The sequence below is a fragment of the Ictalurus punctatus genome, chromosome 10 (genome assembly GCF_001660625.3).
Source record: "Ictalurus punctatus breed USDA103 chromosome 10, Coco_2.0, whole genome shotgun sequence".
NCBI classification, from domain to species: Eukaryota; Metazoa; Chordata; class Actinopteri; order Siluriformes; family Ictaluridae; genus Ictalurus; species Ictalurus punctatus.
In genome coordinates, this window is record NC_030425.2 from 12785494 (window position 1) to 12857582 (window position 72089).

At 38.7% G+C, this 72089-nt stretch overlaps 5 protein-coding genes across 5 annotated transcripts; 1 reads left to right on the forward strand and 4 right to left on the reverse strand.

Moving 5' to 3' along the window:
- Positions 1-17123: 17123 nt before the first annotated feature.
- On the reverse strand, positions 17124-23395 carry hsd11b1la (hydroxysteroid (11-beta) dehydrogenase 1-like a). The gene is made up of 6 exons (XM_017478724.2): positions 22976-23395; positions 22187-22317; positions 20998-21201; positions 20241-20334; positions 19996-20161; positions 17124-18116 (listed from the first exon to the last, which is right to left on the reverse strand). The coding sequence occupies exons 1-6, from the start codon at positions 23061-23063 to the stop codon at positions 17933-17935; spliced, it is 867 nt and encodes a 288-aa protein (XP_017334213.2). The 5' UTR covers positions 23064-23395; the 3' UTR covers positions 17124-17932.
- A 4078-nt stretch (positions 23396-27473) lies between these two features.
- On the forward strand, positions 27474-32328 carry micos13 (mitochondrial contact site and cristae organizing system subunit 13). The gene is made up of 4 exons (XM_017478723.2): positions 27474-27662; positions 30356-30512; positions 30729-30780; positions 31871-32328. The coding sequence occupies exons 1-4, from the start codon at positions 27634-27636 to the stop codon at positions 31966-31968; spliced, it is 336 nt and encodes a 111-aa protein (XP_017334212.1). The 5' UTR covers positions 27474-27633; the 3' UTR covers positions 31969-32328.
- A 3608-nt stretch (positions 32329-35936) lies between these two features.
- Positions 35937-37591, reverse strand: LOC100304650 (granzyme-like I). Its single transcript, NM_001200209.1, is given in 5 exon segments — positions 35937-36417; positions 36510-36773; positions 36928-37066; positions 37164-37314; positions 37529-37591. Coding segments are annotated over 5 exon segments (771 nt in total). The 5' UTR covers positions 37587-37591; the 3' UTR covers positions 35937-36258.
- Positions 37592-40819: 3228 nt separating this feature from the next.
- LOC108271410 (granzyme B) lies at positions 40820-43750 on the reverse strand. The gene is made up of 5 exons (XM_017478998.3): positions 43499-43750; positions 43168-43318; positions 42931-43069; positions 41691-41948; positions 40820-41581 (listed from the first exon to the last, which is right to left on the reverse strand). The coding sequence occupies exons 1-5, from the start codon at positions 43554-43556 to the stop codon at positions 41423-41425; spliced, it is 765 nt and encodes a 254-aa protein (XP_017334487.1). The 5' UTR covers positions 43557-43750; the 3' UTR covers positions 40820-41422.
- Positions 43751-55151: 11401 nt separating this feature from the next.
- On the reverse strand, positions 55152-58605 carry LOC100304649 (granzyme B). The gene is made up of 5 exons (XM_017478999.2): positions 58522-58605; positions 58041-58191; positions 56678-56819; positions 55738-55992; positions 55152-55649 (listed from the first exon to the last, which is right to left on the reverse strand). Exons 1-5 carry the CDS (start codon positions 58577-58579, stop codon positions 55494-55496), a joined length of 762 nt encoding a protein of 253 aa, XP_017334488.1. The 5' UTR covers positions 58580-58605; the 3' UTR covers positions 55152-55493.
- Positions 58606-72089: the final 13484 nt, after the last annotated feature.

The following is a 72089-nucleotide window of genomic DNA, read 5'->3' on the forward strand; positions in this document are numbered from 1 at the left end:
GTTTTATCTGTTTGAGTGGAGCATTCACCATCCAGTGAGTGCATTAATGAATGCATTAATATAAGCCTTGCAGTTGGAACTAATGTCAGAGCTGCTCTTACAATGAATTAATCACCTTTAAATGAATTAAACACCTTTTGACCAATTAGAATCAAGCATTCAACAGCACAGTGGTATAAGTATGTTTAAAAAACAAAAACTGGAGTATCCAAAATTAACTAATGTGGTGCATATAACATACTTACATGAATGTATCTAGAGCTACTTATTAGCAGTTACAGGAGTTTATTACAGGTTTATGATAGGCATTATAATGCATTATGTATAACAGCACATTAATGCATTCATGAACATGATTCATATGAAATTTTACCAAAATCAAGGTGCTAATATAAATCAAGGTGCTAGTTTTTTAGTAGATAGATGTAATAACCATAGTGTATTCTCAGTTTGAACTTGGATTGATTTGAACCGTTCCCAAATGACCCATGAACTCTTTTCAGGAAGGCCATTCATCCACCAAAATATAATCAAGCCAACGTGACCCTTGTCAGTAAGAACCATCTATCCAAAAGTAAGTCCTCCAACAGGTGCACTTCTCTGAGTGACCCAGGACCTCTAATTGATGAGTTTGCTAATATCAAAGGCTGTACTAATAACGGCCCAGGGCAGTCTAGTGCGACCAAGGGATCCTAGCATTGGTAGAGGAAAGGTCTGAGGGTCAGGTCCAGGGGTGGGAAAGCACCCACAGCTTCTGCTGAACAACTGAATCAGGCTGTGTGTGTGTGTGTGTGCACTGCTGTGGGCTCATGAATGGGACAGCTGCATGAGGCTGAATAGGAGATCTCTTTGTGTCCTGAAAGACAGAAAAATCTGTGACCAATTATCTTTGCCTGTCTCCCAAGAGAAATTCTTAAACATGTTTTATAAAGTGCTGGGAAATGGGTTTGGAGGGTGCAAAATAGGGGTGTAATGCAATGACATTATCTGTATTTATATTTGTGTACCGCTGTGAATACCTGTATCTGTATCTGTATTCTAAATTAAGCCCAAAGTGGGTGTTACCTAATCCTTTCTTTCTTTCTTTCTTTCTTTCTTTCTTTCTTTCAGTATGGTATGTGAAGTCTGAATCTGACAGTTCCTCAACCTCAGCTACATCACTCCAGTTCATAATTTGTCTCAACCAATCCCAATTAGCATGGTTATTATATTTGTTTGTACTTGCAGATATTTTCTAAGAAATTTAGTTGATTACATTTCTGAAAATATCATTTCAACTAAGGATTAATGAAGGAAATGAATGAATGCATCATTAATTAATGAAATGCATCACACAGATAACACGCATTCATGTTAATGAACATGGTCTTTGCATTCCACAAGCTTCATATCTGACTGCTTGCTCACACCTTCCTCTCACACAACTTTTTTTATTGTGTCTCATGGGATTCCCATTCCCAGGCACACCACTAGCCTCAAACAGGTTTCCTCTTAACCCTTGTGCCAAGAGAAAAACAAAAAAACAAAACAAACAGTATAGTGCCTATTCACATCTTTTTATTTGTATCTGTTTAGAACTCACTATCTGTTCACATTATATTTCATATATAATACATATTATACACATATAATATATACATTTTTGGTTATATTCTTGATGCAGAAGAAAGGATTTGCTTCTGCATTCCTAAGGAATAATTGTTTTAACACACATTGAACATATTTAGCCCAAAAGCTTAATCAGTGAACTGACTGCTACAGCCTTTCAGGATCATGTTTGAAGTGATACCAGGCATGAAATAATTATATACTACATAGATGTTTTGACAGAAAAAAATCAAAACCTTGGTCACCAGTCTTATTCTGAGCCTACAATAATTTCTGATCAGTGAGAAGATCCTGAGATGTAGCCACTAAAGAAAACAATGTTTTCTCTCATATGCTTAGCATTAAGTGTTAATTGCAGTTGAAAGCATTTCACACATCCTCGTTAAGTCTATTTTACTGTCTCCACAGAAATGTTTCAGCAGTGACAGGTACAATTGGCATTATTATCACTGCTAATGAACGTGTCTGAGTGCTCACCTTATTACATCCTTTTAAAAGTCACTTGAATTCATTTGGCTCCATTATTCAGAAATAACATTCTAACATGGAGAGTCAAAAATCAAGCTGAGGAAGAGAATTGTGGCATGTTATGTTTCCTTTGCAGTGATTTTAAGCCATTGTTTTCATTCAACTTTTTGTGAATGTGACTCAATTTGGGGATCCTTAGCTACTGTTTGGAGAACTTTCCGGAGGGGAAGGTATGTTGTGCATGACCTCTGACCTTGTGGGGGCTGGGCCATATTATTGAATAGGTATAGAATGACAGAGCTGCTGGTGACCCCATTCCAACCTCCTCCTTTCAGTCCTACATGGTGGTCAATAGTGATGGCCCCAGTTGATCTCCACCTGTCAAAGCAAAAACTCTGACCAAAGACCTGCAGGTTTGTTGAAGGAAACCAAAACAACAAAAAAAAGAGGGAAAGAAAAACAAAGAGCATACACAGGCCTCTCAATGGCATGCAGATGCTTCTATGAATTACAATCCAGGACTAGTGAACAGAGATACAAAACAACTTCCAAAAACATTCACTGAAAACTAATTTTGTGCTGTTTATATTTGTTTTTATCATGTTTTCATGACCTAGAACACACACACACACTCACTCACACACACACACACACACACACACACACACACACACACACACACACACACACACACACACACACACACACACATACAGTGCATACATATGTTTTTTAAGTCATGTAAACAAGAGGCATGCAATTAGATTTGACTTTTTTTTGGGAAATAGAGCCAAATAAATTTGTCATGGACAGGTACAACAACTGCACAGACAGGATTAAATCAAATACAGATGCAGATATGACAATTTAGAACAATAAACAGATACAGATAGTGCCATTACACCCCCGTATTCTGAAACCTGAAACTCTATGGTGCTAAATCTGAGAACTGTGTCATAATGCAGTGGTGTTGCACATCTTTCAGTGAGTTCTAACTTGCCTTTGAAAAGGTTTTGGTGCACACACATGGACAGTTGAAAGATGACTCAGAGCCTGTCAGCATGGCTCAAGCTTCCTCTCACCTCTTTTGTTCCTGTTTCTCTGTTTGTCTTGGGGCTTCTCCTGGTCTGGGCGACCCATTTAAAAAAAATGAATAATTCACCTTAGGTAATGGCCTGAAAGCGTTAACGTGCAAAGACCACATGGGGAAGAACTAAACAAGGCAGGCAGTCTTGAAAGCAACAAAGGCTTTCCCACAACATAAAGGTTTAGCAGACAGATTTATCATAATTTCTATCAGAAATTTCAACACTAGTCATTGTTCTGTTGTATATGTTTCCAATCACTTCAACTATGGCTAAGTTGAAATTTTGCTGTGTTTTGTCCCTGTTGGCCTTCCCGGGCAAACAATTTATCTCTTTGAAATGTTAATGGTAATTTTTCCATGAAGGCTAATCCGTTCAGAGCCTTTAACAATACATTTTGGTAAAAGGTAGACATGGGAAGTGACCACAGCCTTTTGGATAGCATGAGAGGACTCCTTGTAAAAATCCAATAATCCTTACAGTTCTGCTTGACTAGCTTAAAATCTCCTCTTGATCAAAGAGAGGATGGTATTCCTCAATTCCAATCCCTGTAATCCCAGCTGGCTGAATTATAAGAAAAATGTAACCCAGATCGTTTTCCTTTGGAATTCTGTTTGTCTGTCTGTATTTTGAAGGGATAATTAAAAAAAAACGACTTTACCTTGGCCAGAAAGTGAACATAGAAGGGTTGTAAGGGTTGTAACACAATGGCACTATGTTTTTTGGCATCTGTATCTGTTTAGTGCTCCAAATATCTGTATCCATATCTGTATATAAAAACACAAAGTGGGTGACCAACCTTACCATTGTGCTATATACACTATACATGAATTCTGGCTCAATCTCAGCTACATTACTGGAATTAAAATCCCGCTTGTGCAATTATAACAAATTTAGAATTGTATTTCCCAAAATATAAACAAAGCAGTAGTCTAATTAAACCGCCATGTCCCTGACCAGGCAGTTACTGAGGGTGAATGAATGAACATGGTCTTTTTTTTTTCCTGCAAGCTTGGAAGTAGGTGGAAATAAAAACCTCCCACCTTTGGGACTTGTGTGTGTGTGTGTGTGTGTGTGTGTGTGTGTGTGTGTGGGTGTGTGTGTCCTGCAGGATCCCAGTCCCAATGTACACTAGTCTCAACCAATGAACGAATTGTGCATCATTTTTGTACCTGTATTTCTATCTGTTTAGAACACACGATCTGTTCATTTTGAATAATGTATTCAGTTACATCCCTATTCCATAGCATGACTTGAATTCAAATTTACAGTGAGTAGTGCAGAGCAGTGCTTTCTTTACCTAAAATCTAATGATTTTCTTTTTGCTGCCTTTGATTCTGCTTTGTTTGAGCTTGAGGGCCTTCCAGCTTCCCATGAGCACTGTACTTGGAAGTGTGTGGGGGTTACCTGTTGCCTGAAACAGTTCTGCTATTATATGCTTCTCCCCTGGGGAGGCAGCAGTCTTGTTCCGCCACTGCTAAAAGACTTGGCCACAGAACCAAAGGCACATCTGGTCCATTGGAAGAGCGCAGATGCTGCTTCAAGGCTTCTCCTTCAAACGTTCTATCTGAATGACACTGCTGTAATGGGAACTGCCATATATTGAGCATGCATAAAGAATCTCTAAACATTTCTTTCTGTTTGTTTAAGCAGTTTTCTATCATTAAAATACTGTTTGCAAAGTGCAAACATGTTTGTTATCATCAGATCAGATTAGAAATATTGGAATACATGTACAGTCATTTGGGAAATATATGGAATGTAATAATAAAGTAAAACCAAACAGCCAACACTGCATATTTAACAATGAAGATGCATTTATTTTTAATTTATTTCCAGACCATTTTTCTACTTTGCATTTTGATTATTTGCTTGCAGAATGGTTGGAAAAATACTTTCTACACATATTTTTTTTCTACCATCACCCATCTTTGAAAATCTGCTTATGGTGGATAGCTAATGTTACTTGGCTACAGGCATGCAGGAAGTGATGAATTGTTTACAGGAATTTATGCTTACTGGGAAAATGTTTAGGTTTAGGATATTCTTTCTCGAAATCACACTGAAATGGAAAAATCTCATTTTTAACCAGATAAGCATTTTTAAAAAATAACCTTTTCATTCCCCATTTGTAAGTCGCTTTGGATAAAAGTGTCTGCTAAACGAATTAATGTAAATGTAATTCTGGAACAATTTAGAGTGATTTTCTTCACATTTTTGATGACTAAAAATGAAAAATATTGTATGTTTTCAGTTATTTGTTTTTAATTCCTGAACAAATATTCTATTTAGGCCTAATGCAACATTACATTTTTTCTATACTTTACTACTCAAATATTGGTTTCATCCAAATTTATGGCTTACAATAATGTCAGTCAGTGTTTTCACTCAAAGATAAACTAACTGGCCAAAACATGAGCTGACATTCCCGGAAGCCACCCATAACATCCTGTTACTGTGCTGTACTTATTTCACTGAGCTTATAAACCAGGGCAAGCCAGAAAGCACAACTCTGTGGCTAGCGTGAGTTTTAATGACACTATGCTTTATTGCTGTGCTTATGTTCATATGACAAAATTTTCATCAGTCTTCAAACTTAAATAATCAGACCATAAACAGCAGGTTTCCAGGCGACGGAGCATTGCCTCACAGCCACACAAATACAAACGTACTTTGGAAAACAGAGCTGAAGGTACATTCCGATGGCCAGTGACCTGTTCCACAGTCCGGTGAACACACAGGCACACTTTGTGTGGAGCAGTCGAAGGAGTGAGTGGGGAAGACAGACTGAGTTCCACTTGACTCTGGAAAGCTATTGCATTGGGACTTTGGCCTTCTCCCTACTGTTTGAACTCAGTTGGAAGACGTGGTGAGGAATGCAGTCTGCTGACCATCTGCAGAAATCTGCCTCAGCCAGACAGACATCCACAATTCAGTGTCTGATGATGGCAATGGGACAGTTCTGAGCACCATCCATCCATCCATCCATCCATCAATCTGTCCATCTGTCCATGAGTCTATCCATCTGTTCAAAATAAATAGAGGCTAAGGAAATGCTAACATGTATGAATAATGAGATATAACGCAGTGACAAGCATGCAAGCAGATGAAAGCCATTCTTTCTCTGCCTATCGCTGATCTTTTCATCCACTCTCATTGTCTCCTCCACCTTTCCTTTGTGCTCTCCTGAGATGAAGAACGTGGACTACAGAGGGCCTCAGGTTGGCTGCTCTCCAGTTTTCACATCTGCTCCACTGCTGGGCTTTCTCACTCTCATGTTTTCATAATTGCTGAGCTGTTAGCCCTGGATTTTGCAGCACACACATATACACACACTTTCAGCAAGTTCTATTCATATCCTCAGAACTGTTATGGTATGTATTTAATACGTGGCACTTTTGGTTACGTTTGAGACAGTGAAACACAAAGACACACATTGCAAGAGTTGCGCTCTGTTGAAAGTCTATAGAAGTCAAATCACTGCAATGTACTAAAGCCTTTGGAATTGACTGAGGCCTCTTTCTGGGAGGTGGGGTGTTGGGTTATCATATGGCAGCAATTATACACCAAGTAACATATGAAAAATCACACAGAACTGCCATATTTCACACAAAAGCAGACCAAAAGGCAATTGGTTTGCAGACTTATTCATACCACAGGACAGGCAAAAGAGGCTGCAAATGAGAGAAGAAGAGGCACCAGGAAAGAAAAACAAACAAGGCCCTAGCCATTAACTGTGCCTAATCAGCAAATGTTTAACCAAGCACATCTCTATCATTCTCTCTTCCTCTCTCATTCCGTCTCTCTGTGTGTCTCACTGCTCCCTCCTCCTAGGGTCGATGCCAGCTATGCACTATATTTGAACCTGCTCTGAATGGCAACAGTAGATCAGGCCGAACGCTCCTCACTGTGCCGAGAGAGAGGGAGAGAGCTGCAGCCTGAACTGTTGACCTTCTTCACACACTTGGTGTCTGTTGTGGGCTCCAGGAGGTGCAGGATGGGTCACGGCAAGCTGTGATGGGGACAGAGAGGAGCAGGACAGGGCTGGGGTTATGGGGTGGGGGAATTGGTGGGGGCAGCTTGGTTTGGTCCAATTGGGCCAGAAAGGGGTGCAAGGCACTTCCAGTTACAATAAACTAGCAACGACATGCCAGGTCATTGCTGTCTGAAATATGAATGCCTCAGTATGACACACGTGGATTATAACACAATAGGGCATGCTGCTGTATGGAAAAAATAAAATGGCATGATGCAGACTTACTGTTATCACCTCAGTAACAGCATGTCCTGAAGTGTTTTATTCCTCTTACACCAATCAACCAACAAGTTAAATGCATTTAAATGAAAGTTATTTACTGAAGAACAACACATCATAATTTAACCATTTATAGTATGTTTAATGTTATGGAAGCTCCGTCACATAACTTAGTTCCTATTTTTGTGTGTTACAAGAGCTATAAACAGTCAATCCCTCACCAGTCTCTCTCTTTTTTTCTCTATTTTGAGGTTGATAATTCTAAAAAAAAAAAAAAAAAAGAACACCTACAACTAAAAGTCCTCTGTCCTAAGACTTTCCCTTGGCAGAAAACTTACTGATTATTACAAAGAAATTTCTACACAATTCATTATTTTCATCATTTTTTTCCACACAGGTATTTTGTTCTCTAGATTTTTCACTTGTAGGGCATGTGGTTTCATTTCTCATATTTGACTTTCTCACAAGAATAATTATTTTTCACAAGTTTTCACATGTTGTCACATGTGTTTATTTGAGTTCAGGGTGTAATATATTGAAATGCACTGGTGATCATTTACATCATCACATGTGAATTGTATGTGATTTAGGGGTTACTGCAGTGCTTATCATTAAATAGCTCCAGCAATAACACATTACTAATACTCTTACTGAGTAAAACATGCCATATATTTTTTTTCTTTTATGAAAGATGGTGAGATGGAATATGGAAAACAGCACTGTGTGTGAGTTTGGGAAGATGCATGCATAAATGCATGAACACAGTAGGTCAAGGGCTACAAAAACATGATGTGAATAAAGATAGCGGATTGGCAAATTCCGTGCAATTGCTTCGCACTCTGTCATCGTCATCTGCTTTGCAACTCGTCTTTCAAAGCAATCACTCCCAGATGGAGAATCTGAGATGCAATCACTTCCACTGAGACTGTGTGAGGTGACATTCAAACTCAGTCTTTGCTCCACCCAAACAATTTTACCAACGTCAGATAGACAGGAATACAAAAACTGCTGGGTTTAAGACAAATGCTGACTGATAAATATACTGGAAGTGTTGAATCATACTATATAGCAGTTGTTATTGATGCTCAGTGTTCAGGTGTTTGGGTTGGTTGGATAGATGTAGTGATTGTTGAATGGTTGTAGCTTCACAGGAGGGGAATTAGACAGCATAATAATGCACTTATTTTAAATAATATTGAGATATTGACTGATGAAGACACTTAGAACGTACATTGAAGTTACCCAAATAATAGTTTTAAAGTAAAATTTAAAATATTAATTGTTAGCATGTCCTTATGCCATTGGCATGGGTGCTATATTTTGTGCTAAATAAATAAATAAATAAATAAATAATAACAATAAATAGACAGATAGATAGATAAATAAATAATACCCTAAATGATGTTACTTTTAAACCCGTTTCTCATTAAGAGTAAAATGCCAAAAAATAAAAAAAATTAATAAAAGAGAGAGAGAGAGAGAGAGAGAGAGTTTTCTTGTTTGAAATGACTTGATTGATAAAATGTACATTTTCTTAGATTCAGTGCTGAAAAATTTATTTTTAAATAATGTTTAATTTTTAAGAGACACAGACAAAATGTCACGACAATCACAGAATCAGACATATACAGTATACATTGTGGTGTGTTTTAATTTTTTTTGTAAGTATTTTAAAATGAAGAGATAAAGTGAAGATTTAAAGTGAATGGTGAAGTATTACAAGGATGAAGAAGTAAGCTGACCCACTCCACCATGAGCTGTCCTCCAGCTGACTCATGGTTCACCCCTGAACTTCTATGCTATACAAACTTTATGAATTACAGGCAGTATGACTCTAATCAGCCTCGCTCACTCTCTCTCACAGGGCTAAAACTACCAAAGACACATCAGACTCCAGACAGAAAAGCATTTCTCATCTGGCTTTGCTGCTTCATCCTCAAAAACAAAGGGAGGAAGTTCCAGTCTACAGAAGCAAACCACAACGTCTGGCATTTAATAAACTGCTATGCATCTCTTTTTTTTTGATCTTCTGAAAACTCATCTCAGATCCAGATGTGCAACTTAAGTCAGTGTAAATTGAATGGAATGCCTTGGAATTTTTCCAGAACCATCTTTAGACATAATCAGGTTGTTGTCTCTGTAGCCTTACCAACAAGGGAGTGTTAATGTTGCACCACTGGATGTTGGTTTGGGATTTTTATGGTTGTGAGTGATCCTGGAGCAGCTCTTGGCTTGTGGAGATCCTTCAGAGTGAAGCTAGTGTGTGGAATGAGGAGGTGTGTGTCTCTTCGAGCGGTAACCCTTTTCACTGTCTGTCGCCTTCTTTCTTTTATTCAGCAGACTGATTTATAGGTGCTCACTGGGGAGCAAAAACATGCGTGTCACTGCCGGCCCTTTGATGAATGACTCAAACCAGAGTCTCACACTCAGCAGAGCCTCTTCAGGGGACAACACACTTTAGGGTTTGGGTTCATGGGTTTCAAGGTTTGTATGTTTGTACTGGAGGAAAAGATAGATCAAGGAAAGGGGTAGGACGGTTGAATCATCAGCATTTGTAGAACAGGTACAATTAGGACCTATAGAACATTTAAGGCTTGCTACAGGTGAATAGGGTCATTTTTAAACAGTACTGTAGATATCAAAATGAATCTTTGCAAGTTGATTGCTGCTATTCCTACAAGTATTTTATATTAATTAACACTTATTAGAGCAAAGAAGGTTTGGTCTAATTAAATATGCATACGCTTGCAAAAATATATATTTTTTCTATTTAAAAAAACAAAGCTTTTATTTCATACTGAAAACAATCTCATGAGGAAGACTCTTGCAGAAAATAATATTGGAAAAATCATTTCATTGTTGTTTTAAATACAATATTTAAAATTTTAGAGTTAAAGAAAATTAAATCCAAAAATTATCAACGTTTTAAGAAATTAGGGCTAGGACAGTATGTGGAACATTTCATGAATGCAGGTCAACTCAAAGCTGGTGTTTTATTTTGTTATGAATATAGATTTATTTATTTTTAAAAATGAAATTAAGTCTTTATAATAATTATACAGCTATATAGATATACAGCTTTTTGTGGCATATATGACATGAGGTGATAGTGTCCAGTGGGTGGAGCTTAAAGCTTTCATTATAATGGCTAGATTTAAGATAATGTCTTGGTCACGACTTGACAAAAACAGTGAAATAAACATTTTTCTGTATTACTTACTGTTATAGAAAGACTACATGTTATAGATGGAATTTATAAAAAAGAAATCTGTAAAATGACTGATGTGAGTGTCTGTAGTGTCTTGCCTTAATCTGGAAAATGGGATGCTGTTTCATTAGAGGGGTTGTAAAGATGTACAAACAAACACAGGGGTTGTAAAGATGTACAAACAAACACATATAGAAAAGCAAAGACAAAAAAAAAAACAACAACACGTAAAAGAGGTGGTGTTTAACTAAGAGATGCATCACTTTTCCATCTGCACCAAGCTTTATCTCTCTTCCTTCATGCCATTGCCCCACCTTACCCGGTGCAAGCCTCTGCTTCTCTCCAAATGAAAATTCTTTGTAAAGTCATTTTATATCACTCTTTGAACGTGCACTGAACTGTAAAACCACCCCATTGGAAACAAAATAAAGGGATTGTGGAGGAGAGGGAATGAATGAGGAAGGGAGGGAGGTAGAGATGGGGCTGAAGGAGGAGATTTATAATTCTTTGCGGGCTTTTGGTATTAACCCAAACACTATTGCTGTCAGTGGCTCCAGGAGGGAGGTGCGAGGGGCAAACTTTCAGTGTTAATTGGCACTTTGTAAGCTCAGAGCCTTCTCTTTGTACAAGGTGGAGAGAGAGCTCTTGTTCTTGTTGGGCCTTGTTGAGGCTATTTACGGTTCACTTCTTATCCTTTGTTAATTGGTCTTTCACTGTTCTATGGAGAGCGAGGAGGAAAAAAGAGAGAGAACGAAGAATTTATCCATCCCCCACCCAGCAACCCGTGCATTCGGATCCTGCTTAGAACAGCGAGAGGCAAAGAGAAGGGATGAATCTCTCTTTATAAAGTGCACTCTATGTTGTTGTAGGAGACATAAAAAACCCTCAAATAGCAAAATAATATTCTTAGGCATGTATGATATGTTGCTATTCAGTCAATACAGTCAGCCTTATAATTAATGTTTTTTCCCCCACTTAAAATCGTAAAATAAGAGAACTGTCAGATAAAACTAATTATTCCATGATCTCAATGTATCAAACCATTAAAAAAAAAAATTTTTTTTGTTCATATGCTTTATAGCCACATTTTCATGGCAATTAAGAACCATTTATTCATAATGTGTATTTGTTTAATTTTATGAGTTTTGCACATAAAATTAAGCACTTTGAGATGCCACAAATAAAGATTAATTTCCATCATTACAATACACAAAATTAGGCTGTATTCTGCGACAGCACACCATCCTTCATTCCAACAACATTATTTGTGGCCTCCACAGGCCTGGACTGCTTTGGTGTTTAAAAAAATTTGTTCAAACTGATGAGATGACAGAAAAGCAGAAGGATGGCTTCATACAAGCTTCACCCTTGGCTTGAATTCGGACACAGGCGATGAAACGTAAATAGAAAGTGGGAGGTAGGGGGAGAGAAAGAGGAAAATAGAAAAAAGAAAGCGAGAGGGAGTGGGGGAGCATGGCTTTGGCCTGCTTCACAGCACCTCTGGCCCTCTTCCTCCCCTCCAGTGAGCACATAAACAATAACAGTGTTCGCACTGACAGGACACAGGTGTCAACCATTGTGCACTTTCTGAATAGCATCATGGGGCGGGGGGGCAGAGAAAGAGAAACGGGAGGAGACAAGCCTCCTACCTCACTCCCCTACATCTTCTTGCCCTCTCTCTCAGTGCTGATGTGAACCATGTTCCTGCTGAGGCCTGAATACAGCTCACATTGTGGGCCTCTATTCAAATTTATTTTAAAAGTAGAACAATGATTAACAATCATTTTCTCAAGAGCGAACCATATGAATGGCCCAAGTTCTTTAATGAGCATGAATATTTTTATATATGCATACCACAAAAGCTTTATAATGTTTAAAAATGTTAATGCCATTTGTACCTGAGGGCAATGTTTTCAAATAGATTGGCAATAAAGACAAATATATGCTGAGTTGCCAGCTTATTATCCACACTCACTGCAAAGATATATGTCTTAGCAAGTAAGATTATCTTAAATATAGGCCAATTCAACTAATATTTTTCTTAATTTGATTGTCTCTAAACAAAAATATGATTATTAGGCCTATTTCTTACCCATTTTAAGCTTGAAATTGCCTTTTTATATTGGCATATAAATGTTGCTTATTTATTTTTAAAAAGTAGCAAAATTATATGGCAATAGAGTAAGACAATTTCAAGCTAAAAATGAGTAAGAATATCTACAGGGCATCCCAAAAGTCTCCATACATAGGGTACTATGTTTGCCAGCACCACGTTGGTTGTGCCTTCATCAGTGGACGTTTGTGGATGTCTAATTCTCGGTGGGTCTGCAACACTTCCAGTCTTTTTGAATTGAATAGAATATTATTTTGAATTGAATAAGTTTGGCAACAATGTCGTGTGTGATGTGCTTGCTATATTTCTTGTTCTTGTTCAGCTTCCCAATCCAGCCATGAGAATGATTCAATATGTTCTTCATTTGTCAAAGGCATTCATAAAGGTTATCTGAAGAAAAAAAATGAAGAATGAAACATTTTGGCAGACATTTTGCTAAAAAGTGTTAATTTCCCCTATGTATGGAGACTTTTGAGACACCCTGCAGAAATAGGCTTAATAGTCTTGTATTTGTTATATAATAATCTCATAATGAGAACTATAAAGATAACTATTCCTTTATTCAAGATACCTTCACTTGCTAAGATATCATTGTTTGCAGTGCTCTTTGAGCATTTTCACAGGTGAACCAACCATACAGGTGCACCTTGTAAGTTTACAGTTACTGACCGTAGTAGATTCGTCTCCCTCCATCAACAGAAAGAAACAACAACAGGTTACCAAAGTTACTCAGATAGCATTTCTATCACACTTTAAGGTTTACATTAATATGTTTGTTACCCAGATGAGGATGGGTTCCCTTCTGAGTCTGGTTCCTCTCAAGGATTCTTCCTCTTAACATCTTAGGGAGTTTTCCTCGCCACCGTCGCCACCGACTTGCTCAATAGGGATAAATTCACACATTTAAAATCATGGGCATGAGTATTTATGCTGGCCAGCAATCAATATTTTAGCTTAGAGCTAAGATTTCCAAATAAATCTTTTTTTTAAAAAATCATATAAGAACTATAACAATATTCCACACTTACACTTACAATAATTTGCACACTAATGTTAAGTTCATCTTTTACACATTTTTCACTTTTCTTAATCCTTGAAGCTGAATCTCTACACCTCAAACAATCAGATCACACACTGACTTCAGTGCAGATAAACTACAGTGTTCAGGGTCACATGGGAAAAGACGCATGAGTGGGGCCCATAGTGACATGCGTTTACAGCAGAGACAGTGATGTATGAGCCGTAGCATTGCTTCGCCAGCAGCTCCTCTCTTCCTCTCTGTCTCAAAGGAGATTCATGGGGTTCAGCCTCAGAAGTATTTTACCAGCTGCTTCTTTAGAAGTGGAAAACCTGCACTGACCGGGCCAACCTGAGGAGCAGATATAGAATAATTGAACGACAGAATAACTGCAGTTGTGTAGTAAATAATGCTAAACTGAAAAGCTCGAAGTCATAGGAGCTGGAATCAGAAGCACAATCCCACAGTGGCACGGTCGGAGAGGAGACAATCAGCTCGTACAGAGAACAAAAGTAGATATACAGTAGATAAACAAAGAGAGGCAGATACATAAACACGGAGACAAATTCTGTATGCATAAAAATATCATTTCAGTGCTTTGGCAATACTGTAAATGCTGCAACAGTCATGCCAATAATTGTGAATTGAATTAAACAGTAAAGATATGGTGACAGAGAGACAGACAGACATACAGATATATAGATAGATAGATAGATAGATAGATAGATAGATAGAGCTGTATATATTATACTGTTGGTGATTTGGTGAGAGGGGGAGGGGATTTATTGCCTACCATTAGAAGCACTAATCTTTTGCAGGTGTTACAGGCTGCTAGCTGCTGCACTGAGGCCTGCAGTCATAACCCACGGGGCCCCACCATACATGTGTAAGTGTGAATGAACAAGAGAAAGTTTGTGAAAAACGGGTTTAATGAAAACAGAGTGTGAATACCTGTCCATGAGCTGTATGTGAGAATGCAAATCCCTGTTACCTTGTCTTATGGGTAGCCCGAGTGCCTGTTTGGCTTCATTTGTCTTTTTATTTATTTATTTATTTAAAATCACAACTGAATAGACGATGGCTTGGGGAAACAGCACATATCAGCCAGAATCCCACTGCATGCTGATTTTTCTCTACCTAGATTCTTATTAAAGTCCTGCCATCATGAGTGTGGCTTTACTACCCTGGGAAGCTGGGGAAGAATAATGATTGATGCACATTGGCACACATTACACGAATCCTATGCGTTACAGAGTAAATAAATGATCTCTCTACAATTTTCATGCCCCAAATGCTACATTCATTGAGAAGTAGTAAACTTTCACAAAACTTTCAAACTTCAACTATCTATCTATCTATCTATCTATCTATCTATCTATCTATCTATCTCTCTCTCTCTCTATATATATATATATATATATATATATATATATATATATATATATATATATATATATATATTATGCGTACATGCAGAATATACACATAACTTGTAATTGCTCGACATTCTGTATATTGACCTAGAAAATGTGAGCAGACACTTGGGACCATGTCACTTTTATAATAGACCACTGCCTCCTAGTGGCCATATTTAATCATTGCAATTATTCAGGTGACGCCTGTAAACAAAGCAGTCTTTCGTCTGTCCAAATAACATAAATATAAAATAAATGTAAGCTGAATATATCCTCTAGAGTAAGATTTCCTAGTTCAAATATGAAACGCCTGATAATTTATTACCGTAAAGGTAAAAATAAATATTCTAGCAGGCTGTTTGATTTTCTCCACTGCTAGCTATAGCTGGTTATAACTGATTCTAGCAGGAAAACATGTAAGCAGATCTTCCAAAACCAAGAAAATGTGATAGCACTGATCCATCAGTATGTATGACACTACTGACTAAAAGCTACAGTGAGAAAAAGCAAGGTATTATAATTAGCTAGCTGAATTTACCTCAGGTTGACTGCACTTCTCAAGCCTGAGAGGATATAAACAAAGTTTTTACAGTTTCCAGTTTTTACTATGATCCACATATGGAGACCACAATAACTCAAGAATAAAGATACATTTACTTTGAAAAGAGACTGAACTATGCTACTAATGCTAGTGGCTAAAAACATCACATTCTGTCACTGAAAGCTGCATATTAGAAAGACTGGTGAGTACACAAGTGAGTGCTCAGTTTATTAAACATGAAAGTCTCAAAAAAAAAAAAAAAAAAGTCTAACAGTCAAATGTTTTGCCCTTCAACAGCAATATTTAATCGCCAGTGCAATAAGAATAATGGTGTGTTAATTCCTGCATGGTATCCCAACTCAACACACCTTAGAACCTTTATTCAAAGTAATTTTATTAGAATGCAGTACATTTGTTAAAGGAGTAAGGAGACACACATGTTACATTCACATTATGACAATGTATTTCCTAATTTCTTTAGTATAAGGTTCATAACTTTGAGGACAGATCAAAGAGACCAATACAAAGAGTTCCAGTGATCAGTCAGTCATTGAGTTCATGATGTAATGAATCATAAACACATTTACCCTCTACACCCTTAAAACCCATAAAATAGCAGGAAGTCGAGCACATACAGAGAATTTTAAAACACGTTTCCATCCGATAGTCTAGTATGGAAATCTCACATTTGAAAGTGAAAATAATCTGTAACATAACGAAGTACACATGCTGTATGTGTTTACCCTTATTATCAAGGTACTATGAGTATTGAACATTGAGCATACACAATTGTCATTTTATGGCTGCATCCCAAATTGCATGACATACTAACAAGTATGTCAATATAGCATGCCACAATTTGTTACCTCAGTTATTCACTCATCTTCTGTTCAGGAACTCTTCTGGTTGAATCCTGTCAGGGTCACTGTGGATCCAGAACCAATCCTGGGAACACTGGTCATGTGGCAGGAATACAGCCTGGATGGGACACCAGTCTATACTCATTAACCCCCAGGGGCAATTTAGTGTAGACAATCGATCAAAGGCATGTTTATCATCGTTGGGAGGAAACAGTAGAACCAGAGGAAACCAAGACTCAGATATAACATGCACAACTCCACACATAATAACCCAACCCAATGTTGCGGAGGCAACATTAAAGTAACTATTAAAGATGCCACCCTGTTAATGTAGTGGCATACTATTTCTAAAAATAGTTTGGAGTCTGGCTAGAATTGTTAGTTAATATTTTCTGTATTAGCATCTGTAAATTTTTAAACTTTGCTCCTGTAGTTAGTGTTTATTATTTACTCATGTGAACTGATGTCACCGCCCACAACCTTCCAAAACTACTCCTACTCTGCATGTGTACTGTTATGTGATGAGAAATGAACACAAGTACTCAACCAAGGTACAGACAGTTCTGGATTTTATTTAGTAACTGTAGCATGCCTTAATTGTACTATCCGGTGGAAAGACATCTAAGTCACTTCCTAGAAACAGTGGATCCAAAGTGATAATATACTTTAAAAGTCAATTCAAGATTTCCCTAACATTCTCTCCCTAAAACACGATGGAACTGTTATTGGAAAATAATCAACAATGGGGTGGTGTGATGTGGCATGCAAGGCAAAGTTACTGTTACCACCCTGGCTTAAAAAAACTCCTAAAATGATTTATTTCTCTCATACCACCAGCAATTTTCCAATGCTAACAACTTTGTCAGTTTATAGTTAGGTTTAATGTTGTGGAACGTCCATGAAACAAGTTGGTTCCTGTTATTACTTGTGTTATAGCAGATATAGATGGTCATTCCCTTACCAGTTTCTCTTTTGTGAACTTAATAAGACAAAAGAAATTAACACTGTTACAGAAAACGAATCAGCACCTGACTAATAAGAACTAAACATTCAACAGTGGCTGTGGAATAAATGTCAACAATGCAGTATTTGATGGAAGTACTTTACAACACAGCACACATGTATTTATACCATATCATTAAAAAGGTAAGAAAATTAGAGATTAGAGGTAGGAAAAAGTCATTTCTAGAGCTATCATGGTGCTCAGAACTGAGCTTTGGCAGCAATGGATTCAAATAAAATATACCAACCGACTTACTTTTCCATTTATGTTAATTCATAATTGTGCTATACAACTGTTCTCCCGTATTTATCCAGAACACCAAATGAACACCCCACAAGCTCAAGTGATCAGCACCTACTCATGGCTGGTAGATGAAACTGTTCCTAATGACCAGATCTCTGTAGTAAGGGAACCAGTCTCTGAAGAGTGTGTAGTAGAAGGTGTACCAGGGGTAGAAGGTCTCGCTCTGACGAAGCGCTCCAGCCTTGATGATCTGATATGCAGCCTCATGTGCAGGGTAAGCAGGCATGTCAATGTAGCCTCTGTATCAAGACACAAAAGATATACAATGCCTTGCATAAGTATACACTCCCCTAGAACAGTTCTATATTTTGTAGTGTTTCAACCAGGAATTGAAATTGAATTTTATAGTATTTAATGAATCTTCATAAATTATAGGAATTATGAATAATTATAAATAATTATGAAGTGAAAAGAAAAATCAATATAGCTTGCAATACACACACACACATACATATATATATATATATATATATATATATATATATATATATATATATATATATATATATACACATACATACACTGTAGAGTAAAGATGACTTCAAAATAATGAAATTAAATGTTTCTACATTACAAAAAATACCATGAAGAGCAGTAAACAGTAGTAAATGAAACAAAGTCAACATTTGGTAACTACAATTAGTGCAGTTTTATAAGGAAATGAGTTGTAGGTTTTATTGAGCATCGTGCAGAACCAGCCACAGTTCTTCTGGAGACTTTGACTGTCGAACTTGCTCCTTATTTTTGCAGCAAAATCCAGCAGCTTTCATTGTGTTTTATGCCTTAAAACTGGTCTCTTACGTAATATGCTGCTTTCTTTAATGACATATCAACATTTTTCTGTATCATTTAATTTTGTGCTGGAAAACTAGTGTTTGGGAATCTAAAATGTTTTTTGTACTGACCTGATAATGTAGAAATCATAAAATAAAAAATCTATAACAAAGTTTGTACTAAAAATAGGGTGTGTAAAACTTTTGCAAATATATAAATACAAGTATTCACTCCTGTTGCTATGAAACCTAAATTAGTTCTGGAACAAACAGTTCTGGCATAATTTGATGAATGGAGTCCAATTGTCTGTAATTATAGTGTTACATGATTTTGAGGGTTGGTTATAAAAATATCACAAGATTTGAACATCATGCAGAGCTCTATTAAATCCATTATTAAAAAATGGAAAGAATATGGCACAACCATATTCTGCCTAGAGGAGGCTGTCCACCAAAAGGTAGTGGCTGAGTAGGTAGGCCAAGTAGAAGCAACCAAGAGGCCAAGAATAATTCTGAAGGAGCTGGAAAGATTCACAGTTCAGATGGGAAGAGCTATTCACAGGACAACAGCCCAGACAATCCATAAAGTTAAGCTATATGGAAGGTTTGTGAGCCATATGAAATCCTGCTTCAAGTTTGTAACAAAAAAAACATTTTGGACACTCACTAAACGTGTGGAAAAAGGTTTTCAGATCTGAATAGAAGTTTTTGGACTTGTACAAAGCACTATTATTGATAGAAACCCAACAACTCATTACCCTGAGAAAACGATTCCAACAGTGAAGCATGGTAGTGGTAGCACTGGATGATTTAATAATGGATTTTATGGCACAACTATGTTACATGCTATAACAGTGGAATTTGTGCAATAACTAAAATATGTGCAATACTCAGACATTGTACTATAACTACAGTATGTGCAATTATTAAAAATATGTGTATGAAACCAAGTACAAAGTTCAATAACTAATATATGGGCAATACATGTAGATGGAAGGGTTGGACAGGATCACTTATCTTTTGTGTCAAATGGCACCATGTTGGTAGATGGGAGGGTATGTGTAAAGGTCAGGATGTTGTAACTGTATTTTTGTTTGTGTTTAAAATATGCCTTGGAAATGCAACTGCTATTTCATTGTCTTGAAACTTTACCACTGTTCTCTGCCAGTAAAAACAACTTGAAATGAACTCATTCCCACTAAGACTCACGTCTTACACCAATTCAGCCCACGACCAAATCTATCCCTTGTAAACAGTGCACCATCAGAAATCAAATCATCAGAAGTACAGCATTGAGCAGTTTTCTCTAAATAGAATAAATCTGCTGTATTTAAGCATGGCTCACTTGATTTTCTCCATGGCTGACTCCGTGTCGATGAGGCCCAGGGTGCAGACAGTGACAGTTACGTTGCTGTGCTTCATAGCCAGCTCATGCTGGAGACTCCCAAAGAAGCCATTCAGGGCAAATTTAGTAGCGGTGTATGGCAGAGCAAACGGTGAACACATTTTACCTGCAAAGTTCAACAACATTCACATGACTGCTTAGTCAGAACAGATCTCTGAGTAAGATTTAAAAAGTTCTTTACTCACCAAGCAAGGAAGAGACGACCATTATTGATCCATTAGTCTTCTCCAGGGCTGGTAGAGCTTTCACAGCCATTTTCACATAACTATGGAAATTCACCTTCACATAGTACAAATAAAGGTGCAATGTAATAAACTGTAGACAGTACAAAGCAGCGGTTACAAAGACACTCCCTTACCTCGCTTTTCACAACTTTCAGGATAATAACTTAATACTCTGACAAACATGTGTTATAGCAAGAAGATTTAGTTAATGTGATTATTTTAAAATAACTGCATGCCCAAAAGTGCTTTACTCCTTACCACATCAATCTGTCAATGATCAAAATTTTTAATTTATTTAAGAATTACATTTTACTTTTAACCATTTATAGTTCCATCCATCTATCCATCCATCCATCCTCTGCTTACTCCTTTTCAGGGTCACGGGGAACCTGGATCCTATCCCAGGAAGTATCGGGCACAAGGCGGGGTACACCCTGGACAGGGTGCCAGTCCATCGCAGGGCACAATCACATACACACTCACACACCCACTCATACACTACGGACACTTTAGACACGCCCAATTTATAGTTATCATATAATATTTATAGATATCACTAGGGATATTCCCAGGTGAAAGACCTCATCTATGAGTGTCCACAACCCTACATCCACCAAACAAGTGACCACAAGGGACTGTGTAGTGTGAAACGCTCAGAGATTCTGAGAGTTGAGTAGCATGCACTTTTTTGTGTTGTAGCCCTACTATGTTGCCTCACCTGCATGAGCCATCGAATGTGATCCACATCACCATCCCACATCGCATATGGACTCGGCCCGATGTGGTTAAGCACTATGTAGTCCAGCCCTTTCAGCTGCTCTTCAGCAAACTCCACTACTCGGTCTGCATCAGCTGTTTCGGCCATGTCCGCTGCAATATACAAGGCTTTCTGAGCTCCCAGATCCAGACACTTCTTTACAACCTGAAATCAGATAAGCAACATATACAGTATACACAGTGCCTTCCAGAATAATTGGTAGCATTAAAAAAATCGGGTTAATTTCCAACTGTTCCAACTGATGTGACACTTTCTGTGGCTGTAATTATGCTTAAAGGTATTATATACCATTATATTTTATATTATATACTTTTCTGGGGGTTTTTTTCTGTCCATTACCTGTTTTGTGAAAGTCAACAACCATCTATTTTGTCTGTTTCTGGTTTTTCCCAATGATAATAGATGATAGTGATTTGTACATGTAGTCAAACTTATATTTATACCCCAGGCAAACAGGAATTGGTTAAAGGAAAGTTCCTGGGGACTGAGAGCAAATTAAATATATTTGTTTTAATTTGAATTATTTTAAATATTTGTTAGAGGTTCCAACAATTGCGGCACAAACATTTCTGATAAATATTTGTGTTTCAACAGAGAAAATTGGTTTCCCCTGTTGTTTAAGTGAAAATGTTCAATAGTTGTGTATTGTATACAATTGTTTTGCTGATTTTTATGAAGGGTGCCATAATTTGAGGGCATTGTTTGTTCTTAAGTGACCACAAAGCAGACCCTGGTTACAACTGGGTTTTTTTCTTCTTTTTTCTTTGTTTTTCCTCTCCATGTGTCGTCTAGATCAGTGGTTTTCAAAGTGGGGGCCGCAGCCGCGGTGTGAAAAATAAATTCTCACTCTCAGACAACCACACACACACACACACACACACACACACACACACACACACACAATCAATTCCTAATGTAATGTAATGTAAAGACGTAAGATGTAATTGTTAATAAAAAAAAGGGGGATATATTCAGAAGTCTGTATTTTTAATGTGTTTTAAAGACATCTTGCAAAAGGGGTGCCTCGGTCAAATGTTAATGCCATTTGGGAGGCTTGCCCTGGAAAAGTTTGGGATGGATTTTATTCTGGAATATCTTAACCACATGCAAATAGGAAATGCACACTGACCTCTTTTAATACATGTTCTCTTCTTGCTGTGATGACAATCTGAGCACCCATGCGGGCGTAGAGGTACGCCAACTGCTCCCCGATTCCAGTACTCGCACCAGTCACCAGCACTCTCATGCCTTTCAGAGACTCTTAGGGAGATAAACACCCAGAAATGTAGACATTCAGGTTTACAAATTCATATGCAAAAGTGAAGTTTGTGCCTTGGACGTTCATGTCATGGAGCTGAGAAAAAAAACCTTTTACCCTCTTCTCCACGTTATTGCCATAGGGTAACATACCACTGATTTGGAATTTTTAGAGCAATAAAAATATATATTTTTACTGATTAGCCTTTTCATAGAGTGGGGTTTAGTTGTACTTGTTATGTACTTAAGGTGAATGAATTAAAATCTCCCACAGTCCTCCTCTTTCCCACACTGAACATCATTTTGAACCACCCTCAAAGATTTTTTTTAAAGTCATTTGAAGTGATAAAATACAATATAACATCAACATGTTTTTTTTTTTTATGTAAAATATTCTGAACCTACTGATGTGTGCAGGTTAACAACGACTGAATACTATCCCTGTCACAACATCCTAGCAGGGTATCAGTCACAACTTCTTATATCACTTGTACTTCTATCAGTTGTACTCATTATAACTTTATTGTGTGACTTATAGAGGAATTCAGTAATGTTATAAAATGCACTTATGACGAAGAGTCGAGGAAGTCGTGCGACTTGTTTTACAGGAAGTGAAACGCAAGGGGAAACAAAGTTTAAAACAAAATAAACCCAAACTCACCTTCACTAAAAGTGGGGCCACTCCATTGGAGCGCAATTAAAGCTGCACTCAGACTCCCGAGTAAAAGGATTTTAACGGGAAACTTCATTGCGAGGAGCTGTAGCGGAGGGTCTGTGCTCAGGTATGTTTAGAGAGCCTACTAATCTCTCTGATTGCACAATCTGCACCCAGGACAAAGTGTAAACTGCCTACAGTCTGCTTAAACCACCGCGCAACGGAAGGTGAAACTAGCCCATAAATCTGATGTTAAATCTTTTATTTTAATAGGATACTTTTGTTACTCGATGTGTATGCATTATAATTATAATAATATGCTAATTATTATTATATTATTGTTCATAACTATTGTTATTATATTACAACATCATCATAATCATCACACTGTTGGAGGTAACAACTTGATGAATTATATTGGCTTTTGTGCTTTCGTAGTCCCGTCGGACGGAAACAATGGTCAGGAAAAATAGTTCCGCCCTAGTGCACACTGAAAAAAAGTAGTGATGGGAATTCCAGCTCTTTTTATTGAACCAGATCATTTAGCTCAGCTCAGCAATAAAAGCCGGCTCTTCATTTTCAGTACCACTTCTGGCTTTTATAATTCAACCAAAATTTAGCAATATTCGGACCTATGATTGGTATCTATGCACATAAATCACTTAAATTATTATTCTAGGTAATTATACTAAACCTTTAATTGTACAGAATTTTGAATTATGTTTAGCATAAAAACCATAAATAATGTAAAAACATCAAACACTATTACACATTTGTATTGAACGTTTTATTCATATTGAATTATCCAAAACACAATCCATACCAAACAAATCCCACTCATTGCACTGTTGTATAATTAGAAATGTATCATTCTAATATGGCTGTGAAGGTTGTCAGTAGACCCTGCTGTCTAGACCCTGAATTTTTTACTTGAAATTCTACATGCTGCCTTTATGTTGTCTGTTATTAAAATGCATGTATTAAATGTATTAGAATGTGATCACACGTGATTTGTCACACGCACATATACGTCAACACAACATTCAGTCAGTGCATGGAGTGCGCGTGGCCGAGCAGTGTGGCGAAAAGATCATCCTATTATTCTGTCTTGTATTCATTTCCATTTACAATAATAAATAAATAGCCAAAATACATACATACATACATACATACATACATACATACATAAATCGGTGATGATATGAACATGGTACAACAAATAAAAAAATAATAAGTCCAACAAACAAACAAACAAACAAATCCCATTTATGTGACGTTGTTATAATCCACTGTACTTGGATATCAAGTATGTATTAACCATGTTATTTTGATTATAGAACCTATATTTAAATGGTCTTTTATATTATTTTATTATATATATTTTTTATTTTATGTTCTTACACATTTATTCTGTCATATATTATCTGTCCCGCTACTTCTCTAGCTTTGTTAATCGCCGACGTGTTGCTTTTATTTACAATAATGTTTTTATACTCGTCGTATAATTTAATTATAAGTAAATAAGCTGGAATAAAGTAAACGGCTCTCATTGACTGCTATATACATGCGCATGCACACTGAGCTGCACTGACCTGTTATGCTAAATCAAGCGAGGAGGTTTTATGGAGTTTGTGCCAAATAAAATAAATAAAGTTCACATAAAATTTTAAAAAATCCACAAGCAAAATATTAATCATCAAAATGTAAATATAGGCTATTGCAAATGCAAATTATGAGAACAGGGGAAGAGTGGGACCAAAAAGTGGCCCTGGACATTCTGGCCCAGAGCGGACCACCACACCTGGCCCACAACACGCCCCAACAGAACACACCGACACATTGATGGTTAGAACAATTTTAACACCACTTACTAGCATAAAAAATATAACGCAATACAGAAACATGAATGCTATTTAAACATATTTATTTGAAGCAGCACTAAACAGATATCAAGTCATATTTGTAAAACAGGCAAACACAAACAGAAGAACAGAGTGATAAAGAATATAAAACAATCAAGACTGCATAGCTAAGGGGGCATCATCTGGGTGCAGTGTAGGAGCGCTACAACCCTCAGCTGTACAATTCCTGAATCAGGACTGAAACTTTATTTTTTAACATGAATCCACATTTAAATGGTACACTATCATCATGTGACATTAAACTCACCTATGATCATGTCTGCATAGTTCAGGATTTCTCTTGGGAGCAGGTCAGCAGAGCTTTAGTAGGGAATGAGGAGGAGAAGAGTGGTTTGTGTGTGTGTGTGTGTGTGTGTGTGTGTGTGTGTGTGTGTTTGTGGGTGTGTGTGAGAAAGTGTACATTTGAAAGAGCATGTCTATGCATGTCCAAAATCTGTTACTTTAAAAGATTTTGCAGCATCTGCCTCTAACGCCTTAATTTTTTAATGCTTTTCAGCTCAACCTTATCTTTTCTTCCCTTCCCTTTTTCATCCATGGAAATACACGTGACAAAATGGGCAAGCATAAGAATCTGAGCAAGTTTGACAAGGGCCAAATTGTGATGTTAGATGACTGGGTCAGAAAATCTCCAAAACAGCAGGTATTGTGGGGTGTTTACTCAGTATGCAGTGGTTAGTACCTACCAAAAGTGGTCAACCTGTGAACCGGTGACAGGGTCATGGGTTCACTGGTCTGATCCCACAGAAGAGCTACTGTAACACAAATTGCTGAAAATTGCTGAAAAAGTTCGTGCTGGCTATAATACAAAGGTGCCAGAACACACAGTGCATTGCAGCTTGCTGTATATGGGGCTGCGTAGCCTCAGACCAGTCAGAGGGTCCATGCTGACCCCTGTCCACTGTCGAAAGCACCTATGGGCAATGGAAGAAGGTGGCCTGATCTGATGAATCACATTTTGTTTTATATCGTGTGGACGGCCGGGTACGTGTGTGTCACATACCTGGGGAAGAGGTGGCACCAATATACACTATGGGAAGAAGGCAAGCCGGTGGAGGTGGAAGCAGTGTGATGCTCTGTGCAATGTTCTCCTGGGAAACCTTGGGTCCTGGTATTGATGTGGATGTTACTTTGATACGTACCAACTTCCTAAACATTGTTATAGGCAAAGTACACCCCTTCATGGCAACAGTATTCCCTAATGGCAGTGGTCTCTTTCGGCAGGATAATGCTCCAAAAATTGTTCAAGAATGGTTTGAGGAACATAACATAGAGTTTAAGGAGTTGACTTGGCCTCCAAATTCCCCAGATCTGAATCCGATCGAGCATCTGTGGGATCTGCTGATAATGTCTCTGAGCCAAACAACACGGCACACCTTCAGAGGTCAAGCGGAGTCCATGCCGTCTAAGCTGTTTTGGCATAACAAGGGGGACCTACACAATATTAGCCAGGTGGTTTTAATGTTATAGCTGATCTGTGTATATCCTTAGCATACAAGTGTCTTCATTCCATCGAGTAGCAGTTAAAAAAAAATAAAAAGGTGACTAGGCTACTTATCTGGATCGTCTGTTCCACCTGAAAAGGTTCAGGTCTTACGAGCTCTCGCCTGGAGATGGCGCAATGAAGCACACGAATATCACATACAATTCCCTAAACGATTATCTCCTCATTACCAAAAATCCTCTGACACTTTGAAATAATAATCAGTATGAAGAAATTGATATGTAGGATTATTATTATTATTATTATTATTATTATTATTATTATTATTATTATTATTATTATTTTAAATAATGGGCCTTTTTGAGATAATTTGAGATTATCGGATGCAGGCAAATGGCACTTTCTACCTAATTCCTACACCATTATCTCATTATTATAATAATAGCCTACATTACACTTATTCTCATGTGAAATGGTCACAAATGCTCAAGTTCATTGACATTATTAAAAAAAAAATCTACAGTATATTTCTTCATGATGAGTATATTTAATTTCATGTGGAATTGAGACTTTTTTTGACATATTTTGAGACATTTCATTATGAGGAGATAATGGTTTGGAACTAGACAGAAAGTGGAAGCAGAAAATCAGAATAAGAAGCTGGTGTATAAGAAGTCAACTTCCGCCTCGTCACCTGGTTTTCTTTTAAACTGCTTCTTTACTGGGATTGAAGAAGCAGAATAGTAGTTCCATAAACAGAATCATATAATAATAATAATAATAATAATAATAATAATAATAATAATAATAATAATAATAACAATCATCATCATCATCATAAAGACATTATTGTTATTATTATTATTATTATTATTATTATTATTATTATTATTATTATTATTATTAAAAACATTATTGCAAATAAAAGCAACGCCTCAGCAATTAACAAAACACGAAAAGCAGCATGACAGAAATTTACGACAGAATAAATGTGTAAGAAAATAATAATAATAATAATAATAATAATAATAATAATAATAATAATAATTATTATTATTATTATTATTATTATTATTATTAGTCTAAATACGTACATTTAACTCCGCCATTCAAAGTTTCACAAAAAACTTTATTTAAACGTCCATATCCGGTTGTCGCTAGTACTACTGCCCTTGTGGATGGAGCTAGCTGTGAAGCTAGCTAACTAGCTGTTGTGTAGGAAATTATCCTATATTGCGGGTTTTCTTTACATAGATTTATAGAGACGCATTTCTGGATCTAGGTTTGGACTGTGTGACGCCATGGCAGCTAGGATTTTTCCAGTAGTCAAGTAAGTTTTTTTGTCTTAGTGTAAAATGACACAGCGGAGGATGCTAAGCAGTTAGCCAGCTAGCTAATCAGTAACAAGTTGATCGGGTATCGACATCATCTACAGGTGTATTTCATACAGACATAGTCTGACAGTCCGTGTTTCGTTATATACTGGAATATTGTTGCATTTTTATATTGAATATAGTAACCTTAGTGTAAATTATGCCTTATAATTAGGCCTTATTTGAGTAGCGTTTACTAGGGGGAGTTCAAGGACGGAATTGCATGTCTATACTACCCTTTATACAGTTATGTAATACAGATATATATTCCGTAAGCTATATTTTACAAAAGCATTGTCTTTTTATACATCATGATCTCATGATTCTGTGGTTCAATCTGCCATTCAATTAGCCCTAATAGAGCTCAATGATACTAAACCTGCAAACTGATGATTGTGTGTTTGTGTTTGGACATTGGTGATCAGTGATTGGTCATGGGGACAGTGGTGGTCAGTGATTGGTCATGGGGGGGACAGTGGTGATCAGTGATTGGTCATGGGGGGGCACACTGATGATCAGTGATGGTCATGGCGGGGGGGGGGGGACACTGGTGATCAGTGATTGGTCATGGGGGGGCACTGGTGATCAGTGATTGGTCATGGGGGGACACTGGTGATCAGTGATTGGTCATGGGGGGGCACTGATGATCAGTGATTGGTCATGGGGGGACACTGGTGATCAGTGATTGGTCATGGGGGGACACTGGTGATCAGTGATTGGTCATGGGGGGGCACTGATGATCAGTGATTGGTCATGGGGGGACACTGGTGATCAGTGATTGGTCATGGGGGGACACTGGTGATCAGTGATTGGTCATGGGGGGACACTGGTGATCAGTGATTGGTCATGGGGGGACACTGGTGATCAGTGATTGGTCATGGGGGGGCACTGATGATCAGTGATTGGTCATGGGGGGACACTGGTGATCAGTGATTGGTCATGGGGGGACACTGGTGATCAGTGATTGGTCATGGGGGGACACTGGTGATCAGTGATTGGTCATGGGGGGACACTGGTGATCAGTGATTGGTCATGGGGGGGCACTGGTGATCAGTGATTGGTCATGGGGGGGCACTGGTGATCAGTGATTGGTCATGGGGGGACACTGGTGATCAGTGATTGGTCATGGGGGGACACTGGTGATCAGTGATTGGTCATGGGGGGGGCACTGGTGATCAGTGATTGGTCATGGGGGGGCACTGGTGATCAGTGATTGGTCATGGGGGGACACTGGTGATCAGTGATTGGTCATGGGGGGGCACTGGTGATCAGTGATTGGTCATGGGGGGACACTGGTGATCAGTGATTGGTCATGGGGGGACACTGGTGATCAGTGATTGGTCATGGGGGGGCACTGGTGATCAGTGATTGGTCATGGGGGGGCACTGGTGATCAGTGATTGGTCATGGGGGGGCACTGGTGATCAGTGATTGGTCATGGGGGGACACTGGTGATCAGTGATTGGTCATGGGGGGACACTGGTGATCAGTGATTGGTCATGGGGGGACACTGGTGATCAGTGATTGGTCATGGGGGGACACTGGTGATCAGTGATTGGTCATGGGGGGGACACTGGTGATCAGTGATTGGTCATGGGGGGGACACTGGTGATCAGTGATTGGTCATGGGGGGGACACTGGTGATCAGTGATTGGTCATGGGGGGGACACTGGTGATCAGTGATTGGTCATGGGGGGGACACTGGTGATCAGTGATTGGTCATGGGGTGGGGACACTGGTGATCAGTGATTGGTCATGGGGTGGGGACACTGGTGATCAGTGATTGGTCATGGGGTGGGGACACTGGTGATCAGTGATTGGTCATGGGGGGGCACTGGTGATCAGTGATTGGTCATGGGGGGACACTGGTGATCAGTGATTGGTCATGGGGGGACACTGGTGATCAGTGATTGGTCATGGGGGGGCACTGGTGATCAGTGATTGGTCATGGGGGGGCACTGGTGATCAGTGATTGGTCATGGGGGGACACTGGTGATCAGTGATTGGTCATGGGGGGGCACTGGTGATCAGTGATTGGTCATGGGGGGGCACTGGTGATCAGTGATTGGTCATGGGGGGACACTGGTGATCAGTGATTGGTCATGGGGGGACACTGGTGATCAGTGATTGGTCATGGGGGGACACTGGTGATCAGTGATTGGTCATGGGGGGGACACTGGTGATCAGTGATTGGTCATGGGGGGGACACTGGTGATCAGTGATTGGTCATGGGGTGGGGACACTGGTGATCAGTGATTGGTCATGGGGTGGGGACACTGGTGATCAGTGATTGGTCATGGGGTGGGGACACTGGTGATCAGTGATTGGTCATGGGGGGAGGGACACTGGTGATCAGTGATTGGTTCGTATAACCAGCAATAGTGATGTGAGCTGGAGAGTGATATCGCATGCAGGACATCGCTCAGATTTGCTCAGAAAGTTGGTAGATTTGTTGGGCTCTTTTTTTTTCTTCTGTTTTTTTTTTTTTTTTAAACATAAATTCACTAATGGGGTCTAAAATGTCACCAAACCAAGCAACAGATTCACTAAGTTTTCAGCACGGCCTAGAACAATTGCTAAACAAGGTTCCTTTATGGATGGTCATCTTGCATTAGGCTTCTCAAGTAGGTAACTCTCATTTTTCTTTTAAGGTTAGCTACAAAAGTGGGCATTGCTGGAGGGGCTGTATACGTGGCCTACGACTCGGGACTGCTCGGTGGGAGCGCTGAGGGCTCCGAGGCTCTAAGCAAAGCGAAAGCAGCCATCCCTCCCGCTGTGGACGAGTGGAGTAAATACTTTGGCTTGGAGGTAAAGTACACTTGAAATGATTAGGCATTTAAATTAGTTACATACCAGATCAATTCTGCCTTACTAAAATTGTCAAAAGACTTCATTATTAAAAACTCTTGTCATTCAGGGTCATTAGGACTTTATAGATCAAAAACAAGTCAAAAGGACTTGTTAAACAGTTTATTTAGAAACATTCTGTGTACATTGGTAATGGACATCTGTTTATCATTTCAGCTCCCTGCAGCACCCAAAATCGAGTTTTCCCCATGTGATGCTTGGAACTCAGGTAAACTCTTATCAGCTATTCTGCTCTGTGAGATGTGGTTTTATGTCGAAATGTTCTGTTGTATACAGTGGAACCCAAAAATGTGAGCTCATGACCCAGAACTGTTGAATGTTTTATCATTTATTATGAAAAAGTGCATTTGTGATTAATTAGCTTAATCTTATGCTGAAATACTGTAATAAGTAAGAAAAGAAAAGGGGGGGGGACTCATCAGAAATCAATATTTTAAAATAAAAAGCTGTCACAATTATTGGTACCTTTTGCATTTTGACCTTGTTAACATACTAATGTTCAATGAGTGATGAGATTGCAGAATACAGAATCTCATAAAAAAGAGAGCGCAGAATATAGAGGAATTAGTGAGACGACTCGTCATGCATGATCTCTCCAAATGCGACATTTTTTCTTGTAGACTCTCCTTTTTATCTCACCCTATACATTTCCATTAGAGTTTAGTTTAGGGGACTGTCAAAATCTTAGTTGCCCATAATTTGGGCAAAAATCTTAACAGTCGGAAGGGAATAGTATATTATACAGTATATTCAGCTCTAGTCAACCTCACTGTCTTTGCACCAGGCTGGTTTAGCAGTCCATTGACGTGCAGAGCAGGATTGTCTGAAATACCCTATTTGATATAACTATGATGCTCTTGGCCTATATATTATTTTTTAACTCGTCAGCCAAAGTTAATATTCCTGTATTTTTGTAAAATACTTTGGTCCAATGCGTTATTGTGATAAGGGCTTTGGAGCCCAGAGAATGCTAATTACAGACATTTTTTCATATCTAGAGGGTCACTGGAAATCTTTCAAGTTTGCTAAAACGTTCCATATGTCAGGTGCACAAAAAGGAAAAGAAAAAAGGCTGACTACGTGTTAGGACTGATGAATATTACATTGGAATGACATTATATGCACGGCAGAAATGGCGATAGTTCTGTTTCATAAACTGATGAATTTAAGGTTTTTGAAACTGATATAATATGTCCCTTGATAACTGTACATTGTATGGACTGAGACTTTTGGACTCTGCTATTAACCATGGAATACAAATGTGCTGAAATATGGATTTTCACACGTTTTTCACACAGGAGTGCGGAAGTCCATCCATGCATTATCAGTGGCTCCAAGTGTGATGTGCGAGTACACCAGTCAAGGCCTGCAGTATGTTAAGGACCTTATTAAATGAACGCTTACTTCTTCATGCTTATAGTTGACTGCAATTATGATTCCTGTGTGTAAGCTGAATGCTAAAGGGTGCACATGGAAAATTCTATATGTACAAGTCCTATACTTTAAAGCTAAATGCAAGGGAAAGACTGAAGATGTGTTCAAATTTCTTTATTTTTAAATTCTGTGAAATACCTGTTCTAAAGGTATTTAAGTAAAATGAGTATAGTTTTATGAATATACACATGAACATGGGATAAGGCTATATTGCTATTGTATTTATCTTTTCCCTTTACTTTATCAGACCATCTGCATTTTGGTATGTTAAATAATGTACTTTGTTGACTGTAAAATAAACCTTAAGCCTATTTGGAAGGTATGTGCTTTCGTATGTTAATATATGTTAATATAATAATCAGTTTTTGTTTTACTTATAGCATGTTAGATTGTGATGCACAAAACGGCCCTGAGTGAGTGTGCAAAGCATTACTCACATCTACTCCATTGTTTTTCTACCTAATTCCTACATTCCTATATAAATTCCTTTATATCAAAGTGCTATGTAGAAACATTTACCGTAGTTGCTATAAACACAAAACATTTACTTCTCATAAAGAAGGCATGATGTGGCGGTTTACTAAGCTGACAGTGATACAAGTGCAGCAAGATACCATGTCAGACCAATTGTTCTGTTTATATATAAAACTATCTTTTGTCTACTCCTGGGCTTTAACAAAAAAAAAAAAAAAAAAAAAAAAAAAAAATCAAGTGTTGAGAAAACTAGGGAAAAAAAAAATCATGCTTGGGATGTACAATCGTGAAAAAATTATTACACCCCATGGCAATTATTGGCTTTTTTTGACACGTTTGGACAAGCAAACATTTTGATCATTTTTGAAACTGTGCCTTTTAATGAAGTTGATGTATTTGAACAAAACCCACAAGGGAAAATAGCTTTAAAAAAAAAAAAAAAAAAAATTATTCAACAGAAATATCAACAGATTATATTATTCTGTGGAAAAAGTACATACACCCTTGGCCCCAATTAAAACAGAATTATGCTTTTGAGTAAGGCCTAGAGTTGTAAAGGTGTGATAGAACTTGGATTAGTATCCAGCACTGGCATTAATGGGCTTAAAAAAAAACACACCAGAAAAGTAGTTAGAAGCATGAATACTAGGTAGGACCCCTTTTGCTCTCAGAACAGAATCAATTCTTTGAGGTTGACCAAAGATGTATGGTCCATGTTGATATGATTGTATCAGGTAATCGTTGCAGATTTGTCAGCTGCACATTCATGCTGTGAATATCCTATTGCACCACAACCCAAGGGTGCTCTACTGTATTCAGATCTGGTAACTGGAGAGGCCATTGAACTGCATGCTGTCCTGTTCATGGAACTAGTTTCAGACAACTTGTGCTTTATGGCATGGCATATTATAATTCTGGAAGTAGCCATTATAAGATGGGTAGATTTTGGCCATAAAGGGATGAACTAGGTCAGCAACAATTGTCAAATAGGCCATGGCATTCAAACAATATTTGGGTTCCAATATTTGCCAAGAAATCATCCCACACATCATTTGATCTGTTGAAAGAAGCAAGGCTGGATCTATGGATTCCACCTGTTGCCCACCCACATTGGTTGTTTTTTCCTTGTAATGAAATTTAGCTATTGTTGCTTTGGTTTATGCCGTCACTTTGTTCACTCACGTTGGTTTGCTAGTTTTAATATCAGTACAACAAACTAGCTTAGACATGAAAACGACCGTCAATCACCTCAACTATCATGCACTTGTAGTTATCGTCAAATAACTCCAGAAGAACATTGGAAGAGATCTCAAGGTCAGCTGAACTTGTAAAAAACCCACGGACACTATTCCTGAAAATAATTTTTGGAGGTGAAGTAACTTAAAACATACTGTACATTCCTATGGTGGGGCTAAAAATTGTACTCCAGCCAGACACTAGAGGGCTTCACGTTTTTAACAGTTGGGACATCCAAACATATTAATAGAATGGATATTAAAAATCTACACACCCTTAATTAAATGAAAAGTTCTAATGATAGAAAAATAAACCAAGATAAATCATGTCACATCGTTTTCCACTTTTAATGTGATACAGCAACCAACAAACATTCAAGTGAAATACAAATAGAAATGTTTTAGGAGGAAATAATTATAATATACTTATGCACACACCATAACTAATGCTTTATTAAAACACATTTTGCTCGTAATACAGCACAGTCTTGTTGGGTAAGTCTACCAACTTAGCGCTGATTTGGCAATTTTATTCCACTCTTCCTTTCAAAAATGCTCCAGTTCTCTCGAATTGCAAGGAGATCTCCTGTGCACGTCCCTCTTCAAGTCATTCTGGATAGGATTCAGATCTGGGCTCTGACTGGGCCAGTCCAAAACATTGATCTTTGTCTTCTGAAGCCCTTCCGTTGTTTATGATGTTTTCCTAGCTCATGTTTGGACATGTTCATGATTCTTGTTTCTGCTTTGTTTGCTTCTTTTATGTTTCCTTCAATGCACTTGTCTGCACTTACATCCAAACCAATATCTAACATTGTTGACTTGGATTTGTGCTTTGGGTCATTATCCTGTTGGAAGGTAAAATTATTCAGGAGTAGGATGAAACCAAGATGATGTCAAGAACATCCTACACGTACAGCTCAGCTTTATTTGGGGTTAATCAGAATGACTTCATTGAGAACAAGTGTATGATCATTTTGAACATGACTTTGAATATGATAGGTTCATTCAGTGCACATTCACATATAATAAAGGGGGTGCACACTAATGCAGGGTCGTGTGGGTTTTTTTCCCCCTCTTTTATTTTCTTATCTTAAAAAAGAATTTGTTCTTCACTTGAATTTTGTTGCTTGGTCTATCACATTAAGGGTGGAAAAATACCCGATATATTTTATCTGTTTCTTTCTTTTTATTGATATATTTAGACTTTTTATATACACTGTGTCACGAAGCAGAAGCGGGCGGCAGGTGTAGAGCGTGGTATCGGGAAGTTCAAGAAACATAGTCGTAAGACAGGCAATGGTCAAGCGATCGGACGAACAACACAAACGGGGTCAGGCAGAGAGCGTAGTCGAAACCGGAAACAGGGGTCGAGGATAACTAGAAGACTAACTAACTAGATCGGCTTGGTAACGCAGAGAAACGAGTTGACTGAACGTATACTTCGCATTGACTCTAGGTGAATGACATCCATAAGTACTAGCGGTGAGTGTGTGTGTGCGTGTGTGTGATTGTTGCCAGGTGTGTCTGATCAGAACACTGGGGATGGTGAGCGCATGCCTGCATGAGAAGTGAGTGTTGCATCTTGGGAAATTGAGTTCTGATCTGACTGAGCTGTGACACACTGACAATCACTGTGTCGAAGTCAGCGAGTTTGATGTGAAAATGAACTGAAATTCGACCTGGATCTGCATGATTTTGTGACAGGATATTTGCATGAATCACCAGAGTTACAGGTGTTTCTAATAAAGTGGCAGGTGAGTGTATATCAAAACTCACAAATAGCATAATTAGTAATTGAGTACCTTACTGAATGTCTTTATTTCTATTATCCCAACACAGAGATTTATTTGTTCCCATTTTTATATCTGCTTATATTTTCATTTGATCTTTTATTTTATCCTTGTGTACCTCTATATATAATATTTTTTAAAATAATAATAATTATTTTTTATTTTATTTTATTGTACAGTTACCATGTGCTTCATTTGATCTTTTATTTATCCTTGTGTATTCTATTACTTTTTTTTTTATTGTACAGTTAGCATGCGCTTTATGTTTTCATTGCATGAAGAGAAACAGTGTGAACTCTAGTATCAGATGTGCACATTACCACAGCTCATGCAAGCCCATCATGTCCACAAGTATGTGTATGTATGTGTTCACTTATAGAACTTTTGCAGTGCTGTAAGGACAAATGGCAAATTTCACACATTTTCATTTATTGCTCATAAAGAAGGCAGAATGCGGTTGTTTAATAAGCCAACAGCAATACAATCATACAGCAGTCACACCAGTTGTTCTGTTTATATACAGAAGTGAGAGTTTATATTAAGTAATTGACTTTCACCCTTCTCTTGACAGCTGTTTAAAGGATGTGGTGTATCGTGTGGTTTCTGCTGAATAGTCTAGGTCTCACGTTTGTGAGAATGTGGGCTTTTTCAGACAAGTTCTAAAAAGCAGAAGCATCAGACATTAGCTGTGACTATAATTAAAGGATTGCAAATTTTATGCAATCACATGATATTAAACACACAAAATACACCTTAAGCATCTCTTTTGATCACTTTGTTAATCCAATCTGCGTAAGCTGAAATCTCAGTGTAGACATTTGGCACATTTGGATAGCTACAATTAGCATGTAAATTGAAGGACACAATGCCCACTGCAAGACGACCGCACACCAGAGGCCCACCAGAATCACCCTGTTAAAACAGGACAAATAGCACAAATGTTTTGTTTCAGCATTCTCATTGTTGAAGAAAATTATGAAGCAAACATATATCTGTTATCATACCTGGCATGCTCCACTTTTGGTTCCGTAGCCTCCTGCACACAAAATCTTAGCTGGGAGTTCCACTTTCTTTTTATTCCACTGCTTCTTACAGACTGTGATATCTATGGTTGACACATCAGTCACCATGAGGTCATTCACCGTGTTCTGAGTTTCAGTTTTTCCCCATCCTGCAACCTGGCACTTGGTATTGGGCTTGACTCGTTTCTGATTGCTTGAGATTTTGATGACCTTCAGATCTTTATTCAAATTGACTTTCCCTGAAATCTTGTATTTGAACAGAATTAATGTTATATGTAAGCAATAAAATACAACAGGGCTTGTGGTATAATGATGTTTATATAGATTCTATATTATATTATAATTATATAGGGCACTCTATGAGATCTAAGCAAATATAGTTTAAATGATTAATCTGTACCATCAGGAGCATGATGTCAGACCCATAACGTGGTTTTTTCTTGTATGATGGGTGAATGTGCACGCTTTTCACTGCATATCTTCTCAGGTCATTCCGTTTCGCATCAATGTTCTGAGTTCCGAGGACCACGCTAAGGTTACTGCGTATTTAAGAATGAGGCATATATCATATTAAATTGAAACTAATAAATCCACACACTTCTGCTTATTAAGAAACACACAGCATGAGTAGCCTACCTTTGGAAACAGTGGGCAGCAGTGAGCACGTAGCTGGGGCTTATGAGAAATCCTCCACATATGTGCTTTCCCTTTGACTGCACAGATGCCATGTACTGAAGTGAGTTCTTCTTGGCTTTCTTGCCATTGATGATTTCCTCTCCATGTGTGGCTGGAAAAACTTTTATTAGTCTAGTAAGATTGACTTGTTTGACTTGCTGTTTTCTCACATTCACACACCATGAAGAGGTGTAGATTAAGTAGACATTAAATCACAATTTGTGCATTTTAAGTATAAAATATACAAAGTACACAACATACAAAGAGCTCAGCTTATCGGAAAAAAGTCATGTCTGACACAAGACATGACACAAATGAATGCTTACCATTAAAAGTGAGGCTGATGAAAGCTGCAGCAAGCAGCAGTATGTGCAACGCCTTCATCTTTCAACGAACAATCACTGAGTCAACACTCACACCTCTTACTTAAAGGCTCACTGCGTGACCACCTTATTGTGGTTTTCTTTATTTGCCAATAATGTTCAGCCCACTTTGCTTAGAGTGAGGTGCTGTTAAATCATGCAAATGTGACTTGGTAAATGTGAGCTGTCATTTAAATTACTCCAAAAATCTGACGAAGAATTTATAAAACGTCATATTCAAGCATGTGCACTGTATACTTAATCATATTGGTAGGTCCAGTATAATAGTGTTACAATATACTATATTTGTTTAACTGAGATAAAAGTTTTATTACTTGCTCCTTGACATCTGATTTGAATTTTTGCATGTGTGAATTATAACCGAGAATGACGAAAGTTGGCAGTTCAGGTTGAAAGAACCTGGCGTTTGCAGCAGCATCTGAAGAGCAGTTAAGAGGTACGTTCTCTTATGACAGAAGGAAAGCAACCAGAGCTGATGTAACACATATGAACTTTGTTTTGAAATATATTATTTATCTTTTGTTCTTTCTCCTCTCTGTCCAGAGTGTTGCGGCTGTGTCTTCATGTGCTCTGAGTTAAGTTCTGTGTATGAGATGGAAAACTAGGCATTTTTTGTTTTGTTTTATGTAAATGACTGTGGTTTTCCTATGCACCACAAGGAGGAGAAGTATTTAATTGATTGTTTCTAGGTGCTCCAATCAGGATTTTTGGGGCCGATCACCGATCCCCGATAACTGGAAGCTGTATCGTCCGATACCGATCACATGGTGTATTTGGAGCTTTCCATTTACCATGTAGCATTATTTATTAAACTATATTTAACAACAATGTAAATTTTGTATTAAAATTAAGAGATGAGAAAGTATCATGAATTGACAACTGTTTATTTATTGGCAAGTAACATGCAACATATTAACTTAAACCATAGCAGCCTGTGCTTGGTTATTTGGGAACAGCTTAGAGCTTGACAAATATAAATTTCAATAAATATATAAAAATCAAAATCAAATAAAAGACAGAACAAACAGTCTTTAACTTTAGCATTAGACTAAAAACTGCAACAATACTCATTTGGGTGCTTTCTTGCCTGCTCTTTAATTCGCTCTGACATCGACACAGTGGCACTCTCTCTCTCTCTCTCTCTCTCTCTCTCTCTCTCTCTCTCTCTCTCTCTCTCTCTCTCTCTCTCTCTCACACACACACACACACACACACAGACGAATGTGAATGTGAACAATGAAGTTTTATCACCCCGGATCAAGGACTGTAGAGATGGTATACAGGCGCTCAGATTCAGTGTCATGGAATCTTTTCTGGACCGCTTCCAACAACGTGGCTTTTGAAGTATTTACACCATGGTCAGTCTCTGCTGTTTTCTCAAGAAGACGAGTTAAAGCTCTGATGGATGGTATAACATCTGCACCATGCACGGCAGTCTGGGTAGATAGGCATCCCTCATGGCCTTTTCCATGTTCTTTGCATTATCCCTTAAGGGGTCAGATCATGATTTTTACACAGCATAATTGATTTTTAAACAACATAATTAACGTTTTTCAACGTTAAGCCGATAACGATCGGCGATCGATCAATCGGAGCACCATTAATTGTTTCATTGCAAACACTGCCCTGGGTCTGCTGGGATTTACATTTACGTTTACATTCATGGCATTTGTCAGACGCCCGTATCCAGAGCGAATTACAGATGTGCTTTGAAGTCTCTGTCAAAAAATACATCTCAATACCATTTCACTAGGTCACAGAATGCTATCAGCCTAAAAACTCTGTTGGGAGGGTATATAGTAAGAAAAGCACACAAACAACACATTTTTTTTTTTTTAACGTGCAAATTTAAGTACTTTTCTTGAATTCTTATGAGAAAAATATATTTGAAGTATATTCCCATTGATATTTAAAATTTATTTTAGTACACCTGGGTGACTAGGAATAGGAAACTGTTCAACCATGACTTCCTGTTTCACAGGGGTATAAATATGAGGTAACACGGGCCAAATTCCCTTAGTCATTCATAACAATGGGTAAGACCAAGGAATATAGTTGTGATGTGCAGCAAAAGGTTGTTGAGCTTCACAAAATGGGAAGTGTCTATAAGAAAATAGTACAAGCATTGTAAATGCCCATTTCCACCATCAGGGTAATAATTAAGAAGTTCCAGTCAACTGGAAATGTTATGAATCCACCTGGAATTGGATGTGTGTCTATATTGTCTCAACGCACTGTGAAGAGGATGGTTCAAGTGATCAGATAATCTCCACGGCTCACAACCAGAGAATTGCAGAAGTTAGTTGCATCTTGGGGTCAGAAAGTCTCCAAAACTACAATCCGAAGTCACCTACATCACCACAAGTTGTTTGGAAGGGTTTCAAGGAAAAAGCCTCTACTCTCATCCAAAAACTCAAGCATCTTCAGTTTGCCAGACACTACTGGAACTTCAAATGTGACCGGGTTCTATGGTCAGATGAAACCAATATAGACAATCAACACCAGAGGTGGTTTTGGCACACAGAGAGGTAGCCATATTGAAAAGTACCCACGGTTATGCCCACGGTTAAATATGGTGGTGGCTCTTTAATGTTTTGGGGCTGTTTTTCTGCCAGAGGACCTGGGCACCTCCCAAAATTCTGACCTTCCCAGATTCATCAGACCTGGTAAAATTTTTCCAGACTTCAACTGTCCAGCTTGTACACACTATACCCATAGTATGAACCCGATATGATCTCCTGCAGTTGTTACTCATCCACCTGAATGTTTAATGTGTTGTGCATTCTGAGACGCTTTTCTGTTCACCACGACTGTAAAGCGTGGTTATAAGCTCAAACCATCTGGCCATTCTTCTCTCAGCTCTTTCATCAGCAAGAAATTTTCACTAGTAAATCTGTCACTCAGTGGATGTTTTTTGATTTTTACACCATTCTGTGTAATCTCTAGAGACTATTGTGTGTAATATTTAGCAGTTATATTTGTGTCCTTTTCATGGCTGCTTATATTTTCTCCTCACCTTTTATTTCATCCTTGTGTATTCTATTACATAAATCTTTATTTAATTAGAACTTAATTTCATTAATTGATTGTACAGCACTTTGCACTACCACATCTATCAAAATTGCTCTATAGTTTATTATTATTATTATTATTACTATTATCATTATTATTGTTGTTGTTGTTGTTGTTGTTGCACAGTTATTACCTTTATGTGAGTGCACTGCATAAAGAGACATTCTGTGCACTGTGTGAATTGTCTGAAATATGCCCAGTATGAGAGCTCATGCAGTGCTATAAGAACAAATGGCAGATTACACACAGCCAGAATGTGGCTGTTAATATACCAACAGTGATACAAGTGCAATAACATACCACATAATAACAATTGTTCTGTTTATATACTAACATGAGAGTCTATATGTGATTAAATAATTGCTTTTCACCTACTCCTAAAAGGTGTTTAAAGGTTTTGTGCTGTGGTGGTTTGACTTTAGTGTGGTTTCTGCAGAACAGCTCTCCAGTCTGAGTGTGAGGTTTCTGTTAGAGTCAGACTATTATCTCATTAAAACAGAACTTTGTCCCACCTTTCTTAAGAATTTGGGCTTCTTTTATTTTTGTTAATCAAGTGATGACAGTAGTAGGGGGAAAAATCGTACTTGAGAACTTCATATTACCTTTCAGTTAACAAGGGAGAAGCATCAGAAACAGCTTTTAGTTGTGACTGTTAAGAAAAATCAAGAAATCACTTTTTTCTGCCTCTGTATATTTATTTAAGAATGACAAATTTTGAAGCAATCAAATGATATCAAATTAAGCAACACATGGAAAAAATACACCTTAAGCATCTCTTTTGATCACTTTGTCAATCCAATCTGCGTAAGCTGAAATCGCAGTGTAGACATTTGGTACATTTGGATAGTTACAATTTTTATTTAAATTGAAGGACACAATGCCCACTGCAAGACGACCGCACACCAGAGGCCCACCAGAATCACCCTGTTAAAACAGGACAAATTGCACAAATGTTTCTAATGTTTAATCTTCTAGCACTTCTCATTGTTCAAGAAGAATATATGGCAAAATACGTATATATCCATCATCATACCTGGCAGGCTCCACTTTTGGTTTTGTAGCCTCCTGCACACAGAACATTTGGTGGGAGTGGAAACACTTTGGCCCACTGCTTCTTACAGACGTCGATATGTATGGTTGAAACATCAGCCACCATGAGGTCATTCACCATTTGCTGTTTTCCATTTTTTCCCCATCCTGCAACCTGGCACTTAATGTTGGGCTTGACCCGTTGGTGCTTGTTTGGGATTTTGGCAACCTTCACATCTTTATTATTGACTTGCTCTGAAATCTTTTTTTGTAACAGAATGTACATTTAGACATATAGCATATAGCTATAAATAGTTGCTCTACCACCACCCTCAACAGACAACATAGCTTGTTACTTTACTGAGGAATTGCAAAGTACAAATCCCTCTGTCCTGAATACTTTCCCTTGGTGGAACACTTACTGACCATTACAAAACACTGACATTGGAGATTACTTCCATAATTGTGAAATACATGGCTCCTTATGAAAAGTTTCACCACACCAACGATTATACAGGACGTTTATACAAACATTGTTTACTTTGTTAAATAACATTGCATTTTGATCTGTTTATTATTCGCCTTAGATTATGCGAAGTGTCCACCACTGAATGAGTTCTTACTGGAGAAAATTACTAGAGTTGTTACTATAAAAATAAAACCACATTAATATAAACCTGCGATTGTAATGACAGCTAACATGATTGTCAAAGCTTCTGATCAGATTTAACGGAACTTATAAAGATGATTACAGAACAGTTAGTTCTGGTCCACTAATTCAATTGATCAAGTGGTGTTACAAGAGTGCTTATATTTGGTATAACAGCACTGGGACATTACTGGGAATTTTATGTAGCAATGCTTTCCAATTCCAATTTTATCAATCTGTGCATGTGGCAGTCTGTATGCATGGCAACACACAACACTCTATCCAGCTATGGCTTCTTTGGAAACTATTTTTGCTGACAGAGCAAAAATAAAAATAAAAAGCCCATATTGTGTCTGAAATATCATTTACATTACATATATTAATTTCTTGTTTATAGAATTGTTGTATAAAAGCAATGTCACATTATCACTTGTGCTGTTGTATTGAATATCAGTACTAATATATTGTTCTGATATTTAATACAACAGCACTCTCGGTCATGTGATTTTGCTTAATTATCTGGATTCTGTATTGTAATTAATATAAAATGCTGTGTGAATACTGAGTGAATATAGTTCAAATGATTAATCTGTACCTTCAGGAGCATGATGTCAGACCCATAACGTGGGTTTTCCTTGTATGATGGGTGAATGTGCATGCTTTTCACTACATATCTTCTCAGCGTATTCCTTTTCTCATCAATGTTGTGAGTTCCGAGGACCACGCTAAGGTTACTGTATATTTAAGAATGAGGCATATATCATATTAAACTGAAACAAATAAATCTAGACATTTCTGCTTATTAAGAAACACACAACATGAGTGAGCTTACTCTGTGCCACAGTGGGCAGCAGTGAGCACGTAGCTGGGGCTTATGAGGAATCCTCCACATTTGTGCTTGTTATTCAACTGCACAGATGCCATGTACTGCAAAGAGTTCTTCCTGGCTTTCTTGCCATTGATGATTTCCTCTCGACGTGTGGCTGGGAAAAGATTTATTAGTCTAGTAAGAATTGATTTGACTTGGGATTTTGTCATATTCACACACCATGGAACACTTTGTGCATTTTAAGAAGATACAAAGTACACAACGTACAAAGAGTTTTAGTATGTTCTAGAATCTGTGCAGTATTCTTCATTGTTATTCATAAACGAGTGCTTACCTTTAAACGTGTGGATGCTGAAAGCTGCAGTAAGCAGCAGTATGTGCAATGCCTTCATCCTGCCACAGAGTGAAAGATGTGCATCTTGCACACAGACTCATTGCATGACCACTTATTGTGGTTTTCTTTTTTAGGCAATAGTGTTCAACCTTTTCTGCTTTAAGTGAAGCTCTGTTAAATCCTTGAAGCATAACTTTGTACAGTACTGTGCAAATGTCTTGTTTTTTTTAGTACAAACTTTAGATTTTATAGATTTCTTATTCCATGACTTCTGCATTATCGAGCCAGTACAAAAAACATGGTAGATTTCCAAACATTAGTTTTCCAGCACAAAATTAAATGTTACAGAAAAATGTTTGTACAGTATGTCATTAAAGAAAAGGGAACGAGACGTTGCATGAGCTCCACGCTGTGGGAAGTGCCCTTGGGTGTGACCAGCATCTGAAGCTTGTGTAACATCATGCCTATTCATAGGCTTGCCGTGATCAGGTGATGTGGCAAGTAAGCGCATGGCATGGTATAAAAACGGCACCTGTGATCTGCACCATCAACTTCTGTTATCTGAAGCGAAGATGCAATTCACAGGCATGCCCCAATATGACAAAGCTACACAACGTCTCGTTCTCTTCTCAGGGAACAGGGTTACATGCATAACCCAGACGTTCACTTTCAAAGGGAACTCAGCGTTGCGTGAGCTCCACGCTGTGGGAACGACAATACCCACTCTGTCATACTGAGGGTACGGCCTGTACAAAAAGACCCAAGCCTGAGGGTCACTGCAAGACACTTGAGCCCCGGGGTGGAATGTATATCCAGGCTGTAATATTGAATGAATGTGTGTGGCGTAGACCACCCTGCCGCAGCAAACACATCCTGTAAGGGTACCCCTGTAAGGGCACATTCAAGACATAATGTTTTATGATTTTAATACTAAGGCACTGAAAGCTGAGGTGCTGTATAAAGGTGTGGCAGCTCTGGAGATGGTGCATATCAAAACAATAAATAGACAATACAGAATATATAATAATGAGTATAAGGTTAGGAGGAGTGCACAGCAATAACAACAACAACAAACAACACAAGGGCATTTTGAATAACAAAACATCTAAACCTGTCCATCATCCCATGTCTGTCAACTCCTCAGTAAGAACATGACGTAGCTATCGAGCTACTAGCATGTTTATTGATTTGGGTTTTAGGTGAGCAATGTAGGTTTGTTAACACAATATAATATGATATGATATGATATGATAATTAGCTATTTTAGCTACGATGAAATTGCCACAACAAAGATGAAGCTTGGCCCACGGTGGCTTAGTGGTTAGCATGTTCACCTCACACCTTCAGGGCTGGGGCTTTGATTCCTGTCACAGAGTGTGCAGAGTTTGCACGTTCTCTAATTGCACATTTGCACGTTTCCTCCGGGTACTCCGGTTTCCTCCCCCAGTCCAAAGACATGCATGATAGGCTGATTGGCATGTCCAAAGTGTCCATACTGTATGTGATTGTGCCCTATGATGGATTGGCACCCTGTCCAGGGTGTACCTCTCCTTGTGCCCAATGCTCCCTGGGATAGGCTCCAGGTTCCCCACAACCCTGAAGGATAAGTGGTATAGAAAATGGATGGACAGATGGGAAGATGAAGCTCCTCAGTCCAATTGTAACCCTTACTTGCCTGTAAACAAAACCATCTTCTGTTGGATTGGAAAGGTGTCAGATTCAACAGTAACATTTTTATGATTCTGACCCCAACAGCACTATGCTAGGAACATTTTAGATGCCATATTCTGGCATGGTTTTAAAATCACTATAGTCTCCCACTATGTTTTTGCAACCATGAAGGGCAGCTGATGTCAGAGTGCCCAGTCTCATTCAGGGGCCTATAGTTTTTCTTCAGTAGGTTCTTTCCTGTTTGAAGTCAATTTTAAGGGGTATTTCAGACATACAAAGTAGTAACAAGAAAGATTAGACTTGATGATAGCAGATGTCTAATGTCACATGTCAGATGTCACAAACTCACCACTGATCAACACTCAATATTGGGTTTGAAGGTCTGCTAATTTTTGTCGTATTTTACAGATTGCATAGTATCATAATTACAATTTCTACAAAGTTGAGTATAAGATCATATAGAATGCTTAGCATATTATGTGGAAACATGCAGCAGTTTTCATTCTAAGATTCACAACTGAGCACATAATGTACCATGACACGGAAAGCCGCAGAAAGCAGCAGAGTCATGCAGCGTGTTCTTCCTGCCACAAACACTGTCACCTCTTACTCATTACTTATACACATTGATTGACCTGCTTTCTCACAGTACTTTTAATCCCTTTTAACTTATTTGGATTGCTACAATTTGCTTCTTAGGATAAAACAATACACATTTTTCATGTTTCACTTGAGATTTTCTCAGTACTGATTTCAGGATAAGGGGTTGTTGACATTTTTTTAAACACTCCATTGTCAATGCTAAGTTAAGCATAATCTGCCAACAGACATATCCAGCCATGCAGTCAGAACATGACACAGATGATGGGTAACCGATGATGAGAACATGGAGGGTGGACAAGTCTTGAACATCTCTGGAGAGATCTGAAAATGGCTGTGCACCGACGCTCTCCATCCAACCTGATGGAGCTTAAGAGGTCCTGCAAAGAAGAATGGGAGAAACTGCCCAAAAATAGGTGTGCCAAGCTTGTAGCATCATACTCAAAAAGACTTGAGGCTGTATTTGGTGCCAAAGGTGCTTCAACAAAGTATTGAGCAAAGGCTGTGAATACTTATGTACATGTGCTTTTTTTGTTTTTTATTTTTAATAAATTTGCAAAGATTTCAAACAAACTTCTTTCACATTGTCATTATGTGGTATTGTTTGTAGAGTTTTGAGGAAAATAATGAATTTAATCCATTTTGGAATAAGGCTGTAACATAACAAAATGCGGAAAAAATGAAGCGTTGTAAACACTTTCCGGATGCACTGTATTTGCATGAATGAATGTGATCACCAGTGCAGTGTGTGCACTCTGCTTAAAAATCCCAGCAACACTCTTGTGATTGATACACAATTCCACACATGCCAGTGTCATTGCTGTGCTAAGAATTGTTCTCCACCCAAATAATCTCTGGTGGTGGTCTCTTTGCATTTGAATGGGGAAGAAGACTGATCATTTGTGAATGACCACAGAGGCACTCCATATCCTAGGTTCACCTGATAAATTCTTCATACAATGTAGTTGTACCTAATAAACTGACAACTCGTATCCATGCATATTCATAGCTCCTTGTTTGCATTTAAAATGTTTATAGGTCAGTTATATAGTTTAGTTTCTTGAGCATTATTCATTCATTCATCTTTGCTAACCATTTTATCCTGCTCAGGCTCAGGAATCAATCCCAGGAATACTGAGAACAAGGTAGGAATACACACTGGATGGACACCAGTCCTTCGCAGGGCAACCTGCACACATACATTCACACCAAGAGGCAAATGAAGTGTAACCAATACACCTACCAACATGTTTTTGGGAAGTGGGAGGAAACCCGAAAAACCCAGAGGAAACCCACATGAGAGACCGTAACCCAAATTCAGGATCAAACCGGTTCAAGGCCACAATGCTACCTGCTGTGGCATATGCCACCTACTTGGGTATCAAATAAAATAAAATACAAGACAATTTCTTATTCTACATAGATGTTTTATGGTTTTAAATGACTCTGTAATTTAAACTATTTTTCCTCCTTGACTCTAAAAGGTTGAATTGTTTGTGAATTGTTGAAAAGCAGCAATTGAAGTAAGGCGTGTACACTTTTCTGCTTGACGTATCAATTCTCCTCTTAAGCTGACAAATTTTATTACTATCAATTTTAGATGCATTCCATCATGTGCTGTACCCTTTTACAGATACAGCCGCTTGCATATTTATTCACTCCCTTGCTTTATTGTCCGAGTAATGTCTTCCATATCCGGTCACTGATTTTGATGGATGGCCTCCTCTAGGCAGAGTTGTGATTGTGCCATATCCTTGAAATTCTTTAATAATAATTTAATGATACTCTGTGGGATGTTCAAAGGTTGGGATAAAATCTGAATGAAACTTTTCAAGAACTTTGTCCTGAATTGATTTTGGTAGCTCCTTGGTTTTTTAGATATTGTTTGAAAACATTGTTTTGGTTAGGTATGTTCTCTAACAAACTTCCATTTTAATTGCACATGTGACATGTTGAACTAATTATGTGACTTTTGAGGGCAACTAATTTAGGTGTTTCCCAATAATGGTTTAATACTTATGCAATAACAATGTTCACATTTTTTATTTATAAATAATTTTTTGCTATTTTGCTTTTGCTATTTTACTATATTTCATCCCTGAATTCATTATTATCGGATACTTTATGCTTAGTCCATTTCAGTTCCTGGTGGTTATAAACAATATTTTGAAAAGTTGGTTGGTTGTGGGACAATAAATGTGCACTAAATAGTTGCAAGCCACTGTATGTGCACTAAATAGTTGCATGCATGCACATAAAGTCCTAAGACCTGTTGACCTTTATAGCTCAATCTTATAAATACATTGAATTTGCTAGTGGTTTTGCTAGAAAATAAGCTGCAATTTTAATGATTAAATATAAAAACATCCTAAATACTGTGTCATTGTCTCAGAACAGGAAATTCATGAAAGAGGCCTCTGGTGATCTAAACTGGAACAAATGACCATTAGTTTGATGAAAGTCTTTTGAATTGCATGCATCAAAGTGATTTTTTTTATTACTAAGCTGTACTATACTACTTCCTACATGTGTTAGAATATCCATTATCAATGTGTAATGATCAACAATAAGACTATATAAGAATTCGTATTGCTTAGCTGTAGGCCCTCTGACTATAACATGCCTTGCTGAGTAAGAATTACTCACCACACACCATTTTCCTGTTGTCAGAAAGGCTTACGGTAAACGGCTCATATTTGTACTGAAGTATTCTGACTCTAGACCACCAACCTTAAAAAAAAAAAAAAATAACGACCCTGCAGTGCAAAGTCAACCACACATTTCCAACGCAAAGCTTCAGATGAAGTGGCTTAAGGAGCCATGTGGCTTGTGGTGGTCTTTTACAGACAGAAAATGTTAAAAGGGCCTCCCATGCTTAATCTGAAAGAAAATTGAAATGTTTTCAATAATATATTTACATGTTAATATTCCCATGTCAGTGGTATTGTTTTTCTTTTATTTTCCACAGGTCCATGGCCCTTCTTTAATCAGAAGACGGTAACTGATGGAAATGGCTTCCAGTTGGGGAAATGCTAGACTGGATTTAGGGAATAAAAAATAAATAAAAATAGTGAAAGTTAAAAAGTTTACTTTTCAAGCTAACCCAAACAAATTTATTCACATGGTAGACACATTTTACCAAACCAATAAATGCAGGCAAGCATTTGTGGGTTAAGGGTTGAAAGGTCCAACTAGGATTTATTCTCACAACCGTTCAGTTACTAGCACAGAGCTAACTGCAGCAACCAAGTGGCCTGGATCACTGACTGATCTCACGGACAGGCCACACTATGTCAGGGTACAAGGCTGACCAATACTGGTGACTAGCAATACTGGTCACAGATGATAAGAAGGAGATGTACAGAGACCTTACTGAAAGCTTTATAGGATGGTGTGACAACAACCACCTTCAGCTCAACATGGGGAAAACCAAGGAACTGTTGGTGGATTTCCGGCATAGCAAGAGCCCTGACCACCCCTTCCCCACAACTCCTATCACCATAAGGGGACAGGGAGTGGAGATTGTGGACACCTACAAGTTTCTAGGGGTGCAACTCAACAACAAACTGGACTGGTCAGACAACACTGAGGCCCTCTATAGGAAAGGACAGACCAGAATGTTCTTTCTGAGGAGGCTCAGGTCCTTTAATGTGTGCACTAGGCTTCTCTGGATATTTTACCAGTCTGTGATTGCCAGTGTTATATTCTTTGCTGTGGTGTGCCAAGGAGCTAGCACTGAGACTTGTGGTACCAACAAACTGAACAAGCTGGCGAGGAAGACCAGTTCTGTGGTGGGGATGGAACTGGACAGTGTAGAGGAAGTGAATGAGAAGAGGCTGAGAGGGAAGCTGAAAGCTATCATGGCTAAGAATCCTTCTCATTCTCTGTATGCTGAGCTGAGGAATCTCAGGATCTTATCTTAACTTATTAAAATGCAAGTACAGTAACAGGACATTGGTAACAGAAAACAAGAAATCAACACAAGGAAACTTCATAAACATTCATAAAACTTCATAAACAGTGATCAGGGCTGCACAGCCCTTCACAAAACACTCAAAAACTTTCCATATATACTTGAATCAGTCATTACACCACGTAGATTAAACTACTCATATAATTTCTACTCAATAATTCCTTCATTCCTTTTCAGTGTGATTTTATCCTGGTCAAGTTAATCCCAGAAGGCAATGCCAGTCCATCGCAGGGCACCACACACACACACACACACACACACACACACACACACACACACACACACACACACACACACACACACACACACACAGGCTCATTCATACATTGGGATGATTTATTACAGCCAGTCCACCTACTGTCATGGTTTTGGGAGGTGGGAAGAAACCCAGAGATCCCTGAGGAAACCCACTTGGACATGGTGAGATCATGTTAAAGTCAACCCAGACAGTAACCAGATTAGATTGAGCCTGATTCCCTGGACCTGGCACCACTGTGCCACTTCCTCAAATAATGATTTGTTTATTTTTGTTAAGACAATATAAAATATGAAAATTATTATTTATCCTCCTTAGCCCCTGCCTATTCATTTGTGTCATCTGTAGTGAACATTTAGTTTTTGCAGCTCTCCATTTTACTCATTTGAGTTACACTCAGTACTCTAAAGATGACCTGTCAGGTTGAGAAATGAACGATTTCCTCTTCCTGTCTTCAACAATAACAAAAAAAGGCTTCTGTTACAACAAGCACATTTTATTTAAAAAAAACAAAACAAAAAACAAGCAAAAAAACAAACAAACAAAAAAAAACATAAAAAGTAAATTAGGTATTAATTAGCCATATTGTTAATTTTGCTAAGATTTTATAATGTTTTATTTTATTAATATAGTATATAATATCCATTCACAGAGCACTTTATTAGGACCACTACACAAGTACTGGGTCGGGCCTCCCTTTGCTCTCAAAACAGCTTTAATTCTTCATGACATGGATTCCACAAGATGTTGGAAACATTCCTTTGAGATTCTGGTCCATGTTGACATGACTGTGTCATGCAATTCCTGAAGATTGTTCAGGTGCACGTTCATGCTTCGAATCTCTCTACCACATCCCAAAGGAATGCTATTGGATTCAGATCCAGTAACTAGGAGGGCCACTGAAGAACACTGATCTCATTGTCATGTTCATGAAACCAGTTTGAGATGACTGTTGCTTTGTGTCATAGTCAGCAACAATACATAGTCAGCAACAATACTCTAATAGTTTATGGCATTCAAATGATGATTGAATGCTATTAATGGGAACAACTTGTGCCAAGAAAACATTCCCCACACCATTACACCACCTCCACCAGCCTGGGCTGTTGACACAAAGCAGGTTCAGTCCATGGATTTATGTTGTTGGCACCAAATTCTGACACTACCATCTGTGTGCCTCAGAAGAAATCAAGATTCATCAGACCAGGCTCCCCTCTTCAACTGCCCAGTTTAGGTGAGTCAGTGCCCACTGCTAGAGTTGGGGTACACGATCCTGGACTTGGACTCGAGTGCAATTATGAACAAACTCGGACTTGTCTCCCACTCGGGTAAATTTGAACCCGAACTTGACACGTACTCAGAAATTTTGGACTTGGAAAGTTTTAAGAGTGCAGTCGAGTCCGTGTCATGTATAACATGAAAAGAAAGCTAAAAAATAAATAACAACATAAAATTAATATAACAAGAAATTAATGATACGCATGCACAGAAAGTCGCCTCATCATGCGAGAACCGAAATGAGTTCTCTTTATAGGCTTATTATGCTTTGATGGTCAACTAAATACACAAACATCGTGCCAAAATGCAGGTCTGGCCGAATATTCATGCAAACACAGGCAGTTATGTGTTAAGTGTATGTAAACAGTTGGGAAAAAAATTGAGGTGTGTCAATACACTATATTGGATCTGTGCTTTAGGTCTTAAAGTGACAGCAGTCTAATAAACCTGCTGCTGTCTGTGTCATTAATGTTAATCAAACAACAAAAGACAATGAGAAAATCACTCACTCCTATGACTGAATAACTTCAGCAAATTTAAACAAAAATCACTGTATATGCCATGCAGTGAAGTCTATTTTATTTTACATTTAATTGCTTTATTTAATTTCCATAGTATTTCTTACTTTAATACAACTGATAGACCTACCTGAGAAAACATATTCTTATTGTGAAATAAGACTGTAGTCATATTGCCCGACCCTAAACATTAGCATTTGGTGATTTCAGTCTTGAATTTCATGTAAAATGTGAAATTGTCACATCACAGAGGTAATGGAGGTTAGGACGGACGCAAGTGCAGTAAAAGACATTTATTAGAGAGAAAGGCAGGCAAATTCAAAACGGTAATCCAAAGCGTGGTCTAATAACAGGCAAAAGGTCAGGTGATATACAAACAGGAATGAACTGGGCGGGGCTAGAATCAAAATTGAGAAGCAAGGTCAATAACATGAATGAAAATGAGAAACAATGAACAATTACTTGGTAATGAGAGCCACTCAACATTATGCAATGTGCACAGAGACACAAAGGGTTTATATAACAAACGTAATCATGGGTAAAACACGAGACAGCTGAAAACAGTAATGACACATTCAGAAAACAACCAATGACAAAACAGGGGCGGACACCGAACATAACCATCACAAAAGCATGTGTCCAACGTTAACAAAGTCAATGTCATTGAAGACCAAAAAGCGTGCGTTCAATAAGGGCTCGTGCACCTGGCTTGTGCACGAGCATGCGCTTCGGTTTTCCGAGCACACTGCAATACTGGAGCGCTGACTCAAGGGGAAATCGTGACAGAAATGTACTTCTTAATGTAGTAAATATCATAAACGCTGCTGATAGGGAGAGTTTTTTTCCCCCCATTTTAGGAATTAAAATGAAAAAAGTTACAAGAACAGAGCTGTGTTCAGAAATGAGTTTGTTGTCATTCATAGACAGATTAAAAGCAGTAATAAAGCATGGAGCTTGTTGTTATGACATGCTGCTATATGTAACTCTACTCTCTCTCTCTCTCTCTCTCTCTCTCTCTCTCTCTCTCTCTCTCTCTCTCTCTCTCTCTCTCTCTCTCTCTCAGCCCATATAACTGTGGGAGAGAGGCATCAAATAACTGAAATGTCGAACTGGAGGGTAAAATATAGTGGGATTCAATAACAAAACAGGTTAATTTTTCTTTTAATACACTTGAAATATAATAAATACATTCTACATATACCTCTATATCCCTTTCTTTCTTTGAAAGAATTTTTGATAGGAAACTAGTCAAGGTGCTGATAACACGAAATAAAAACTACATGGCAATGGCAAGATGTAATAATGGTATTTTTTGTTATATTTACATGTATGCTGCCATTGGTTTGTGAAGGTTAACACATTAATTTAACAGCTCAGAGTTTACAATTGCAATTACAATTTTTTTTTCAATTAAATTACTTTCTGTACACAGCCAGATTCGACTCAGACATTAAGGACTTGGAATTTAGTCCAACTTGGCCTCTTTTGGAATCTAACTCAATTGCTTAAGGACGTGGTCTCAACTCGAACTTGACAAAGGTGGACTTGGACCCAGCACTACCCACTGCAGCCTCAGCTTTCTGTTCTTGGCTGACAGAAGTAGAACCCTTCTGCTGTTGTAGCCCATCCCCCTCAAGGTTCAAGGTTCAATGTTCCATTATTGCATCATTCTGAGTAAAATATACAGAATGTTGTATGTGAAAATCTCAGGAGACCAGCAGTTATAGAAGAGCATAGAGAACATTCTGACCAGCTCTATCACTGTTAGATACAGCAGCTGCTCTACTTCTGACTGCAAAGCTCTTCAGCAAGTAATGAGAACAGGAAATAAGCTGGCCTTACATTTACCAAACATGTTGTTTGAGAAAGACCTGCAATATCATTATGGACTGCAGTCACCCTGCTCACTACCTGTTTGCAAAATTGCCACCTGGCGGACGCATCCTTTGCTTCTAATCACGGACAACCAGACTGAAAAACAGTTTTAAAGCCATCAGACTACATAACAGCCAGTAGTCAGTTAAGTGTTCACGGAAAATATGGGAATTTAGTCGTTTTTTTGAAGATAGTGATGGATTCTGCTGTCTGGATTGAGGTTGGAAGTTCATTCCACCACTGAGGGACAGTCAGTTTGAAGGTTCTGGAAAGGGACCTCGTGCCTCCTGAGTAGGCACTACCAGGTGTCGGTCATTAACTGATCGTAGGTTGTGGGAGGGAACATAAATCTCAAAGAGAGTGTTGAGGTAGGGAGGTGCCATTCCAGACAAGGTCTTGTGCATGAGCATCAAGGACTTGAATTTGATGCAGGCGGACACAGGAAGCTAGTGGAGGAAGTCGAAGAGGGGTGTGACGTGGGTCCTTTTGGGCTGGTTGAAACAAGGCGTGCAGCTGCATTCTGAATCATCTGAAAGGGTTTACTGGAGCTGGCTGGGAGGCCCAGAAGCAGTGTGTTGCAATAGCAGCAGTATTACTGCCACTTCAGGACACTTAGATCTTTACTATTCAGATTTACTATTTATTGTACTTGTATTTACCGTTCTTACTTTCTTAATAGCATGTCATTTTTACTCATTTGCCCTTATCCACCACTGTTTTCAGTCACCTTATTACATTACAGCTTCATCTCAACCATTCATGGCTAATTATGGTTGTTCATGTTAAATACATGCTTGTACGGTCATGTACAATGTTGAATCTGAGACTCGTCACAAGCATTTCAATGCCCAGTGTGCCCAGTATGCAAATGTTCAAATGACAAATAAACAACCCTTGATGGTCAAAATCACTGAGATCACATTTTCCCCCCATTCTGATGGTTGATGTGAACATGAATCTGCTGGCATGTATCTTCATGATTTTATGCACTGCACTGCTGGCACATGATTGGCTGATTAATTGCATGACTGAATAGGTGTACAGGTGTTCCTAATAAAGTGCTCAGTGAGTGAATATAATATGTATAGTATTTTATTTTATTAATATGTCTGGAATTGTGTAGTGAATTGTGAGACCAGTTTAATTATTTATGAGATAAAATAGTAGTCCATTTCTAAATGTCATTTGTAGTGGACAACAAGATTATCTTAACACATTTTATTTATAAACAAAACAAAACAATAAAAATAATACAAATAAAAAAAAGATATTAAGATGTTTACGGCTCCTGTTCAGTACCACAGCTGCCCACTAGTGAGGTGAAAAAGCACTGGTTTATCATATCTAGTTTTGATTTCTGTGCCTGAATGTAAAAACAAACAAACAAATATAGAAAAATGGAATATAAATAAATAATCAAATAAAGAAATAGACAAATAAATGCAGGAAAAAAAGGCAAATAAACTGAAGAAGGAAAACAGATTTTTAAAAAGAATATTTGCCTTTAATATTTTATTTAGTCATTTTTAATTCATTAATTAATTCTTAATTGTGACTTGCCACATACTGTAAACACAACAAAGTGACAAAATCATTTGTGAGGTTATTTTGCTGCGTCCCTGTTTTACAATGCCTTCATTTTAGTTACATTTTACTTTGCTCGAGAGCAAACACATATTTAGTCCCTATGAGGTCAGAGTTTAAATAGAAAGCTGCTCCACATACAAGACACAAACACAAACACACACACTGACTTAAGTTTTTTTTTCATGAAAAAAAGGGGGAAAAAACTTAAACACAAGATATGAAATAATAGCCAAGTGCTCACTTTGCATGTCCTAAAATACAATTAATCCAAGGCAGAAATGTTGAAATTTTGGTGTAGACGTAGGGATTTTTTGGGTATTTGCAGTCTGCATCTGTGAATGAAACAATTCCGACAGCTGTGTTCTGGCACACCAAAGGACCTCCAGAGTCTCCCTGTAAACAAGATGCATGTCGTAAATCTAGCCTGTGCGGTAAGTGTAATGTCTGTGTTTAAAACAATGTAAGGTGAAATGCTTTATACCTGACAAAACCCTCCGCGACCTTTAGTACACACCAAACTGGAGACAGAGAAAGGTGTTCCCCAGGATTTCTCACAGACCTTTGTGTCTATGACAGTGACATTGACTTCCATTAGACGATCACTTGTTCCACCATTTTCAGACTTTTTCCCCCAGCCTGCTATGCTGCAGACCTGCTTGGCCTTAACGTCCTGATTCATTTTTTTTGGTATGGAGATCCAGTTGATATTCTTGCTCTTTTTGATGGTTTTCTTCAACTGTGATCAAAAAATTATTAGTGTCTTAGTGTTACATTAGTGTTACATTTTATATCGAGGAATGTTCACAAGACCAGTTAGTTCCAATCATCGCTTACATTATAGAAGCTATAAATAGTCAATCCCTCACTAGCCTATTTTTTTTTCTCTCACTTGAAGTCAAAGAGACAAAGAAAATGCAGCTTGTCAAGTTGCTGAGAAACTATAAAGTGCAAACACCTTTGCTCTGAAGAATTTCCCATGGCAGAAACTTTACTGACACTATAGAGACTCCTTCCATAACTGTTAAAGAAATGTCTCCTTTCAGAAATATTCACCATATCAATGATTGTGGTTTTTTTTAGTTATAGAAAAATAATTGAATCCTTCTGAACAATCAGAATCGCGAATTCAACAGTCCTGTGGTACTGTTGTGCATGCTATAACAAATTAGAACATGCACTTGCAATCATTAAGATATTCTAACATTATAGCTATAAGATAATGGCTATTTTTGGATTTTTGCCAAACTGTACGCCGGTGAGAAAACACACCCTTTAACTACACCACAGATGCTGTGAAACTCTGTGTTTTTAAATTATATCAGCCCATAGCCAGCTACCACAAACGTTACTACGTTCCATAAATGATATTTCTTTGTTTCATTTTCATCATACTGAGAAACATATTGTGTCCGGTGGTTTACCTGGAGCAGCATGATATCATTGAGCAAATTCTCTGAGTCAAACTTCGGGTGGATGTGGTACAGCTTCACCTCCATATGGCTTATAGCTGATTTGCTCTTTTTCAGTTCATGAGAACCCACTACAACCGTCAGCTTCACCCCTCTGTTAGAAAGAACAATAGAGCAAAATATTATTTTCCAATGAGGAGATTTATAATTTGCTGCTTGTATGTCCACTTGAGTGCAAAAGTTTGCATCCCTTGATGGATTGTATTCATTTACAGCCATCTGGAATAAGAGAGTTTTATCATAGAGGAGACATTTTATTACAGACAAGAGATTTACATGGTCACCCTGTGTCTGTGTGGGTTCTTCAGAGTTCTCCTGTTTCCTCCTACCTCAAAAAAAAAAATGTGCTAGATGGTAGGTGCATTGGCTATGTTAAATTTCCCCCAAGTGTGTGTGTGTGTGTGTGTGTGTGTGTGTGTGTGTGTGTGTGTGTGTCTGTTTGTGTGATGCCCTGCTATGATTTGTCATTCCATCCAGAGTGAATTCCTACCTCATGCTTAATGTTCCTAAGAATAGGCCTTGGAGTCAAAGCAACTCTGGCCAAGTGGTTACTGAAGGTGAATGAAGGAATGAATGAATGCATATATGAATGAATTAATTAAGCCATTTGAATAAGTTTTTCCAGTTTACTACTTTTTGCCTCCCCAGCATCACTCCTATGACTTCAATACATGTATGTGTAATAGTCTGTGCATTTACCTGCATAAAATCTATGTAATTAATCTATGCAAAATTCCCAACTCATAGACCAAAAAACCCTGCAAATCAAAGGTAGTCCAGTTTTGAAAGAAAAATAAATAAATCATGTTAAAACCTATATTATAAGCTACAAAGTATATAAGCTATAGAGTGTATAAACTATAGAATGTATATTATAAGCTACAGAGTGTGTATAACCTATAGTATCTATATTACAAAGTTCAGAGTGTATATTATAAGCTATGGAGTGTATAAGCTATAATGTACATTATAATCTAGAGTGTATATAAGTTATTAAAGTTTGCATGAAGTGGGCTTAAATAATTCTGAACTATTTTCATGACTAAATAACAGTACATACTGAAAATAAATTGAAATCCAGTTAGTTACTTATTATTTATTGCAGTTATTTTATAATATTTGTAAAAGCAATTGAAGTAGCAAATAATATTTCTGCCTGATGTAACGTGTAATTGTGAAAGTGGTTACACAAGCGTGAAGACCCTTTTCACAGAATTCCTGAGCCACTTCATTTCAAATGAAAAGGTGACAAGACCCTCTCAGACACTTCACTGACTCAGTGTGTAACAATTACTCAGCAAATTACTAAGCTTACGCTTCCCAGCAGTGTGCAGCTGTCATGACAAAGTTCTCTGACATGAGGAAGCCCCCACACAAATGTTTTCCGTCTTTTTGGACAGAAACCATGTAGGGTCTGGAATTTGCTGTAACCACCGAGCCATTCACTATGCCCATGTCAACATAAGCTGTTCCAGAGAGAGAGAGAGAGAGAGAGAGAGAGAGAGAGAGAGAGAGAGAGAGAGAGAGAGAGAGAGAGATACAATATTACTTAAGTGAAACAGTTTGCATGAGCGCTTCCACTACAATACTACTGCTAATGAAAACATCAAACTCTAAGATGTAATGACATGCATAGAATATGAAAGTATATTAAGCAGATATTAAAAAGGCAGAAATGTTCTGTCAAAGCAGTTTGCAAAAAAATCCTGGGTAGATTTTAATCCTAAAACTTGCATGCTATACTCTATTCGCCATCAACAAATTCAATATATAGTTGAAAAAAGAAACAAACTTACCACAGTGTCCTATGTGAGATAGGAGAGAGGTGAAGAGAAACAGTGAGAGGAGAGCCATTGTGCATCAGACACACTGAGCTCTTCTCTCAGGGGTTTAAATTCTATGTTGAACAAATCAGCTAACCACAAACACCACTTCACACATTCTGTAGAATATTGCTTTCTGCAGAGAACTGACATCGTAGAGCTCTTCCCCGAAAGGGCAACGTTTCCACTCATACTACTCAAATGGAAATTACAGTACATGGCCAAATGGATGTGGACACCTGAGCACGGAACATCCCATTCCAGAACCATTGGGATTAATATGGAGTTTGTCCCTGCTTTGCTGCTATAACAGCCTCCACTCTAGGCTGTTATCTAGGCTCTCTCCTAGATTTTGGAGTGTGGCTATGGGGATTTGTGTCCAATCAGCCACAATAGCACAGGATATTGGGCACAAATTTGGTGTTCCCGTTCATCCCAAAAGGTGTTCAGTAAGGTTGAGGTCATGGATCTGTACAGGCCACTCAAATTCTTCTACTCCAACCTTGGAAAACCCTGTCTTCATGGAGCACGTTTTGTGCATTGTCATGCTGGAACAGGTTTGTGCCCCTTAGCTCCAACAAAGGGAAATTATAATGCTACAGCATACAAAGATATACTATACAGTTGTCTGTTTCTAACTTTGTGGCATTAGTTTGGGGAAGAACCACATGGGTGTGATGGTCAGGTGTCCATCTACAGTATGTTGGCCATAGTTCTCATACTAAAAGAGCAAAGAATCAGTGCCAGTGACTATTAAGAAAGATGAAGAATTATTAGTTGTGTTCAGACTGATTTGCTTAATCAATTGTTGTTTGATTATTATTCCCAGCATTTGAGCATTGGTTTTGTTTGGTGCACTAAAACAGAAATGTAGTTTGCAGGTTATTAAACTAAAGTGAATGTACAATTTCATCATGATGTTTGGATGCTGTTATTGTTGCAAATCAGGTTCACTGCTGACCTTTTATCTTTAGTTTTATCATGCTGACTCATTTCTTTCATAACAGGGTTGAAACAGGAAATATGTAGTCTGTTATCTGCCACAATGCTTATTTATTATGTAATGCTTTTCTCACCAGAAGAAAGTAAAATGAGGCAACAGACAATAATGTATATAACGGGTACAAACAGAATTGTATTATAAAGCAGGCTCTCAGAGGAAAAAAGGCTCATAATGAAAATCACAGCAATAAGTAGGCAGTGCTGAGCACATGGAACATTTTTGATGGTTAAAAGAAGACTGAGTGTCCTTTCCATCGATGACTCAATACTTTGAGTTTATGTATTCCTGGGTACTTTTTAAAAGCCTCCGACTGTCTTGTCCTCCTACAAAAAGAATTAGCATAAACTAACTTCAGTTAAGTTTTAAATATCAGCCAGGGTATTTAATTATGAAACAAGTTTGTAAGCTAAAATGAACAGAAATAAATCAGGAACCAGAGGTGACTATAGAACATCTAATTTGCTTTTCATACATGAGGTTTGTTTTGCAAAGTACTCGATACTCTTAGATGAAAGTATATTATACTTATTGTGGTTGTGTGCAAGAGAGATTTTACAGTTGCAGTCTTATCTGGTCTAGTGTTATTAGTAATAAAACAATTGAACTATAAGCCCCAAGTTGTTTTCTGGGTCTCTAACTGAATGGGGAAGTGAAAATGGTATTATTTTAATGTTGCACTCTCAAAAAACATGATATTACAGCACTATAGAGGTCTAGTTCAAAGTATATGCAATTACAAAATTTTGTTATTAAGGAGTTTCTTAATTTCAGAAGTGGGTTTGGAAGGATAAAGGTGCCCAATGACACTGAAAGATCTACATGGAGGAAATCTATTGGGTTACTTTCCAGTTATGTGTCCCAGGGCCAGGAGGAAGTCATCAAAGTTCATCCATTTTTTAATGAGATCAACTGGGTACTATTGGAACTGGGGAAGATTATGCCACCTTTTAAAGCAAAATTACAACCTAAAGGGATGCAAATAAGTGTGAAAAACACCTCATTTGTTAGGAGCTCAAGGATACTCTCACTGATGATATTGCTATTGACCCATTCTGGCAAGAGGTCTTTAATGATTTCTCCTACTGTAACCCAAATATTGATTACAATCATGGTGTAATCAATCTTGCCTCTCTGGGAACCATCACCTTACCATGGTGGAGAGGTTTGTGTGTCCCTATGAACCTGAGGGCTGTTTTGTCTGGAGCCTTGTGCTCCTGGTAGGGTCTCCCAAGGCAAAGTGGTATCAGGGGAGGGGCCAGACTAAGAATCGTTCAAAGAAACCCTCATGAAGAAAGCAAAGAGAGGAGGAGTTACCCTGTCCGGAGGAAGCCCGGGACCCCCGTCTGGAGCCAAGCCCAGAGGGAGGGCCTGACTGCGAGTGCCTGGTGGCTGGGTTTGCCACAGAGCCCAGCCAGCCAAAGCCCGAAAAAGCAACATGGCACCCCCCTCTCCATCCTATGGGCCCACCACTCGTGGGGGTCGGGTGTGCTGCTACACGGGTGGCAGTGAAGGTCAGGGGCCTCGACGGAGCAGACTCGGGTGGCAGAGGCTGACTCTGGGGACGTTGAACGTCACCTCTCTGTGGGGGAAGGAACTGGAACTTGTGTGGAAGGTGGAGCGGTACCAGTTGGATCTGGTGGGGCTTACCTCTACACACAGTTTCGGTTCTGGAACCGTACTCCTGGATATTTGGGATGGACTCTGTTCTACTCTGGAGTTCACCAGTGTGTGAGGCGCCGGGCGGGTGTGGGGATACTCACAAGAGCCGTTACGTTGGAGTTTACCCCAGTGGACGAGAGGGTCGCCTCCTTACGCCTACTTGTAGGGGGGGGACTCTGACTGTTGTCTGTGCATATGCACCAAACACCAGTTCAGAGTACTCGGCCTTCTTGGAGACCCTGAACGGAGTCCTGTATGGGGCACCAGTAGGGGACTCCATAGTTCTGCTGGGAGACGTCATCGCGCACGTGGGCAATGATGGAGATACCTGAAGAGGTGTGATTGGGAGGAATGGCCTCCGTGATTTAAACCCGAGCAAGCGTTTGTTGTTGGACTTCTGTGTTAGTCATGGACAGTCTATAACGAATACCATTTTCGAATATAAGGAGGCTCATAAGTGTACATGGTACCAGAGCACCCTAGGCCGAAGGTCTATGATCGATTTTGTAATCATATCATCTGATCTTAGGCCACATGTTCTGGACACTCGGGTGAAGAGAGGGGCAGAGCTGTCAACAGACCATCATCTGGTGGTGAGTTGGGTCAAGGGGTGGGGGAAGAAATGGAAAGCCCAATGGGTAGTGCGGGTGAACTGGGAACGTCTGGAGGAGGCCTCTGTCTGTGAGATCTTCAACTCACACATCCGGCGGAGTTTTTCGGGCATCCCTGTGGAGGTTGGGGGCATTGAGCCTGAGTGGGCAATGTTCAAAGCCTCCATTGCTGAAGCTGCGGTGGAGAGCTGTGGTCTCAAGGTCCTAGGTGCCTCAAGGGGCAGTAACCCTCGAACATCGTGGTGGACACTGGTGGTCAGGGAAGCCGTCCGACCGAAGAAGGAGGTCTTCCGAGATGTGTTATCCCAGAGGACTCCGGAGGCAGTTGCAAGGTACCAATAGGTCCGAAGGGCTGCAGCCTCTGCTGTGAAAGAGGCAAAGCAGGGGGTGTGGGAGAAGGTCGGAGAGGACATGGAGAAGGACTTTCAGTCAGCACCAAGGTGTTTCTGGAAAACCATCTGCCACCTCAGGAAGGGGAAATGGGGAACCATCCAAGCTGTATACAGTAAGGATGGGATGCTGTTGACCTCAACTGAGGAGGTAATTACACAGTGGAAGGAACACTTTGAGGAACTCCTGAATCTGACTAACATTCCCTCTATGGTCGAGGCAGAGGTGGAGGCTGATGGGGGATCATCGTCAATTTCCCTGGTGGGGGTCACTGAGGTAGTCAAACAACTACACAGTGGCAAAGTCCCGGGGATTGATGAGATCCGTCCAGAAATGCTGAAAGCTCTGGGTGTGGAGGGGATGTCTTGGGTGACATGCCTCTTTAACATTGCATGGAAGTCAGGGACAGTGCCTGAGGAGTGGCAGACCGGGGTGGTGGTTCCCCTATTCAAAAAGGGGGACCAGAGAGTGTATGCCAATTATAGGGGTATCACACTTCTCAGCCTCCCTGGTAAAGTCTACTCCAAGGTGCTGGAACGGAGGGTTCTGCCAATAGTCGAACCTCGGATTGAAGAGGAACGATGCGGATTCCGTCCTGGTCATGGAACAATGGACCAGCTCTTTACTCTCTCCAGGATCTTGAAGGGGGCCTGGGAGTATGCCCGTCCGGTCTACATGTGTTTTGTGGATCTGGATAAGGCGTATGACCGGGGCCCCAGTGGTTTACTGTGGGAGGTGCTGAGGGAGTATGGGGTGAGGGATTCCCTTATTAGGGCTATCCAATCACTGTACTCCCAAAGCAAGAGCTGAGTCCGGATGCTTGGCAAAAAGTCAGACTCAATCCAGGTGGGGGTTGGTCTCCGCCAGGGCTGCGCTTTGTCACCAATCCTGTTTGTGATATTCATGGACAGGATATCGAGGCGTAGTCATGGTGGGGAGGGGTTGCGGATTGGTGGCCTGATGATCTCATCGCTGCTTTTTGCAGATGATGTGGTCTTGATGGCATCATTGGTCTGTGACCTTCAGAACTCACTGGATTGGTTCACAGCTGAGTGTGAAGCAGCTGGGATGAGGATTAGCACCTTTAAATCTCAGGCCATGATTCTTGGCAGGAAACCGATGGAGTGCCTACTCCTTGTAGGGAATGAGTACTGAACTCAACCGAAGGAGTTCAAGTACCTCGGGATCTTGTTCACAAGTGAGGGGACATTGGAGTGGGAGATTGGCCGGAGAATCGGAGCAGTGGGAGCGGAATTGCAATCGCTTTACCACACTGTTGTGACGAAAAGAGAGCTGAGCCGGAAGGCAAAGCCCTCGATCTACTGGGCAATTTTCGTTCCTACCCTCACCTATGGTCATGAAGGCTGGGTAGTGACCAAAAGAACTAGATCGCGGGTACAAGCGGCCGAAATGGGTTTTCTCAGGAGGGTGGCTGGTTTCTCCCTTAGAGATAGGGTGACAAGCTCGGCTATCTGAAAGGAACTCAGAGTAGAGCCGCTGCTCCTTTGCGTTGAAAGGAGCCAGTTGAGGTGGGTTGGGTACCTGGTAAGGATGCCCTCTGGGTGCCTTCCCAGAGAGGTGTTCCGGGCACGTCCAGCTGGGAGGAGGCCTCGGGGAAGACCCAGGACTAGGTGGATGGATTATATCTCCACACTGGCCTGGGAACGCCTCAGGATCCCCCAGTCAGAGCTGGTTAATGTGGCTCGGGAAAGGGAAGGTGGGGGTCCCTTGCTGGAGCTGCTGCCCCCGCGACCCGATAATGGATAAGCAGTTGAGGATGGATGGATGGATCATGGTGTAAGCTTAACTTCTACTGTGGCAAAGGTAAGTTTTCTATGTATCTTATTTGAGCATGAGGCTTTCCCCTGATTAGTGTGTTCAGGGCCAGCCGAACACAATAGAATTATTTCCATCCACTGCACTTTTAAATTCAGCTGACGTTCAGATAAATGTAAACATGAATATCCAGTATATAGGCCATTTTAATGAGATAAACAATGAACAACGTGTGAAAGCCACTTTGTCGTTTCGTTTTTAAACCTTAGTTAAACAGGTTAACAATACTCGAATAAATTGTTAACTTGTTTAAGATTTTTGTGTTTATGATGACGTCGGAGGTCACCAGACAGTGAAAACATGGCGGATGTAGTATGTCCGGGACTGTAGTCATAATACACACACATACTAATTAGTACGTACTGTTTCAATAGCAATGCGGTACGTACTGTCATAGTATGCGAGTTCGGACTGAGCCAGTAGTCTGCGCATGTGCAAACAACACCCAATATCACCTGCAGTCTGAAATGTAATACACGCATTGTGCCAGGAGATGGAGCCACAGAGATGGTGAAGAATGCCTCCGTTCTTAAAGCACCGTGAGTGAAATTCTGTATTAATACGAAATCAGTTTCAAACAGCAAATCACGTTGTGAGACTAGAGACAAATACTTTTTGTTGTTGTTGAATCTTTAATGGGTAAGGCTAGATTAAAGGCCCTCATTTGGCATCAGAACTGAATTATGTGACTAAATTCAAAAAAGTAATGGTACCCCTATAAACAACTGTATTAATTATGCAAAAAGTGGAAACCTATTACCTGAATATCTCTTACTCTGCTATAATATGGAAATCCTGAAATATTTATTATTTTTGTATTTTATGGTGATAAATGCTCTATGGTGTTTGATGTCATGTTTACTATTGATATAGTATTTAGCTTTATAGGCCAACTTAAATCTGGTTGATATCAAATCTATTTCCTTCCTCATAACTCATCTTCAGTGTGGGCAACCAAACCTGATGTTTAAGCATCCCTGTGGTGTAATAAAATAAAAAATCTTATATTTAATGGGGCATGTGTGTGTGTGTGTGTGTGTGTGTGTGTGTGTGTGTGTGTGTGTGTGTGTGTGTGTGTGTGTGTGTGTGTGTGTGCGCGTGTGTGTGTGAGAGAGAGAGAGAGAGAGAGAGAGAGAGAGAGAGAGAGAGAATCTGTGCTCGTGCATGAAATGAAAGGACAAGAGAGAAAAGACAGGAGGTACTTCTATGCTGCTGAACTGCCCCGGTATCTTCAGGTCTTTGTCCCCCATGCTCTCTCTCTCTCTCTCTCTCTCTCTCTCTCTCTCTCTGATCTCCAAACGCTTTCCACACAAATAGAAGGCCCTCTAATACTATAATTGGATGGCTGTATAGATTAGGAGAGTCTTTCTCTCTTATGTTAAGCTTTGATACTGCCAGAATCCCATTAAGTGTCTGATGAGTGCCGTCCACTCATGTTTTGTTTCTTGTTACTGCAACACATTAAAATTATTATTTATAGAGTCAGTGCTTATATTGTTGGAAATAATGTTTAGCTCATGAGATCTTAAACTTTTTGTGGTCACAGACTCATTCCAGTGTGAATACATTTACACAGACCCTGTTATGATTACAGCACGGATTTATTCTATGTGCATAATCCAATTATTCAAATAGTTATTCAGTGTACCATCATATTTATTTATTGACCCATTGCATTCTTTAACTTTTTACTCAAACAATGTGGATAAAACAGTTTTTATAGATTTATTGTCATTATATTCATGTATTATATCCATTCAGCATCTCTTCTATAATAACTATAACAATTTTGATAGTAGCTCATAGTGATGACCACAGCAACATATCCAAATATATATCAAACAAACAAATGAATAAAAGTTTACATACCACAAACTATGACTAAGGATGCACAGACCTGATACTGATGATATTGTACTTGAACATAGGACACAAATTCACTGTACTTACAGTTAGACATCTCCAGAGATTCAGCTCAGTGCTGTAAAGATGTCAGTATCAGATTAACTAAGATTAATTAAGATTGGGTATTTGGGGGGATTTAGCTCTTTTAACCAGGGGCTACTGGAATAAATGAGCCAACAGGGCTAAGACTCCACTGTCTCCCATGGATAAAAAAAAAAAAAAAAAAAGCTAGCAATATAAATTAAAATTTTGGCATCCACCTCAGAACATTTGCTGTTAATCAAAGATTCAAGGATTATTTGGGATTTCTGAAGAACCAAGTGCAACAGCACCACCAACAGTTATAAGAAAAATACATTGAATGGTATGAAAAAGTGAGACTGGGGCTGATTTCTTTCTAAGACAGACTGGAGATTCATGCAGCCTATCAGTGGCAGTTATGTCAGGTGATTTCACAGAGTGAAACAATCCCTGGATTTGATCTCCATTTGAACTGATATTTTCATGACAAGCATAACCTCATCATCAGCGAGGATTGAGAAAGTGCACATGTCGCAGGTGTAATGACCATGAACAAGGTTGATTATGTACTTCTTTGGAGGAGAAACTAAAACAAACTAAGCACACATTGTCCAATCAAAGTATGAATTACGCAAAAAAGGCTGATGACACAACAGTTAAATTTAGTGGGTATTTCTGTTGTTGTTGTTGTTAGAAAGAAAGGGTTACAACTATTCTGTTTACCATATTTGGTATTTGAAGGAAACATTGAATGAAACCAATAGCACAGACTGGAGATTATGCACTTGTTACACTTAAAAACAATTAGACAACATGACTGTAGCTGCCAAAAGGTCACATATTGATATGATGCCTTGATCAACCCTAATAGATTAATGACAAGCTATTGATTTATGGATTTTAGTGCTCCCATCTAATATTACAGCCCGCCATCACTGGTGATCACTGTCACTGTTTATATAATTTAAGCATATTAATAGTGTAAGCATACTGAAGTGTTGAATTTGTGTGTATGGGGTATCAGTTTTTGTGCAATGTTGCCTATTGGGTGTAACTTGGGTTTAAATTTAGAATTTAGATGGCATGTTTTTTAATGACAGTTTGGAAACTACAATCTGAATGTATGCAATATACATAGATACGTAGGAAATTGTCCAACATAAATCATTTACTGAATGAGTTGTGCATTGGAAAAGAAACAAAAACACTGGTGCAATCTTTGAGCTACAAGTGTATGCTGCAGCTCTAGGTAAATATCACAGCCAATACAATGATAAAAGATAGATAACACACACACACACACACACACACACACACACACACACACACACACACACACACACACACACACAAACTGTTTTTGAGGTGCATTGTAGACAAGGGTTTGGCATAGCTCTAGCTTTGCCTGAACCCATACTGACTTATACCTTTTCCAGTCCCCCAAAAGCCAAAGACAACCTTGTGATGTTGACTGGGATGGCAGCCAAAATCCAGGCTGCTTCAGCTGGCCAAAGCTGTCTAGCAGAGAGTGAAAGGCACTCCGGCTCCTCTCTACACTCAGCACATCCACCATCATTTGACTCAGCCACAGGCATGCAGGGAATGGCAGCTCGGGGCCGAAGGCTGAGGGGACTTTACAGTGGCGGCACATACCTCAGCAGGGGCACGCCGGGGTTTTAAATGGGCATGGAGAGCGTGTGCCTCGAAGACCGCTGCTTCTCATCTGCCTCCAGTCGTTTCAGACAACACACACTAATCCACAATGCGATGAAAAGGGCTGTTGTGACAGATATGCTTGTGTTTGCCAAAATGGACAAGAGAGCTGGACATTCTGGAGCATGAGAACTGGGGATGTCTCATTATAACTGGAATTCTTTTATTATGTGAGGGGTAGAATTTGAATACTGGCCTCTCCTGGTACAAAAAATATCAGCATCATTTGAAGATCAAACACTGAAAAAATGAACACAAACATAGGGACATTGCATTGCTAGAATGAACACAAATGTAAGGAGTTTACAATAAAACAATGACCACAAACATGAAGACTTGTGTGTAGGGTTAGAACATAAATGCAGGGACTTTCCAGTGACATAAAGACCACAAATATGGAGATCCGGCATTGAACACACATACAGGTACTATGCAATGTCCTAATAAGCAAAAATGCAGGTACTTTGCAGTAGAAGTTGCTGGTTGACTTATACATTTACTAGTCACTGCTGTTGGTATGCTGATTAGTGGTGGTGATAAAAAACAGTGAGGAAGACAGAAAAGAACGGAGACTAAATGTACTCTGATAGTCTAAAAAATATTTCAGACTAGATGAATCCAATTCGACATTCAGCTGCACAGGACTTCACTGGGACAAGCCTTCTTTAAAATGTATTCTGCTTCTACTTTAATGGGACATTATGACTATGGTATCACTTTGCATGAAGTGGAGAGCTGTGCTGTTTTTCAATCCTACCTGCTCTCCCAAAGGAATTCTTCCCATTACTTTAAAGCAAAATAAAATGCAAATAAAATACTGTAAGATCAGCAGTGCATACCAGCTCAAAGATACTATTTGGATTCATTTATGTATGAGGAAAACAGGAAAACCTCCCTGACACTGCTATAGACATCATACACTGCCTAACCATAAAAAAAGTCACACACTGTAAAAATTTCATTGCATCATCTGTAGCTTTGATTACAGCATGCGTTCGTTATGGCATTATTTCAACAACCTAGTGCAATGTGGCAACAATATTTTCCATCCAGTGTTGCATTAATTTTTGACTGAGATCTAGTATTGCCGAATGGGAGAGTCGAACCACTCTGCAGTACATCCCAGAGACTTTCAATGGGGTTAACACTGCCTCCAGAGGCTTGTACAGTAGGCACTATGTATGATGGGTACATCGCTTCATGTGCTTCTCTTCTTACCTTTCTGTACCCATTGCTTTGGAATAGGGTAAATCTAGACTCATCAGACCACATGAACTTTTTCCATTGCTCCACAGTCCAGTCTTTATTGTCTCTAGCAAATTGAAGTGGATTTATCTGAGTAGCCTCACACTGATTAGGCCACACAGTTGTTTAGTCCCAATCCTGTAAGTTCTTGTCGCATTCTGCATGTGGATATGCTCTTACTTTCACTATTAAACATAGCCATGAGTTCTACTGTCAATTTTTTTTTTTTGCAATGTTACTTCACAAAGCATTTTTAAAGATCTCCAATCATGATCATTCAAGATTTCTTCCTCAAAGTTGACAGTTCACCACTCTCCTTCCAGGTTTTAATAATGTGTTGAACAGTTCTTAAACTAATTCCAGGGATTTCAGCAATCTCCTTAGTTGTTTTCTTTGCTTGATGCAGGCCAATAATTTTCCCCTTCTGAAACATAGTAACATCTTTTCCACGACCACAGAATCTGTCTTCCAACATGGAGTTGTTTAAGAAATGAGAAGCTACACACTGCATCAGTTAGGGTTGAAAGAAGTGTTGGCAGCGGAAACATATTAATCACTGCAATAATGATCCAATCATAGGCTCTTAAGTATTTGCTTATTTAAATCCAACCAGTGACCTTTTTTTGGCCAGGTAGTGTATATACAGTAGCTTTAAAGAGCTTCCATGCCATGTTGCACATTCTCAATTTCAGAATCAGAGATTTCAGCTGGTGGAGCTTGTCCACACAAGTACATTTTAGGAATTGGCACGTCCTTCTATAGTGTAATTTGCACATTTATTGCACCAATTTATTTAGTTTAATCATTAACAGTGTAGCATTGAAGCTGGAAATTTCATTTGTAGCCTGTTGAATTGAACTAATTGAAATGCAGGTTGACATGTTTTTTCTGCACAAATAAAACAGACTGAAAATAGCTGCACCATGACAGAGTTTTTGCTTTATGGAAAATATGACTAGCTGACTACTTTTTTTTTTTTTTAATGCTCATTAACTAGGAAAAAAAAATCAGTAGTCATGCAACCCCTACTTACCTGCAGTACTGGAATAAAAACAAATATGGAGATTTTGCAATGGCATAATAAACATAAATGCAGGGACTTTGCAGTGTCATAATAAAAACTCTAAACACTCTAGGGTTATTTACATAACCCAGTCACTGGACTGAATGGGTTGGGTCATTTTGCATAGTTAACACATTAGAACCCTGTATTTGGGATAAAGTTTTCCAATAAAACATGACAACAACCAAGCATTTCAGACAACAAATCAGAGATGAAGCACACAACTGAGAGAATATGTGCAAGTTCTTTATTTCCAGCATTTTACTTTATGCAAAATAATAAGTAGGTTAAAATTAGTCTGCTTTTTTTTTTTGGCAGGACTAGTTAGCTGGATGGCACAAACATACCTGAACAGCAGGGAAGTCTGCAAAATCACCTACCAACAACACTGTCCTGACATGTTTTTCTGAACCGAGATTCACCGCTCTAAACTGCAGTGTCATGTCAAAATGCTACAGGTGTGAATCATGCCACATTAAATAGCAGGGATTTTCCCATCATCAGGGAGAAATAATGAAGCCATTAGGATTAACAGCAAGACGTGTTCATGAGTGAATGATCAATGAACAGCTCTTTTGTTTGATATATAAGTGAAATTTCGTAGTATTTCAGTGTGCCCTGCTTCATCTAATGCATAATAGTGTATAAGTTAAATATATTTAAAAAGTATAAATAAAATGTTACAATTGGTTATGTGTTTAATATTAAATGTATTATTTAATACAAAGTGCACTAATAGTAATTGTAATCTTTGCAAAAGTTCTTTAATTCAATTAAATTCAGCTTTATTTGTATAGCTCTTTTTACAATTGACATTGTCACAAAGCAGCGTTACAGAAATATATATATACAGAAATATATATAATTCGCAATCTAAATTTTAAGTTAATAAATTTCTCCCTAATGAGCAAGCCAGAGGTGACGGCGACGGTGGCAAGGAAAAACTCTGAGATGATATGAGGAAGGAACCAGACTCAAAAGGTAACCCATCCTCATCTGGATAACGATGGATAGTGTAATTATAAATAAATCCCTTCTATAACTGTGTGCTACATGATAAAAACATCTGTGCAATCATGAGATTCACCACAGTCTCAACATGAAGTCTACTCTGCTGAAATCATGCACTGTCCACTGATGGAGACCCGGGTACAAAAAGACACCGCACCAAAACTGCCCGCATCAGTTGCAGTCCAATGCCATCTCCACGGCTTCCAAGTGTCCCTAGGCTGTCCATATGGGGCCATCCTCAGCAACAGTGACTGGTCTCCAAGCGACAAGAACTCCAGAAGGAGGGCACCAGGATGGTCAAGGCCGGCTCGGCGGGCTGAATGGTTCGGACCCACTGCTCTCCCAGGAGCAACACGTGTAGAGCATTGGCTGGAATCTGGAATCTTTGTAGAGGCTGGTTCTAAGCTGGAGCTGGCACATTCACTGATTCAGGAACAGGAAACAAATGGAGAAGGATTAGCATGGTTGCTGTTCATTGAATTTCATGCAGAGATTTAAAATACATTTATGGCAAAAGGCATTCCAGAAATGCAAAAGCATTACATATTTCTTTTTTTATTTACATTGTATTCAAGACCCAAACATGGTGTATAAATAATCATAAATATTCTAAACCTCCCAGAAATAAGGGTACAAAATAACCCGTGACTGTGTCACAATGAACCAATTTTGGGGTAATTAAAGCAACACACCACATTGGGTTTTACACATAACCAAACAGTGTGTGGTCAAATTAACCCAACATGTGTTCTGTTATAGATTGCCCAAACACTGACTTACAGAAATGACTCCAATTGTGCTACATTTTATCCAGATAATCCACCTTGTAAACAAATGCAGAGACTTTGCAGTTTGATATTGAACATGAATGCCAGGACATTTCTTTCTTAATGTGTGCTGGTCACATACACAGAAGAGAAGAGAAGAGAAGAGAAGAGAAGAGAAGAGAAGAGAAGAGAAGAGAAGAGAAGAGAAGAGCCCTTTTAAGGAAAATAATAACACATGAATTACACGCGAAAAATTAACTTAAGTGTGTGAGAATTGTGAAAATAAGTGAATCATGTGAAAAACTGATAAAATGTGA

Excerpts from the sequence above, each read along its gene's own strand:
- hsd11b1la (XM_017478724.2), bottom strand. The coding sequence starts at position 23,063 with ATGAAGTTTCCCGTTAAAATCCTTTTACTCGGGAGTCTGAGTGCAGCT. Across the intron at positions 21,202-22,186 it reads GAGAACATGTATTAAAAGAG|GTTGTAAAGAAGTGTCTGGA; the intron begins GTCAGTGTGCAT and ends ATCTGATTTCAG. Across the intron at positions 20,162-20,240 it reads GGTCGTCTCTTCCTTGCTTG|GTAAAATGTGTTCACCGTTT; the intron begins GTGAGTAAAGAA and ends TGAACTTTGCAG.
- micos13 (XM_017478723.2), top strand. The coding sequence starts at position 27,634 with ATGGCAGCTAGGATTTTTCCAGTAGTCAA. Across the intron at positions 30,513-30,728 it reads GTAAATACTTTGGCTTGGAG|CTCCCTGCAGCACCCAAAAT; the intron begins GTAAAGTACACT and ends TTATCATTTCAG. Across the intron at positions 30,781-31,870 it reads ATGTGATGCTTGGAACTCAG|GAGTGCGGAAGTCCATCCAT; the intron begins GTAAACTCTTAT and ends TTTTTCACACAG.
- LOC108271410 (XM_017478998.3), bottom strand. The coding sequence starts at position 43,556 with ATGAAGGCATTGCACATACTGCTGCTTACTGCAGCTTTCAGCATCCAC. Across the intron at positions 43,319-43,498 it reads CAGCATCCACACGTTTAAAG|CCACACGTCGAGAGGAAATC; the intron begins GTAAGCACTCGT and ends ATCTTTTCCCAG. Across the intron at positions 41,582-41,690 it reads CCAAAAGTGGAGCCTGCCAG|GGTGATTCTGGTGGGCCTCT; the intron begins GTATGATGATGG and ends CTGTTTTAACAG.
- LOC100304649 (XM_017478999.2), bottom strand. The coding sequence starts at position 58,579 with ATGGCTCTCCTCTCACTGTTTCTCTTCACCTCTCTCCTATCTCACATA. Across the intron at positions 56,820-58,040 it reads GCTGCACACTGCTGGGAAGC|AGGGGTGAAGCTGACGGTTG; the intron begins GTAAGCTTAGTA and ends TCTTTCTAACAG. Across the intron at positions 55,650-55,737 it reads GTCGCGGAGGGTTTTGTCAG|GGAGACTCTGGAGGTCCTTT; the intron begins GTATAAAGCATT and ends TCTTGTTTACAG.